This window comes from Alnus glutinosa, chromosome 10 (assembly GCF_958979055.1).
Source record: "Alnus glutinosa chromosome 10, dhAlnGlut1.1, whole genome shotgun sequence".
Taxonomy (NCBI): Eukaryota; Viridiplantae; Streptophyta; class Magnoliopsida; order Fagales; family Betulaceae; genus Alnus; species Alnus glutinosa.
Window position 1 is genome coordinate 15344713 of NC_084895.1, and position 72089 is coordinate 15416801.

The window sequence follows — 72089 nt, forward strand, 5'->3', positions numbered from 1 at the left end:
ATCGATCATCGTCGAACCAGCATGAGAGAAAATAAAAAGGTTTAAATTAATCTTCATTTTCCCTGTTGGAAAGAAGGCAATTAACGATGTTCAATTTATCCCTAAAGAAGGCAATCGATTTATTCATAGGATTATCATTTTATGATAAGCCGAAACCATTTTACACCTCTTCATGAAACTTATTTTCTTTAGTACACAACTATAAATATTTTCAAGTACTTGACGGGTATTTTACGTTGTCCAAACACTAAAAAGAAAAATAAATTTAGAAAAATTTTACGCCGTAACAAATAGAGTCTTTATTTATTTATTTTTTGACCGATAGATCAAAGCCGCCTCGTCTTTGTTCCGTGTAACTACTCTAGATCTGATTCATAACAAGCAAAATCAGGTAAGCCTGATTAGAAAAAGAGGAAATAAAAATAAAAATAAAATCAGGTGGGCCAGCATACTCTTTAAGTAAGCAAGTTGAGAAATATAATGGTCAAGCTAATTGAAACAATATGTATTTATATGAAGCAGATAACAAATTTTGTTTCCATCGAATCTAAAGATCGATGTGAATATTATTTAACATTTAATTAGTCTTTGTTATTGGATAGGACGACGTTGATCATCATGTAAAGAAATATCCATTATTTGGAGCATTTTTAGCCACTAATTAATTAGTTCAAGCTCCCTATAGTTTGCTATTAATGTTAAAGTATTGATCAAGTAATTAAATTTACTTCTTTGTATTAGCTTAAACTTTTGGGATAAGTGAAAATTTAAAATGGTATTAGTGCCAAATGTCTTGAGTTCGAACCTTGACTCCGTCATTTACCCAATTTCAATTAAATATTTCACGTGTTAAGCCTCACTTATTAAAATGTATATAGTTTGAACTCACACATGAGGGAGAGTGTTAAAGTATTTATTAAGTGATTAAATTTATTTTTTCTTATCAGCTTAAACTTTTAGAATAAGTGATGATTTAACACTTAACACCCTGGCTTATAGTTTTGAGATAGTTTTTTTTTTTTTTTTTTTTTTTCTTCCATATATTTTATAGTTTTCATTTTCTTCCTTTTTATGGGCCATGCAATATGAATAAATCGATTAGTAAATGCAAGATGATTGGGAGATGGCATTAATTAATGGTTGTTAGCGAAATGATTCAATTTTGGATATATAAGATCATCACGGATCGAACAAATTGTTTGACCTAGGTAGTATTTTGCGACAACATGGTATATGGGTGATGGTCAGTCTGATCGACCTCACCTAATTAAACGTGTATGACCTCACCTAAACGTGTATGAATTGAAGTCTAATAACATCGATCGATCTCTATCTCATCCAAGATGCATGACTAATCACCAGAAGAGGAAAAATTTAATTAGATAACGCATGCATATATATATATATATATATATACTTGGCTTTTGTGTTTTGTTCTAATTAACCTTGCTTGCTTGCATTAATATACAGGTAATGGAATTAAAAACAATAATTAATAAGCTTTAATTAAGAGACTCACTTACAGTACTTGAACAAGCAATATGAACGGTAACGTACGCTTCAGAACCACTTGAGTGTGTTTACAAAAAAAAAGAAAAAAAGAACCACTTGCAGTGATCTGCTAATAAATTGGTTTAATTTCTTACGCTATATATATGAGACGATTCCTAATACTATCAGTGACGGCATCAGTTTCGTCGCTAATAACCCTTCAAGACTGATTGAGATCCACGGCAATTCTTAAGAATTGCCGTGGATCTCAATCCCTTCAAGACAAAGTAACTGCATGCATGCGACGATCGACCTATTGTTAATGATCACCAGTTGTCGTTAAAAGTTATTACCGACGACTTTTCATCTCAAAATCAAAATTCTTGTGTTGTACATGTAATAATAATATATAATTCATGCATGTCCATTGGTATAGCTTGTCGTTTGTGAATCTTTAATCCAAGGGAATGGATTTTAATTCCGTGATCATAAAACATCAAGTTCAATATATACACGTACAAATTCATATATATATATATATATATAAAAGAAAATACTGCCTAATTAATAACCATATATTGCAGAGGTCATAAGTGGCTGGCTCCGAATCTAAGCCCACAAAAAGTCGTCCAGCTAGCTTGCATAATTATTGGATTATATATAGTTTTTAGACGTAGCTTCTTACCACGACCACCTTTTGATCGATTGATTCATCAATAATAGAACAATAATGATAAAAGTTTTTGTATTTTTCAAAACAATTATCAGCTATGATTTTTATTATTTAAATTGAATTCTTTTTGGTTCCAAAAGGATGGCTGCTGGATTATGTACGTAGTCGTAGTCGTAGCCCTCCTACTGATGATATATATAAAAGTCTCCTCCTATATATGTACAAGTGAAAATTCATTAACAGGGGTATTTTTATACAACGACTAGCTAATTTGTATAGAATGACATATGTATATGGCAACTTGCTCTGCACCAAATCTAAGAGTAGAGCCATCTTACTCTTATTAAATACGAAAATTTTGGAAAAAAATAATAATTATATATTCCGAAGAAAAATTAAGAAATTCCTTAATTTCTTACAGCTTGATCATTTTGTAGGCATGCACGTTCAACCCACGGAAACAGAAAGCCGTGATAAGAATGGGGTGAGATTCGATGAGAGAGTTTAATTAGTTCAACAATAAATAATAGAGAGAAAGAGAGAGAGAGGGAGAGACGTCTATTTCCGATGGTCCAGCCATGCATGTGTTGACAAAATACCCAAAACAAAGGCCCAGACCATGCAGTTTACCAACACCGGGAGATTGTTCCATTTGTGTATTTTGATTGGAAGTTGATCGACTAATATATATACATATTATCTCATTCGGATTAATTAAGATTGTTTACAAACAGTGGCGACCCAGGCTCGTAAAAATTGAGGGGCCAAATCAAAAAAAAAAAAATTTGAGGGGACAAAACTAAAAAAATTAGGGGGTAAAATTAATTTTTTGTGAAAAAAAAAAAAAAAAAATTTAGGGAAAAATTTAGGGGCTAGGGGGGCCTGTGTAGGACCACCCCTGTTTACAAATGATTGTAAGAGATCATTTGTAAAAATTATTTGACCGAATATATAGTTGGATAATTAATTTTTATTTGATTATATGAGTCTTATAAATAGTCTTTTATAATCATCTGTCCTAATCATTTATAATTTAGATAAATAATTATAGACGATTGCGAAGAATCTCATTAAATATTCACACAATATTAATTGCACGAATACAAATATTGTATCATCATCAACGCGTTTCATGCGCCTCCAGGCTCCAACCAAGTCATCATGCATCGGTCAACAACAAAAGTCAGTCAAAACTACTTATATTTTCGTCGTTAGATTTTGGTCCCCAGTAATTATTAACCATCGAAAATTTCAAACCACTAATGCACAAATATTGAAAAGCTAACGGGATTGTGATCTTATAATAAAAAATTAGTGGCAAATGTCATGTCAGCTCTGAAAATTGTTTCTTCAGTAACTCTCAACTCTCATTTCTCATGTGACGAATATATCCCAAGAGAGAGGTGTACATGAAAGAAACAACATTGGAATTAGCTGAATAAGTATCTCTAAAATTGTCACCACCACAATATTGGAATTAATGATTATTTTGAAAAATAGGAGGATGAGATCATGAGAAGGACAACGAGAGAAAATGAATAACTTTTTACGGTTTTTATTATAAATTTTTTTTAAATTGATGTGACAATTAAAATTTATCTGTCAAAATTTGTTGTTAAATTTTTCGTACTGCCACGTAAGTTTGTAATTAAGGAAATTGTAGGAAAAAAACCCAGATATATTTTAAAGAAATGATGTAATTAAGGAGGTGAAATAATACCTTAAAATTGCTTTTTATTTTTGGCACGTAATGTCCTAAACTTACTACGTGTGCTAATATATATGTGAATATTTTAAGATTATTAATTACTATAGAATATAAATTAAGAACAAAAAGCAGGGATAAAGTTGTGCATCCCACTAAAGTACCTTTAATTTTAACGACTTCTAGGTTGCTCCCTCTTCTATATAAAGCGGCCATTTGGAAGCATGAAGGCCATACAAATCCCAAAACCCCCTCTCAATCTATCTCTAGTTAAGCTCATCAATCAAATTATTGATCATTTTTCCTTCCAACATGTCACCTTTGACGATAATTCTCTTTGTGTCTCTTTTCCTCTCTCCAACCATTTTTGCTTACCCTGCCGAAGATGTGAAAAAATGGTGCAGCCAAACCCCGCACCCTCAGCCATGCGAGTACTTCTTGAGCCATAACCCTAGCAAAACTCCCATCAAGCAAAAGTCTGATTTTCTCAAGCTATCAAAGCAACTTGCCCTAGAACGGGGCTCAAAAGCCCTAGACCACGTGTTTTCCCTTGGCCTCAAGTGCCGGAATGCTCGTGAAAAGGCTGCATGGGCGGATTGCCTTGAGCTCTATCAGCAAACCGTCTCACGCCTCAATAAAACTGTAAACCCTAGCGTCACGTGCACGCAAACCGATGCTCAGACATGGCTCAGCACGGCTCTGACCAACCTCGAGACTTGCCGGGCCGGGTTTATCGAGCTTGGTGTCTCCGACTATGTCCTGCCGTTGATGTCAAATAATGTTTCTAACCTAATTAGCAACACTTTGGCAATCAACAATGTTCACGTTCCGTATGGTGAACCAAATTATAAAGAAGGGTTCCCAACTTGGGTGAAGGGCGGCGACAGGAAACTCCTGCAGTCTTCTTCGCCGGCGTCTCAGGCGAATATCGTGGTGGCCATAGATGGGTCGGGGAATTATAAGACGATAAAGGAGGCGGTAACCGCCGCTTCGAAGCGGTCAGGAAGTGGAAGGTATGTGATATACGTGAAGGCAGGGACGTACAAAGAAAACGTTGAGATAAAATTGAAGAATATTATGTTGGTGGGAGATGGAATAGGAAAGACCATTATCACTGGGAGCAAAAGTGTCGGAGGAGGTTCTACAACCTTCAATTCAGCCACTCTTGGTAAGCAAATTCAATTACCTTTTATTAAATATATTTTAGTACGTATATATCTATATATATATTGGCTTGCCTGCGCGATAATTATAATTAGCTGCCTTGGGTTAAGAAAAACTAGTTCAAAGCCAATTGTTGCAAACAAAAGAAAAAGGATTCTCAAAGTGGTTGGGCATATATCTATTTGGGTGAAAGTTCTACTTTTCAAATAAGAATATTTAATATTATTAGTATTAGTCGCCTTTAAGTCTTAGTACTCGTGTCTTGATAAGACGAAGTCAGGCTATGATTCAATAGGACTTCAGAGCGCGCTCCTGCAGTTCTTACCATCTAGGCCTCTCATGTGCATCTCCTAACAGTTGAAATAGTTACTGTTAATCTCTCTCCGACTTTTTTTATTAGAAAAAAAAAAAAGTGATCTTTTATGAATTTGAAAAAATACCTAATGATTTATTTTAAATTTTCATGGATGGCCCAGGTCATGACTAAAAGATGTCACAATATCATGACTATTATACAAGCATATGTGGATGAATATTTTTATTATTAGACTGTCTAAATTTCTAAATTTCTTTTAAATTTGTACAGCTTAAAAAAGGAGATTGTGGGTTAATTTTTACTTGCTCCAACAGTTTAAGGTGTAGGGCCTATTTGTTCAGAATAGGTGAATTTTGTACCCCTTTACAAAGGCATCCCAATTTTATTTTATTTTATTTTATTTTTTTTTTTTTTTATGAAATTCCAACGACAGTAACAAAGAATCCCAATCCATTGCACATCAAGTTATCCAAACAATTTGTGAAGAGTTACTTGGGTAAGAGGCTAGGCTTTTCTTGCATAATAAAAGCTAGCTAGCTAGGTAGCTACATCAACTATTATAATAGTTTGAATACGTATAAGAGAATGAACTATGCCAACCTGAAATTCAGTTGTCATTGATTAAAATGATAGTTTAATTTATTTGTAACCATGCATATATATATATATAAAAGGAATGACAACTGTCGTACGTGTAAGCATGATTTTTACATTAATTAATAAAGTTCAAATTGCTGATCAGTTTCGAGCCAGGAGATAATATTAATGTCGACTTTTTAAGTGGTAAAAAAAAAAAAAAAAAAAAACTGAAGATCTGCTTAGCTGTCCATGTCATCTAGAAACAACAAGATTGACCGGCCAGTTTGAACCTGTCGGTAACTTACGGGACCAAACTGACTCCATCTACAATTGTTGGCCGGATGGTCCTTCCGGTAGCCAATAGACTCCCTTAATTTTCTTTGAAGACAATTGGTACAAGTCTCTTATTAGGGTATGGCCCACTTGGAGGAAGTTTCGTATGGACGTATGGTTCAATTTATTCGATTAAAGTTTTAATTAAAAGGTTGCCAACAGAGATTGCTTTGCATAATTGAGAATCTAGTTAAAATTATTGAGAATCTAGCTAGTTAGAATAATAATTATAATTAAATTATTAAATTCATTGTTTCCAATCCGTTTAAGTTTATGAAATAAGTGATGATTTAAAATATTTTTAAAGCAAAGGTCTAAGTCTAAACTTTGTCTCCGTCGTTCACTTTCTATTTCAATTAAATATTTTATATGTTTGAATTTACTCTTTCCAAAATGAATTTAATTATTATTTTAACATTAACCAATTATTATTATTATTGCTATTATTATTATTATTTAAATAAAATCGTGGTCCTAAATTGTTTTAATCAGCAATATTGCCCAAAAAATATGGCTTATAGCTATAATTATAGTTGTTACTTTTTTTATTCTACAATATTCTACATGAATGGTATGATTTATTTTATTGTATTGTTCTCAAAGAAATTATTATTTGAACATTTATCCGTTTAACTTTTCATATTTTTCATAAATTTGAACTTTTCTTTTTTACTTTTTCCAGATTTGAACTCACATAAATTAAGTACTTCTTTGAATATGTCAACAGTATTAAGAAAAAAAAATGACAGATATATTTGTTTGCAATTTTCAGCTGTTGTAGGAGATGGATTCATTGCCCGTGACATAACAGTCGAAAACACCGCCGGAGCGGCAAATCACCAGGCCGTAGCCCTACGTTCTGGCTCCGATCTCTCAGTATTTTACAAGTGCAGCTTTGAAGGGTACCAAGACACCCTCTACGTCCATTCTGAAAGGCAATTCTACAGGGAATGTGACATATATGGCACGGTGGACTTTATTTTCGGCAACGCCGCCGTTGTTATTCAAAATTGCAACATTTATCCACGTTACCCTCCTAATAAGACCAACACTATCACTGCTCAAGGTACTATTAATGAGTTTTTCTTTTAAAAATTAAAAAAAAAAAAAAAAAAAAAAACTTTTTTGGATATATAAAAGCTTTATTTCCCAACTCAATCCCAAACAAACTTTAAATCACCAACTTAATTATCTCAAAATCTCAACTGAATAGAAATAAATGAATTTAATCATTTAATTTATATTCTAACAGGTAGGACGGACCCTAACCAAAACACGGGAATTTCAATTCATAATAGCAAAGTCACGGCTGCTTCCGATCTAAAGCCATCCCAAAGCTCGGTTAAGACGTACCTGGGAAGGCCATGGAAGGAATACTCGCGCACTGTTTTCATGAAAACGTACCTCGATAGCTTGATTGCTCCAGCTGGATGGATGGAGTGGAGTGGAGATTTCGCCCTTAAAACGTTGTATTATGGGGAGTATGCCAACACGGGGCCTGGCTCATCCACTGCCAACAGGGTCAAGTGGGGTGGCTACAATGTCATCACTAGCTCATCCGTGGCATCCCAATTCACTGTCGCAAACTTCATCGCTGGCAGTTCTTGGTTGCCGGCTACGAACGTGCCCTACACGGCCGGCCTTTAATTGGCCCAGCCGGCTCGAATGTTTGTCTTCAGTTTAATTATTTGTTTCAATTGTTTCCAATTGTAATTTTGTAGTTACCGGTGGGGTTGTAAGATTAGTAAGTTGATTAATTGTTGCCAGAAAATAAAAATAAGGCATGCATTTAAATTCTTGCATTATTGTGTCACAGTGCTTTCTCAATTTATAGAGTTGTCATTTTTATTGAATTGTAATTAGAATGAATAAAATTGGGTTCGTTTAATAAAATTCTTTAAAGTGTGTTTTTTGCTTTTTGGTTGAAAAAATGTTGTAATGTGATATAAATGTAAAAATAATATTAAATGTTTTATGTTTAGACTTGTTTGTTAATATATATATATATATATATATATATATATATAGTTAAAAAGTAAAAAAGCAAACCCAAAATGTATCATGGTCCATTTGGATTTGCGATTTCAAAAAGTATAATTTAAAAATAACGATTTTAAAATTTACAATTTGAAAAAGTGATTATTAAAAACACAGTTAAACATTTGGTAAAATCACAGTTTGGCCTTTAAAATTATAGTTTAACCTTTCAAATTCTGCGTTTTAAAAAATGCAATTTTCAAACAGTTCAGTTTCTACTATATATTTGGTTTAAAATCGCACTTTTTGTCTATAAAATCGCAATCTCAAACGCACCCTAACTTTACCGGCCATCTTTTGTTTTGTGTAGCATGGTTCTTCTAGATATATAAAATGACTAATTGCTTTTTTTGGTCATATTATCAAAAAACATATAAAATTAAATGTTTGTTAATACTTTTTTTTTTTTTTTTACTGATCTCAAAAAGAATATGATCACTAGGTTGCTTTGAGATCAATAAGTTGATTGTTGCTGGAAAACGAAAAATAAAGCATTTAAATTGTTTTATTATTGTGTTTCAGTGCTTCTGATCAGCATAGAGATGTGATTTATACTTGAATTATAATTATAATAAATAAATTCGATGATACGGTTCGTTTCATAAAATTTTTTAGAGGATGCTTTTATCTTTTTGCTTGAAAAATTCTTGTTATGTTATATATATATATACAATGGGGAAAGTAATTTTTCTTTTTCTTTTTTAAATATTTAAAATTGTTTATTAATACTTTTACATTTTTACGTTATCAAACCAATCTGAACATCTTTTGTTTTGTGTAACACGGTTCTTTTGGATAATACGACTAATTAGTTGCTTTGTCGACAAGGGATCATCTAGAAAGTAGGTATAAAGAGCTTTTACTTTACCTACAAATAGATGGACAAGTTGATTAAGGTATATATTCATCATTAATCAAATTTGACTAAGAATATTATTATTTCAAGGAATTGCTAATATTATATATATGAGAAAATTGATCATGGAGAAGAATTTCTGAACGACGACAGTTGCATAGATATATACTCGCTATATATATATATATATATATATATATATATATATATATATATATATATATATATATATAAATTCATTAGTGAAAGATGAATGTTAAACTTATTGTTATTCATGTTAACATGGTTTATTATTCAAGTTTTAATTTGTATAACTCTATTATTTATGTCACGTCATTTAATGTCATTTATGGACCAAAATGTTGTCAAACCTAGCTACCACTAGATCACACTTGACTTTATTACGTACGATAATTGGAGATTAAATTATTCCATTTATAAATATTAGAAATAGTTTTATTATTATCAAATACTCATCGCTTTCAGTTCATACTTTTTCAATTTGTCCAATTCCTGTGGCTGAGAACTTTTGCCCATGGTTATAGTTAAGGCATCAACATTATAATTGACCCATTGAAAAAGAATAATTGCTCTATTCAACACTCTTACATGTCTGGGTCAAAATATATCTTTGAAAACAAAGTGATAGGTAATTAGTACTAAAAGGGATAGCGTCATAAGAACTGGTTCAATTTTTTTTTTCTTTTTTTAAACTCTTCTTAAACCCAACTAAACATCATAGCACCTCCAACAGAATAGGCAAGTAACTCATAATAGTTAAATTTAAATATTATAAACAATTTTTCGTCTCCAACAGAAAAGGTAGAGTAGAGTTTTTCCTTCTAATGTGAATAGTAAATAGGTAGAATAAGCTATTCACTATTCACACTACAAACAATTTTTTATTGTTCTCTCTCTTCCTTTTCTTCTTTCACACTCTTCCTCTTTCTTTCACACTCTTATATTTAAAGAAAATAAACAGTATAATAGAGAATCTGTTAGAAACAATATAGAAAAAACAATAACTAAAGTAGAGACACTACAAAAAATTTGCTTATTATTGGCCAGCAAATTTGGCCGCTAATAATATTATTTTGGTCACTATTGATCAACAGCAGCTAAATTTGACCACTAATAGTCCGACGCTAAAGATTATTAGCAGCCACATTTTTTACTTGCCACTAATAATTGTTTTATAGCGGCGAACTTGGTGGCCGCTAAAAATTATTTTACCCGCCGCAATTTTTTGTTAACTAAGTCCAAGAGTCACCACTAATACTATTAAAAATATGATATATATATATATATATATATATATATATATATATATATATATATTTTTAATAAATTTAGATTCACCCATCCTCACTGCATTAATTAAATCTCTACATGCAGCTAATACTATTAAAAAAATGAAAAAATATGTATATTTTTAAATTTAGATCCACCCATCCTCACTGCATTAATTAAATCTCTACATGCATATTGCATTGCAGAAATTCAGAATGAGAGCCGATATTCTAAAAATACATCTCATAAGCAAAATTGTATTGCATAAGTTAATAAGTTCATGGCCCATTGGTGGGACATATTCAACTTCCCAAGGTAAAAATTACTTGTTGAGAACACTAGGTCAGTCAGTTAAGCTCTGAACATGGGAGATTAAATTGTTTCTCACCTAGAAGTTCTGATGAAATAATTGTTTAGAAATTAAACAAACAAACAAATGAAAGAAGTATAAAAAGAAAATCTTGGAGTTCCTTATGTTCGCCAAAAGATTAGGGTGGCCTTGGATTCAAACTTATGAAAGATGTGAACTTATCTCTGATATCAAAACTGGGATGGAAACAACTCTCTAGTTATAACAGCCTATGGGTTTCTCTTTTTCAGCAAAAGTACATCAGGTATGTTAACTTCTTATCATCTTCTCTTACGTCTGGCTCCTAAATTTGGAATGGTATCAAGGCAACTCTCCCTATTATATTTGCTAAAGCTTGTTTTATTCTTCATAATAACTGAAGCCTTCCTATATGGTCCTCACGATGGATTCTTACTGCCCCATCTTTTACACCAATACCGAGATTGCCTTCCATCCCTTCCAACCACCTCCTGGCCATTTCTGATTTAATTCACTCCCCCACCATGTCCTGGAAGCAAAATGTCTTGCATTTCTTGTTCGATCTCACCACCATCTCTGAAATTTTAAAAATCAATATTTGTCCACACTCTAATTCCCTTCTTTGGACCCCATCCACCGCCGGTGTTTTCTCGACTAAACTGCCCATTACCTTATTAGCACCTTCTCCCCTTCCACACCTTCACCTCTCCCCAAATCTTGTTGGAAAACACTCTGGAAACTCAAGTTGAACCATCATTTAAAACTTTTTCTTTGGAAAAGGGTATGGAATATTCTTCCTACCACATTTCAAATTTCTCAATCCATACCTTCTTCCCTATCAGACACCAGTTGCTCTCTTTGCTCTTATCCCACAGACTTTCTTTCTTATATCTTTTTCACTTATCCCATTGCACGTGTGGTTTGGCGCCAATATTTTTTTTGGCCTTTGGATACTATTGCATTAAATATTACTAACATGACAGATTGGCTCCTTATCATTCTCCATCCACACTGTATGCTTGACATCTCTCCAACAGAGACTTATAGGTTCCAAATTTTTGCTACTGTTGCATGTGACTACCTTTGGTTTACTAAGAATAAAGCTTATCATGATGGCATTATCCTGAATGCTCTTATCATATCAACTACAATCAACAAGATTGCTCTGGAGCATTACTCTGCGTGGACAACTAAATATGATAAAACTCCTGAAGTATGGAAGAGTCCATCTCCTCCATATTTTAAGATAAACTATGATACTGCAATCAGAGCCACTTTCTGCTCAAGCTGCAGTTTGCAGAGACTCTACTTATTCTATAATCAAATGTATTTCCCTTATTATCTCACCCTGCTTTGCTCTTTATGGTGAGGCTACTACTGCTCTTCTGGCTGCTTGATTGGCAACTACGTTAGGGTTATCTTCTTTTATCTTAGAAGGTGATTCTCTTAATGTCACTTTGGCGCTTCAACATCCAGCAATTATTACAGATTGGAGAATTGCTTCCACCATTTCCACATTCTCTCCATCATCTCACCAACAACTAGCTGGAAAGCTAGTCATGTTAACCAAAGTGCAAACTTCTTTGCTCACCATGTGGCAAACTGACCACAATTAGAATTCTTTTTAGTTGCATTCCTATCATTTCTCCTTTATCCACATCTTTTCCTCCATGTATTGGAAAAGACACCCCCTCCACTTGATTTGTTCCATAAGTTAGTTTTTCCTTTCCTTTTCTTTTCTTTTCTTTTTTATTTTATTTTATTTTATTTTATTTTTTCTACAATGTACTTGCAAAAAAAAAAAAAAAACCAATTTCTTATTTATTTATTTATCAATTAAACTCATTTATTTTTAAAGTACTCTTTTAACTTGTATATATATCAAAAGTCAAATTACACTTTTCTCCTATAAACTATCATCTTTGTGTCATTTATTCCCCTAAATTTTAATTCACTGCAACTTGGGTCCTATTTAAAAGTTTCAGTGATAATTTGCCTCGCTACTTTGTCCAAATAAGTCGTTAAGTTGAATATATAGAGAAACATGTGCAGTAACTAAATTATCATTCTATGTGAACAAAGAGTCTTAAATAAAAAAATGTATCATTAACCCCAGTGGCAGTGTCAAATACTCCATATGTCAATTTTCAAAATCGTAAGATAGTATACTAAAACTACTAAAATATAAACTAAACATGCTTGTTAAGGGTAATATAATCATTTCACTTATTTTTCTGTCCAATTTTATAGCTGAAATTGTCACTGAGTGATAATTTATGGGAGGAAAATAAAAGTTATCCCATATATATCAGACTAGGTTATTTTATTGCACAAGCATATTAATTATAAAGACTACTCTCGAAAATTACAGCACTTTTTTTTATTGTAAGTTTTGTTGCCTTAAATGGAGTCAATGGACCACATCTATTTCTCTCCTCTAATTAACCTAGCAACGAAAATAGAGTATTCACTGCCGCCCGGCGGTGGTTGTGGGCAGTGGTACGTGGCCACCGCTAGAAATTTTTTATTTATTTTTTAAAAAAGATCTTTTCTTTTCTTTTTTAACCTGTTGGGTGTCTATTAAACCTAACCTTCTCCCTTCCATAAAATCATTCCTCTTGTGTAATGGGTATGATGGGATCCCTTTCCCTTTGGTAGGCCATATAATATTTATAATGTAATGAATCGAATAGGAGCCATATAATACTTGGTAGCATCCATATAATAGTTGAGTTCTTTTAGTTGGTTAGTTAGTCAAGAGCGGAGGTAGCATCTAGAATTTGAGGGGGGAGGGGGGGGATCGAGAGGGCAAAACTAAAAAAATAAAATGTTTAGGAGTAAAATTATAATTATAATTATTATAATTATTATTTTAGGGAAAACCTTTGGAGGAGGGGGGGCAAAAGGGCAAAACTAAAAAATAAAAAGTTTAGGAGTAAAATTATAATAATAATAATAATAATAATTATTATTATTATTATTTTTTTTTTTTTGGAAAAACCTTTGGGCCTGTGGGACCCAAGCCCCCCCAAGCTTCAAGGTAGCTCCGCCCCTGAGTGAGTGATAGATGGATTGTAGTTAGGAGTAATTCTACAAATTCCTCTTGAGTCTTGTATCCCTCTAATAATGAGGTTGTTTCCAGAATTACCATTTGATCGAAAATTAATAATGATCAATTATAAACTCAATGGTAATTTTAAAAATCGCATTACTGTTGGATAAATACAAGAAAGTCTTTTAGCATTACTTTTGTAGTTAGTAGGTTAACTGACTAACCGTTCGTGTAGAGATCATTGAAAAATATGGATCTAGTTTTCTCATTTATTTTCATAATCCAATACATTTCCATTTTCATTTACAAATTAATACAAAAATACAATCAGATGAAGGAAGAGTTCTTGACAAATGAAATAGCCGTATATCCGACAATTAATGGCAGCAAATCAAAAATTGCAAGAAGAAGATCAAAGCTAGCAAAAGCTTCCTATTCTTCCTGTTGCTAATAGATATAGTAGAGTCGGGCTTATAGCCGGTGGCCCAAATCTTTCTTCGACGAAAAACTCACTTCGTTGTGTGGTATTGGGCCCTGCTCTAAACCGAAACGACTAGACATTCTGACGTTTTGGACTGGAAACTTGCTGCGGTGTAGTCTTAAATGGTGCAAGTACTTCCAATTTTGGATTTTACAGTCGGCTGCTTTAGCACTTCAGCTTTGAGATGCCTTGATATTTTTGGAAATGTTTGATATATACTACTACAATTTTTGGTGTAACTTTCATACATAATTTTTTATTTTTATTTTATTTATTTTTTATACATTTTATCTCTGCAAGCATTTTTGAAAGTTTAAGTTGTTAAAAGTTACGTGCGACGCATGAGACTGACATTTAGATGGAAAAACTTAACGTATAAACTAACTTGTCATAATTTAGTAATTTGTAGGGCTCGAAGGTGGTCGCACATGACTGACATTCAGTTCCAAAAGACGGGAAAAGTAAATGGAGGGGCTAGCTGGTTACAATTAGGTAGTTTGCATGGGTTGTAAGTCATTTTTTTAAAACTTTTGAGGCTAAAACGCAGAAGTGGCCATACTTTGAGGAGTTAAGTATGTATTTTCCACTAAGTTTTACGTGAACTACCACACTAATTTGTAAACGTGATAAGTGTTATATAGACTATCATATTACAGTCTACATTTTAGTCGTTGATGCCCACATTAGTTTGTAAGGCATTTATAATAAAAGTTGTAATATTGTTCTAAAAGTTCAAACACTATAGGGGAAACACCGGATATGTTTGGCAACAAACTCCTCCTTTTTTTAATTAATTTTTTATTTATTTTTCCTAAAAAAAGTCAACCTATTACCAAACAAATTTTTTCACTATTCTCTTACAAAAAATTCAAATATTTTTTCACCTTAGAGTAATGCTATATGTCTTCATTGTGTTCCCCTTATCCTCAAAACTGATGTATCTTTTAAAATCATCATTAAATAAAAAACCAATAGTTATCTAGAATAATTCAAATGGTAATTTTAAAAGGTACATCAATTTTGAAGTTATACAATAAAAACATTTAATGTTATTTTTCATATTTATATCATATTAATCACTTTCTTATTATTATTCAACTCATAAAAATTTACAATAAAATTCTTTACCAAATGGCCTCTTCATAATTTTGGCAATAATAATAATATTTTTTTAAGCAAATATTTTGGCAATAATTAACCAAAATGTCAGGCGTCGGAAGTTTTTGGCGCCATGAATAAAGTGTTTTGTTCCTTTTTCTGAAAGATTTGCACAAAAGATCTAATTTGACAACCGACAAGCCACCCAAGAAAAAGAAGATAAATGATTCGCCAACATTAAAAGAAAAGCTTTGAAAAGAAAAAAAAGGCAAGCAAAGGTTGGGGGTGGCCGGGCCACCCGTAACCAATGGAGGTGGCCGCGGTCTCTCCAGTGGCCGAGGGTGGTGGCCACTGGGGGTGGCCACACGCCACCCCCTGTGATCACCGGGGGGGAGCGACTAGCCTCATTGGTGGCCACCCCTTGGCCTGCCTTTTTTTTTTTTTTTTTTTTTAAATAAGTTAATTTATTTATTTTTTAATAAATTTATATTTTTTTATTAAGATGTCACCATCTTATTGGCGACACATGGCGCTGACGTGTAGGGTTAACAGATTTTGTCAAAATGGTGGTCGGGAAATCGACCTAAGGAGTAAAACGAAGGGCTTGTTTGGTAAGTGATTGAGTTGTGAAATATTTGTGTGTTGTGTAGTAAAAAGTGATTGATGTGATATAAAATTTATGAATGTTTTATAGAAAAGTAAAAAAGTTTTGTTTTGTAGTGAATTTTTTTATTTGAATAATAATAAAAAATGATTGATGTAATATAAAAAGTGTAAAAAAGTTAGAATGTTTTTTATTTGATATTTTTAAAAAAAGTGCAAAAAAATAAGGAGGGAATGACAATGGGTTTGCCAAACTAGCCCGTAATTATTGCATACTATAAGGACCTCCCATGAACTTTTTAAACCATAGAGAGTGAAAAATAATTATGACATACTACAGGAACCAACGATGCAATTATCTCAATGTTAAATTATTTAATGGTAGATATTATATTTTTATTTTATAATTGTTTAATAATATTGATGTGGGACTTCAAATTAATTATTGGAATTTTTTTTTTTTTAAAAAAAATTAATCCAAAAGTAGATGGGGGTGCCACCACTTTTTAGTATTCTGCTATAGATTTTGTGCTAAATTGGAAGAAAAGATTACAAAAAAAAAAAAAAAAAAAAAAAAAAAGAAAAAGAAGAAGAAGAAAAAGATTGGGACTTTGTACGTGAAGTACTTTTCCAATGAAAATGATCAGTAATTAAAAATTGTCCTATTTAAGTGATTGTATGCATTTACTTTAATATTGATTTTTTTTTTCCCCTTTATGCCCTTGTTAATTATGTGCATCGAATACATTGTTTAGATTTATTTGAGAATAACATATCCCGTTGAAGATGGAAAGATTCTCCCCCTAATTAGATTATGATTTGATTGCAATATTTTATTATTTATTTCCATAGTAGGCCGGTTATAGGTTCTTCCTATTTAATCAATGCATCCTTATGTCACAACATCTAATCGAATAATCATAATATTTTTTTCTTCTCTAGCTAGTTTTTTTTACATGATATCAAAATAAGAGTTTTGAGTTTGAATTCTATCTCTTTTATTTACCTTCTATATATTCAATTACATATTACATGTTGAGTTTCACCTATTAAAATAGTGTAATATTCCTTTTTTGTTGTGGCATTTATATCACATTTACGGTGTTTGCTATGTTTATTATTTTTTAATAAACATATACGGTATTATGATTATTTCTATTAATTTAGATTACCGTAAATATGAAATCGGTATTATGGTTATTTCTATTAATTTAGATTACCGTAAATATGGAATCGGTTAATTGATTTTAAAAATCAATTAACAATATTGTTTCCTTGATGGAAGGAAACAATACGGTGTTTACCATTTGAGGGTCCCTAACCTAGCCTATAAATAGAGTGCCTGTGTACACCATCAGTACAACCATCAAGCAATAGGCATAGGTTAGAAGACACTCATAATTTTGTTCCTAGAAGTTCTGAAGAAGTGCTTGAGCAACAATGGTCGGAGGCATGCCTAAAACTGTTCTATTTAATTCTCCGATGCGCATGTTAGGTTAAAGAAAATAATTGTTATTTAATTATTTTCTAACCTAGCCTATAAATAGAGTGCCTGTGTACACCATCAGTACAACCATCAAGCAATAGGCATAGGTTAGAAGACACTCATAATTTTGTTCCTAGAAGTTCTGAAGAAGTGCTTGAGCAACAATGGTCGGAGGCATGCCTAAAACTGTTCTATTTAATTCTCCGATGCGCATGTTAGGTTAAAGAAAATAATTGTTATTTAATTATTTTTTAACATGTGGTATCAGAGCCAGCCTCTATGCCGTGTTGCTTAACATATAATTTTTCTATGCGTTATCAATTTTTAATCCAGTATATTTTATTTATTATTGTTTTATCAATACCTTTGGAGGAGTGTTGCTTTTTGTCTATATACTGTGATGAAACGCATGGTTTTAAGCTGTGTATTTACTGTTCAATAGAAAATTACCCTTTGCCCTTGTTGGGAAACCCCTAAAAGTCCCCCCCTGTCGTCGAGCATTGCCAGTAGTCGGTGACCCAAGGGTCGCCGACAACGCTGCGAGCAGCGGTCGAAAGGCCGCTGCACCTCCAGTAATTGGCGACCTTTGGGTCGCCGAGAGCACTTTTCGGCTGCTGCTTCTCCAGCAATCGGCGACCCATCAGGGTCGCCGACAACGCTAAAGGCTGCTTCTTCTCCAGCAATCGGCAACCCTTGGGTCGCCGACGCCGCTGCTTCTCCAGAAGTCGGGTCGCCGACAGTGCTGGCCGCTGCTTCTCCAGCAAACGGCGACCCATCACAGCGGCGGCCTATCTTGGCCGCCGCATCAGGAGTGAAGGGTGGCGGCGGCAGGCTTGGCGGCGGCAAGGGTGGTGGCTCGGGTTTCAACCCAAAAGGACATGACGGGTCGGGTTATCAAATCGGGTTGGGTTTAAAACCCAACCCGACATCAAGTGGACTGACCCATATGAGTCAGCCCAATCCAGAACTCAACCTGACATCAAGTGGGCTGACCCGTATCCAGAACTGGGCCTATTCAACAAAAAAAAAAAAAAAAAAAAAAAAGGGAGGCCTTATGGGGTTTAGAGCTTGGGTTCACTAAGTGTAAAGAGCGTATGACCACATACTAAACCATTAGGCTATAAGCTTATTGTGTTCTCTTAATGCCTTTTTATTTAAGTTGAGGTTTAAATTAATGTGTATTGAAATAATTATTTTATTTAATACATGATTGTATATTTATATAAATTGATTGATGCCTAGACCTAAGAATAATTAACAATACCATATATACTGGTGTGTTTACAGTAATATCTAAGAATGCAATGTCGGGGAAAGTTCTGGCAAGGAAAGTCTTGGGATTTAAGTGTGTCCGGTGTGACCCCCCTCACTTTCCTTAGAGCTCATCTGCTTGCACCTTGGAAAATGCTGTTTACCCAATTTAAGTATTGGTTTGTTATATTCCTGGGGCTATTAAGGGGGCATCTATAAAGTTGTTAGATGTTAATGAAGTAGCAATTATCATGATAATTTTGGGAGAGCCACAGCATCCCAATTTTGAATGACAATTGCATCAAGATTACACACACGTAATTATCATTATGATTTTGGGGAGCCACAGCATCCCAAATTTTAATGATAATTATATCAGGATTACACGCATGAACCTCATAAAGATTTATTAGATGTTCATGAATTACAGCATGATTATTATGATTTTGGGAGAGCCACAGCATCTCGATTTTATAATAATTGCATAAAGATCGTACACGTGAATTTCATATAGAAAAATTAACATCGTCTTGTAATTAATTCATAAATTTAATTACTTATCCCCACAGGGAAGTTTTTATTTTTATGACTTAATTAGAATAAGATGACAAATTTAATAGTAAATGTAAAATTTCTCTCGGTTGCCCACAGGTAAGGAGAATTTTATTTATTAATATTTAAATTTGCTTTAGTCTTATTAATAAAGAGTAAATTTCATGCGCGATGCAACCTTTGCCCACAGGTAGGTTGAAATTTACTATTTAAATTGGCATTGGCTAATTTAAAATAAAGTTAATTCATAACATTAAAGTATTTATTTTATTTTTGGGTTATTGCAGCTATTCATATTACTCTACCTTGGTAGTTTCATATTCCAATACATTATGGTAATATTTTTCTGACTGAAAAATATTAATATGCCTTTTCATTTTTGGGTGTTAAAAATTTTGGTGCTCCGTGTGGACAAACCACCTACTCCCGCAGAATTAAGTACGCCACGTGAGATTATTAAGCATGAACGGTGGGAGTGATTTAATCATTTAAGTTAGATGTTCATGAAATCTCATGTCACTAAAGTCATTAGGGATTTATTCCTGAATGTTTTAGAGTCAAAGTTTTATAAAGGTTGTTTATGAACATTTAGTAAGTTCAAACAAAACTTGGCCAGAACCCTAATAGAAAAAGCTTTAAAGACAAACATTTTACAGTTTCTAAAGTGTTTATAATCTCATTATGGGAATGAAGGATATTATAGCTTAGCCTAAGTCCCTAAAGATTGAGATTTTTGAGTCATTGTTGGTCTATTTCATTTTTTGAATTCTCTCTTCTAAGTGTAGAATTTTATCTTTTAATACACATAATGATAAATGGTTAGTAAGTGAACTTCTAACCATGTGTGTTCAAGAGAATCCATCAAGTGTTCACATGATTACTCATGTTAAGGGAAAGACCGATAAATACAATCATGCCCACACTTAAAGCATGAGAATAAGGTGCCAATAAGGCAATCAAGATACCTATTTCTCATGCAATAAGGAAAATTAAGGGCATATAAAGAAAGATTGCGTGAAGTATGAGAAATGACTTAAAATAAAGATAATCTCATATATCTAGTATGTCGTGAATCTCTTTTAGTGACTCATTCAAATATGTTGTGGATTGATTATGGTTTAACAATCCACGTTGTCAACACAAATGCAGAGTTTTTTTTTTTTAAATGAATAACACGTGTTTATAATTTGAGGTTGTTGGGATCTATGGGTTAATTTTGAGATTCAGTTATATTTTTTTACCTCAAAAATGATTTATATTCCATATATTTTAGAAATTTATTTTCTAGTTTGGTTTGTTAAAAATTTCAATTTTATTTTAAAACTTGAAATTTTTCTTATTTTTGGGTGGAATACTGGTTTGGGGTTTATTTAAAGTCTATTTAAAATTGACCTACATCCCAACTTTTGAAACAAAATTATTTGTTTGTTTCTGCATACTGATGTTGACATAAAGTAGAGTCTTTGAGAATTTAAAAATGCACTTGTTATGGCTTTGGAGATTGAAATATATCTCTATACAGAAAATAAAAGTCGGTAATTTACTGACTTTGGTACTTGTGTGGACTGCATAAGGGAAAACATACCAACAAGACCATTAGAGGTGCCAAAGAGAGCCATTTAAAATTCTTGAGATCATGTACATTGAAAGAACACCTTTCCATACTCATTGCCTAAATGGTCAGAGATATATATATATATATTTTTTTAGTGATGACCATATAAAGCTTATGTATCTCTATCTTCTAAATATTAAAGCTGGGGTATTGAATGTTTTTAATACCTATAAGGAAGAAGAGGAGAAATAATTTGAAGATCATAAGATCTAATATAGGCATAGAGTATTAAGGTAGGTACACACAAAGGGAAATGATTAGTAATACTAATCTGCTATTACCCTTATAGAGTAAAGCTTTGAAGACTGTTGTGTATATGTTAAACAGTATTCCATCTAAGGTTGTCCATAAGACACCTTTTAAAGTATGAAATAGATGGAAGCTTAGTTTAAATTATTTACACATATGGGGTTGCCTTGCCAAAGAGAGGATTTATAATCCTCGCCTTAGGAAATTAGATTCAAGAACAACCAGCGGATCTTTTATAAGCTATCTAGTAAACTTTAAAGGGTTTTAATGTTTTATTATCCTTCATATAAGCCTAGAATTGTTGATTGTAAAATTTCTAGAGGATACGGAATCTAGTGGGAGTGCTCATTTACATAAATTGGAATTTGAGGAAGCACTAGAGTTGGCCAAATCTCCTCCTCATAGAGGATGATTGATTGTATTTAGAGAAAATCAGATTGATTATCCTGAGCCACAATCACTTCTAGAACAACCAACTCACAGGTTCAAAATCTATTCTCCCATTGCAAAATGCAGAGGAAGTAGAATTAAGAAAATCCTATAGAATAAGTAGATCAACAATGCTTAGTGATCATGTTGTATATCTCCCAGAGTCTGATGTTGACATTGGACATAAAGATGATCCAAATTTGTTTTCACATGCTATGAATGGAGAAAACTCCGCATTGAGATTCAGTGCCATGAAGTAAGAGATAAATCCATTGCTCAAAAGTCAAGCTAGACTCGTAGCCAATGTTTTTACTCATAAGGAAGGCATTGATTATCGTGAAACATTCTCTCCAGTGTCTAAGAATGGTTCATCAAGATAATCGTAGCATTAGTAGCTCATTTTGATCTAGAGCTACATCAAATTGATGCAAAAACAACATTTATGAATGAGGATCTTAAAGATGAGGTTTACATGACACAACCTAAACGTTTATAAAATAACAGTCAGAATACTTGCAAATTAAAGAATTCTATTTATGGGCTGTGATAGATCTCTCACCGGTGATATACTTTTTACAAGGTAATTGTTTTATTGTTTACTGAAAACCTTGTTAATTAGTATATATACCTTAAGGTCAGTCGGAGTACAGTAATCTTTCTAGTCCTATATGTAGATATTGTTTTTGCAAGTGGTGATTTAGGTTTGCTACATAAGGTTCATTTCACAAAACTTTGAAATGAAGGATTTGGGTGAAACCTCTTATATCTTTTGACATAGAGATTCACAGAGACATAAAGAATATTAACATTGTCTCGGAAGGCCTACATTGAAAAAAGTTTTGGGAAGATTTAGAATGAAGGATTATGTACCTTCAGTAGCAATTAAGAGGGACTAATTAAATACAGATTAATGTCCCAAAAGGTATTGGAATAAGGGCAGATGAAAAGTTTTTTAAAGCGTCTGCATTATGCATAACCATATGACTGACAATAAGAATATTGGGTCAATAAAGTGCTGCAAATAAAGTCTTGCGGTATATGCAAGGAACCAAGAAGTACAACTTAACCTAAGGATACACTTTCCATTTGAAGGTGGTTAGTTATTCAGATTTGAGTTTTGCTGATTGTGTAGATAGTAGAAAGCCTATTTAGGGTATATATATTTTTATTGAGAGATATATCTTAAAGATGCAGTATGCAGACTATGGTTGCTACGTCTATCAAGAAAGCTAAAATTCTAGCGTGATATGAATTTAGTACACAGGCATGATGGTTGAGACATTTTGTTGAAAGTCTCAATATTGTCGATTTTATAGTTAGACCATAAAGATACTCTGCGGTAATTCTACTATAATCTTCTTTTATAAGAATAAAGAGTAGAAGCAGAAGTAAATCGACATCAAGTATCTCAGTACGAGAGATAACATTAAGAGACATAAAGGGTCTATTGAGCATATAAGTACTGAATTAATGATTGCGGATCCCATGACTTAAAGTTTACCGGTAAAGAAAGAATAAAGTCATGCGGAATATATGAGACTCATTAATTTATTTTCGCTTGGTTTGTCTCTTTTTGGTCTATAGACATAAAGTTATGATAATAAAGATTTTGTGCACATTTGTTATTTTATCCATGAGGATAAATAAAGTTGGACCCGAATGACTTATAGGAAGTTCATTCATAAAGTTTGATTATCCATAAGGTACTCATGTAAGGAGTGTTTTACATTGTGATATATGGAAGGGACGACCTACTTTTATAATGGTTTTACCGCCATGATTCGTGTGAAACATTTCTTAACTGAGTTGGAGGATTCCATAAAAGGATTGGCCAAAACTAAAGAACCTAATACCATATGGTCATGTGTTATAAAGTCCAAGTGGAAGAATGTAATATTCTTTTTTTGTTGTGGCCTTTATATCACATTTACGGTGTTTGCTATGTTTATTATTTTTTAATAAACATATACGGTATTATGATTATTTCTATTAATTTAGATTACCGTAAATATGGAATTGGTATTATGGTTATTTCTATTAATTTAGATTACCATAAATATGGAATCGGTTAATTGATTTTAAAAATCAATTAACAATATTGTTTCCTTGATGGAAGGAAACAATACGGTGTTTACCATTTGAGGGTCCCTAACCTAGCCTATAAATAGAGTGCCTGTGTACACCATCAGTACAGCCATCAAGCAATAGACATAGGTTAGAAGACACTCATAATTTTGTTCCTAGAAGTTCTGAAGAAGTGTTTGAGCAACAATGGCCGGAGGTATGCCTAAAACTGTTCTATTTAATTTTTCGCTGCGCATGTTAGGTTAAAGAAAATAATTGTTATTTAATTATTTTCTAACAAATAGAGTTTGAGCCCAAACGTGACAGGATGTGTTAAAGTATTGATTAAATAATTAAAATTTATTTTTTCCTATTAGCTTAAATTTTTAGGACGTACAAGTGATAGATTAACAAATCTAACTCCTCAAGTAAAATTCCAAACTTGTCACATGAACATAAGCATCTTTCTCTCCGTGGTTGCTGTATACGTGCTTGATCATACTAAGAATGACACATGAAAAGATTAAAAAAGAAGAAGAAAAAAAAAACTAGCAAATTAACAAAAATAAAAGTGGAGTATTTTGAAAAAACAAAAAATAGAAGAACAATTTCTATTCAAACAAGTGAGTGGATCGATTTTGTTGGACAGCATGAAGGGAATAGAATCATCCATGCACCTTCTTTTGTATTAAAATGCAGAATATATATCATAGCAAACCCTCGCAGTCCTTGCACATCTTCAGTCTAGCTTCTTAATTACCCTGCGTAAGTGTGAGATAAATATAATTATTTCGTCAAAATATAATTAGGTTATATAATATATATAATTAAAGAAAATTTACCCATTGCTAGCTTTCCGGCAAACCGATCGAGAGAAGAACGATCAGAACGGCTACACCAGCAAGCACGCCGACGATAATTGTTACTGTTTTTCCCACTTGGTCTTCGCTAGAGGAATCTACACAAATAATCAAAGCAAAAAAGTGAGATCGAATTAGTACTATGCATAAAGAGACCACGTAAGAGGGTTAGGCAAGGAGGCCACTATGACATGACTAATTGACTATTTCTATACTTCAGTATATATAAAAAGAGCGAATCGCCCATGCACAGTGCATTTTCTTAGACACTTGCGGTTTTACCATTATGCCCGTTATCTTTCATCATTGAAGTTAAATAAGCAGGGTAATTTTTGTCTTTCGTCATAAAGATTTACGGGTCTGCCCTTCTTGTTTGTTCATTAGAGGAAAATCAGGCAGGGTTATTTTTGTCTTTTGGTATTTTTCTTAGATTGTACAATTACTACGTTGTCCTTGTTTACCTCTCTGTTGGCTAAAAATTTGCTGGGTATTTTGGTCTTTCATCTAAAATTACCGATTTGCCATTTAAGTTTGGAAAGAACCGAGTGTTTTTTTAGGAATATTTTGGTCTTTTCCTTCTTGCATTAGTTTTACTTTTTTACTCCTTTAAATCCCTTTAGTTAAAAAAAAAAATACGGGCTTTTTGGTCTTTTAGTTTGAAATTATTGTAGTACCCTTTTCATTGTTAAACATTTTTTTTACGAGGGCCTTTTATGTCTTTTCCTTTTTTTGCAATTTTTTAATGCCTTGCGCTTTGATCATTTTGCCCTAATTCGTTTTCACAAAAATCAGAGATTCTCCTGGTTTTTTAAACATCTCGCCCCTCCTTTCTTTTCCTCCAGATTCTTCTTCTTCCTTCTTCGACAAGTTTTTTATTTCTTTTTTTCGTCCGCCACCGCCATACCGAAGGACGATTTTTTCTACCAAATCCTGAAATCGCGCCGGTCACTTATCCTCTGAGGATTTTTCTTGCTATTTTTTTTTTTTGAACAAGCTCCAGAACAAATACAGGAGCAAAGAAGCTTGAGAAACAATGCCCGAAGGCTACAGTGCTCGTAGGCCAATGTAGTGAATAAAGCTGAAGAAACTCCATCCACTAAGTCAGGAAAAACTCTAGCTTAAAGCAGCTACCAAAAGGTAGACTGTGAACAAAGATAAAGAATGTACAAATATAAACAGAAAAAACCAAAACCAGCACCATGAGAACCGCCACCAGAGCTCAAGGTGTGTTGAGCACGCACCTACTCCGAGAACCCTTCCAGCCATCGCACGACCTCCAAAAGCCCAGATTGACACTAAACGAAGTCGAATATGCAAACTATGACCCTCATGCGCTAACCAGGGAAAACCTGCACAGCTCCGTCGAGTGACTACCTAAACCAGAGGAGGCTGGCGACCACTAAAGAAAAGCTCCTGTCGATGAATACCCAACCGAGGCTTATAGATCTAGCAAAAAACACAACTCCACCAGATACCCACCGGCATCCGCCATTCCCATAGTCCAGAGCCTGGGAATCCTTTTGTTTGTACCAAAAACAACAAAACCAAAAGCAAAACAACAAAAGAAAAGCATCAACCTCACCGAATCTAACTCCAGGAGGGACCACAGCTCCACAACCCTAAGGTTGGGAGAACAAAACACCACTGGAAACCAGTGGGACAACAAAAAACCACCCTAGCCCTCACGGGCCAGGGGAAAGACCAGCACCAGGAGGGGGAGACGAGAAGTCCCCCCCCCCCCCCCCCCGTGAATGAAACTCAAAGATTTTTCTCCCTGTCTCTAGAACCTTTGAGAGAGAGAGAGAGGGGTCTTTTCTACTTGATTTTTCCTGCTATTGAGTTACCAACTCGTCCACAAAAATCCTGTTTTCCTCTTTTTTTGTTGCGCCCTGCTTTGTATCTCTCCAATCGGCCAAGAAATCGCGCGTTTTGCATTCCTCAGCCCTGCAATTTCGCCTTCCTCAATACCCTAAATCTTCAATCCATCATGTAAGTACGTCTTTTATGTATAACATACGCTCGTATGGTTTTCTATATATATGACGCACAGAGAAATCAAAAGGGGCTGTTAGAATTTGGTCTGTGTGTTCATGATCCGTTTGGTTATGCCGAGAAATGAACAGGTAGATTTTTTTTTTATTATTATTTTTTAATTTGAGCTGAGAGAGCTGGGTAAAAAGTGTGAATGGCTCTTGCACAGTGATTATTCTTAGACACATGCTGTATGACATCTATTGTGTTAATATTTGACCTTTTTTTTATTTTTTTATTATTACTCTTACACGCTTGAATGCGATGTGTCTAACAGAGAGGATGAGCTTCGTGTACAAGCACCGTCTATAAGTAATGGCTCTAGCAAGAGATCTAAGATTTCCAAAAAGGTAGACAGTTTTGATTAGTGGAAGTTCTTAATTATTGTTCATGCTCCTTGATTGTCGCTTTTCAACCTTTTTATTTAAAGAAAAAAAAAAAAATCTTTGTACAGTTTTTTGATGACTGCAATGGCCTCTGTTCCGAGAAAATTACGGTCAGGTGTGTGGTTAGCCAACTTTCTAATTAGTTTTTCTTCACTTTCGCGGTTTATGATTGTTAGTGTAAGTTATGTTCCAATGCATAAATCTTAGTGGTTTGATTCACCGAGAGAATCTGTTGCAGCTCTTTTTCCGTATTTACATACATGACCAAAATGATAATTTCTTGCGTGAATCTTTATTGACATGGTGTTTCCATTGCATAAATGATGAATATCGAAATTTTAGGTTCATGGAGGCTCCAGCGGTATTGGTACATTTTCAATTCAGATAGCTAAAACCAAGGAGCAAGAGCGTTTGTCACAGCAGGTCCAGTATCCCTTTTCTTCTTATGTATAGGTTTAGTTCCCATGTAATCATATATTTGAAATCTTGATTGTCAGGGAGTGAGGAAAAATTAGCTTTTTGCAAGAAACTTGGAGCTGATGTGTGCATCAATTACAAGACACAGGATTTTGTTAAACGGGTGAAGGAAGAAACGGGTAGAACAAGGTATTTTTTCCACTATTAAAACCTTACTTTTCCAATTTTTTTTTTTTGTCAAGGGGTGGCTCACGTTTTTAATGAGATTAGCTTGTTACTTATCATTTTTTTTAAAAAAAAAATAAAGATTGATATGCTTGTATTATTCTTTGTGAAATGATTATTTGGAGAGAAGAAACAACTCACTAATGTTCAATGGCAGGCGTTGAAGTTATTCTGGATCCAATGGGAGCATCCTACTTGATGCGAAACATCGAGAGCTTAAATGTTGATGGGAGGCTTTTTATTATTGGCACTATGGGTGGTTCAGATGCAAAAATCGATCTCAGTGTTCTTGCAAGGCGCCTCACAGTGCAATGTATGATAGTTTATACTGGGTTTTTGTGAGGGTTTTACTGGAAATGCAGAGGAAAGAAGGGAAGAAATGGAAATACTGAATAATATTGAAATAACAGAGCACTTCGAGAGGCTCAAGCTCTCCAATTCACGATTACAATTCTTCAAGTCTGCCTTTCTTTTCTCTAGCTCACGTTATATAGACAACAGTAGAATCTTTCCTAACCGTTTAGCAACCTTCTTTCTCTCTCTTCTTACTCGACTAACAATAAAGATGCTGAAATTGGATAAAAGCGTAAATTAACATAGTTTCTAGAGTTTCTAGAATATAGGTGACTCACTACCCGAATCTAGATGACTCACTGCCCATACACGTCACCCTTCATCAACCTCAATCCTCATCTCTCATCCCTGCTACCATACCCCATCATGGTAGACCCATAACAAGGGATCCCCCTTCAAAGCACCTTGCCCACAAGGTGCGGGTATTGCTTTTGCAAGTGCCACAATAACTCCCAAGAATCATCATCTGAAGAAGCCCCTTTCCAACGGATGAGGACTTTGGTGGCAGCTCGGCCATGTCGTTTGATGAGGCGGCGATCAACAATCAGCTCAGGTTCCGGCTGTATTTCGCCATTGGAGTCTACCGGAGGTAGTGTCGGCAAGGGTGTGACATCATGCCCTATTTTCCGTTTCAAACAAGAAACATGAAAAACTGGGTGAAGACGAGCTTCAGCAGGAAGATCCAGTTTGTAAGCAACCTGGCCAATGCGACTGAGGATTTGGAAAGGACCGAAGAATCTCGGAGAGAGCTTCAAATTTTTCCGGAGGGCGAGGGATTTTTGGCGATATGGTTGCAATCTCAGGTACACCCAATCTCCAATATCAAAATGATGTTCTGAACGATTCTTGTTTGCTTGATATTTCATGCGATGTTGAGCTGCCTGAAGATGTTCCTTTAGAAGGGTAAGCACAGTAGTGCGGTCCCGAAGCAGGGAGTCGACAGCCAAATTGGCTGAAGTGCCTGGAACATACGAGAGAAGGGTCGGCGGTTTATAACCGTAAACAGCTTCAAACGGGGTGATATTAGTGGCAGAATGGTGAGACGTGTTGTACCACCATTCGGCCAATGGAAGCCACACACTCCAGGATTTTGGTTTAGCACCCACATAACATCTGAGGTAAGTTTCTAGGCATTTGTTAAGGGCCTCTGTTTGTCCATCCGACTGAGGATGATAAGCTGAGCTGAAAGCCAGTGAAATACCCTGAAGCTTAAAAAGTTCACGCCAAAAAGAACTAGTAAACGTGGGGTCACGATCAGAAACAATCGTGGTAGGCATCCCATGCAATTTGAAGATGTTAGCAAGAAACAGTTGGGCTACTGTAGATGCAGTGAATGGGTGAGCCAGAGGAATAAAATGTCCATATTTTGTAAAGCGGTCAATGACCACTAGAATTACCGAGAACCCATGTGACAGGGGCAGACCCTCTATAAAGTCCATTGCAATATCCGACCATACTCTGGAAGGAATGGGTAAAGGCTGAAGAAGGCCGGCGGGCAGGATGGTTTCATGTTTATTTTCCTGGCATACACTGCATTCCCTTACAAATCGTTTGATATCCTGGCGCATACCCTTCCAATAGAAATTTGCTTTAGCACGTTGGATCGTTTTATGATATCCAGAGTGGCCCGCTTCTGGATTAGAATGAATGAAAGTCAGCAACTGGTGCTGGAATGGGGAGTTCTTAATGATCCAAATGCGGCCTTTGCGTAGAAGCAAACCTTGTTGCAGCGAAAATTCTTTGGGCCCCTTACCTCCCTCTTGAAGAGTATGCAGTAACTCGGTAGTAAAAGAATCCTGTAAATACGAGGATTTTAAATCTGAAACCCAAGAAGGAGTAGGAAAGGAAATGAGGGAGATAGAACAATCCTCATGATCGGATAGGTGATCCGATTGTCTAGACAAAGCGTCGGCCACTGTATTTTCCTTGCCCTTCTTAAATTCGATGACAAAATCATAGCCAAGCAGCTTGGAAATCCAACGCTGTTGAGCTACTGTGCCCACCCGTTGTTCAAGGAGGAATTTAAGAGACTTATGGTCAGTTCGAACAATAAAAGGGTGACCCAACAAATATGGCCGCCATTTCTGGACCGCAGTGACAAGAGAAAGCAATTCCTTATCATAGGTTGAGAGTAGAAGAGCACGTCCTTTAAGAGCCTTGCTGAGAAAGGCGATTGGGTGAGCATCTTGCATGAGGACGGCCCCAAGCCCCGAACCGCTTGCATCACATTCAATAACAAATGGTTTGGTGAAGTCTGGCAACCGAAGAACCGGAGGAGAGGTAATTGCATTTTTGAGATTCAGGAAGGCCGTAGTGGCTGCCGAAGACCACAAAAAAGCATTCTTCTTTAACAGGGCTGTGAGTGGTGCAGCCAGAAGACCATAATGCCTAATGAACTTACGGTAGTAGCCTGTAAGGCCCAAAAATCCCCGTAAGGATTTGATGTTCTGGGGTACAGGCCAGTCGACCATGGCCTCTAACTTGGAAGGGTCGGCTCGCACACCTTGAGCTGAAATTAAATGACCGAGATATTCAATCTCGGCCATAGCAAAACGGCATTTTGACAGCTTGGCAAATAACTGATGCTGGCCGAGTACAGTCAAGACCGATCGAAGGTGGTTAACGTGATCATCCATGGACTTGCTGTAGATCAAGATGTCGTCGAAGAAAACCAGTACAAACCGACGAAGGAATGGCCGGAATACATCGTTCATAAGACCTTGAAAGGTAGAAGGGGCGTTGGTGAGGCCAAATGGCATAACGAGGAATTCATAGTGGCCCTCGTGCGTGCGAAACGCGGTCTTAGGAATGTCCCCGGGGTTCATTCGGATTTGGTGATAACCCGAACTTAAGTCCAATTTGGAAAAGATAACAGCACCGTGGAGCTCATCCAACAGCTTATCAATGACAGGAATCGGGAATTTGTCCTTGATCGTCTCATGGTTAAGGGCCCGATAGTCGACACAAAGGCGCCAAGAACCATCCGCTTTCCGGACTAACAAAACCGGTGCTGAAAAAGGGCTATGGCTCGGTCTTATGACCCCTGAGTGCAGTAATTCGGTGATGATCTTTTCAATCTCAGCCTTCTGAAAATAAGGATAACGAAAAGAACGAACATTAACAGGCTGGGAGCTGAGTATGGAGATTTGATGATCATGCCCCCGGACAGGGGGTAAACCCGAAGGTTCATCAAAGACAGCTTGAAAATCCCTCAAGAGAGTCTGAATGGCACCTGGTGGGATGTTGGACTCAAGCTCAGAAGTATCATCAAGGAGCTTCAAGAGGAATCCTTTGTTAGCAGAGGGAGAAGACTTGAGAAAATGACTTCCCTCCTCCAGGGACCATCCCGTAGAATTTAATCCAGTAAGTACCGTAGTGATACCATGGGAAGAGAACTGCATTGTCATGAGGGAAAAATCCCATAGTACAGGACCCAAGGTGCGAAGCCACTCAACACCCAAAACCAAATCACAACCTCCCAAAGGAATGAGATAGAACGTGGTAGTGATTGTGTGGCCCTGGACTCGGATAGTTAGAGCATCAATCTTTCCAAAACTCTGGATGGAATCCCCATTGGCAATCTTAACAGTAAGGCAAGGAATAGCAGCAACCGAAAGATGGACCTTAGAGAGCAATGACGGATCCAGGAAGTTATGTGTACTACCTGAATCGATGAGAATGCTGACCCGTTGGGAATGGAGGACCCCTACAAGCCTCATAGATTTAGAACCGGAGGAGCCCGAAATAGCATTAATGGAAATCTCAGGTTCCTTACACTCCACTACGTCAAATTCCGGAACAGGATCCACCAGGTCAGTGGAATCATAGAAGACCTCTTCAGGGGAATCCTCAGGAGGAAGTTCCAACCCGGAAAGGAGGTAAAGTCGAGGAGCTTTACACTTGTGGCCTGGCTGCCACTTGTCATCGCAGTAGTAGCAGAGACCTTTGTCCCGTCTTTCTTTCATCTGTCCTGGAGAAATACGTTGAATCGGAAACCCTGAAGACGTTTTTGGTGGAGCGGTGGAGCTGGAGGATGGCAGCAAGGACTGAGTAGGGACAGCGGTAGAATGACTCCAAGACTGTACAAGAGCCTGACGAACGTAGAGGACGCCGGGAGCTCAGAATGTATTCTTCTTGAAGCTTAGCGAGGCCAAAAGCAGCAACTAAATTAGCTGGGTTGAGCATCCGCACTGGCAGTCGGATATCGTCCCACAACCCACTAAGGAAGCAACTGAGCCGGTTCTTCTCTGAAACGCCCCTCAATCGATTTGACAGAGCCTCGAATTGAGAGGTGTATTCTGCCACTGAAGACGATTGGCGTAATCTCATCAGAGCCTCCATCGGATCATCGTACGTCGGCCCAAAACGAGTTAATAGTGACTGAATAAAGGCATCCCACGTAGGGAACTGGCCGGATTCGTCAGCATCTTGAAACCAGATGAGAGCCTCCCCCTCCATGTGGAAGGAAGCCATGCGGATGCGCTGATACAATGGCGTTTGATAATAATCAAAAAACTGATTGACTTTATAAGTCCAACCAGCTGGGTTATCCCCATCAAAACGCGGAAAATCCAACCGCAGAGGCCGGGGTTGAAACAAACGGCCTTCCTGATGAGCATCAGGATAGTCCTGCTGTTCCCGAAACATCTGGTCATCACGAAACTCCCAGCCATCGCGATGTGCATCCCTGTCGCGTCGGCGGTCATCACGACCCTCTCGGCCTTCACGAGCCTGAACACGGCCATCAGGAATGACCGGAAGATGAATAGGAGGTGGCTCCGCAAGGGGTGGCTGCTCACCCTGAGGACGGTGTTGTCCAGCAAGCAAGGCCCGAAGCATGTCAGACACGTCTTGCAATTGATGTTGGAAGGTAGCATTATGGTTTTGTTGCTGGATTTGGAAGGCGGTGGTGTTGGCTTGGTGGTGAGAAATAGCATCCTGGCATTCTTTTAGAGAATCAGCAAGGGTGGCCAATCGTGTACCGTCAGCCATGGAGGCAAGGAGAAAAATTTTTGAGCAAAAATGGAAGGAAGGAACAGAGAAGGAGCGTAGGCTCTGATACGAAATGTAAGGGTTTTATTGGAAATGCAGAGGAAAGAAGGGAAGAAATGGAAATACTGAATAATATTGAAATAACAGAGCACTTCGAGAGGCTCAAGCTCTCCAATTCACGATTACAATTCTTCAAGTCTGCCTTTCTTTTCTCTAGCTCACGTTATATAGACAACAGTAGAATCTTTCCTAACCGTTTAGCAACCTTCTTTCTCTCTCTTCTTACTCGACTAACAATAAAGATGCTGAAATTGGATAAAAGCGTAAATTAACATAGTTTCTAGAGTTTCTAGAATATAGGTGACTCACTACCCGAATCTAGATGACTCACTGCCCATACACGTCACCCTTCATCAACCTCAATCCTCATCTCTCATCCATGCTACCATACCCCATCATGGTAGACCCATAACAGTTTTAAGTACCATAGCTTTGGAGTTGGATGAATTCAATTTTCTCTCATCCAATTTTTTTTTTTTTTTAGGTCTTATAATATGCGCCTGCTAGATCATTGATTCCTTGATCATAATAGAAGTATATAAATATATGAATATATGTGAATTGACGTATAGCATTTTGCGTTGGGATGCAGAAGCTATATAAACCTAGTTGTATAATAAAAGATGCTAGGTAAACTTTCTGACCAACAATGCTGTATTAAATCTCTCAAAGGATGTGTTACGTGAATGATTTTTCGATCACGCAAGGGGATAATTTGTTAGGTTTTGAAGGAACCTAGACCTTAGATTATGAGGGAACCTAGACCTTTACAAACACAAGGTTTAGGATTCAATTTGCATGCTTTATTCATCCACCGACAACTCTTTAAATAGAGATTACATCATGAGTCCTAATCGGAAGATAACACTAAGAGATAACTATCCCCTTCTATCAACCAAGATAATACTAGCAATTTTGAAATAAAAGATAACATTGTCTATCGCAACAACTATTAACCTACTGGGGATGGATATTTGAAATTAAGATAGACTGTACTGCTACATAACTACTAACAACAATAAGATAGCATAGAATAAACTAACACCAATAAGATAGATAACGATTGACTCGGCATGCATTCTAATCTTATGGGTGTTGTATCAGGATGCCCCTCTTGGTAAGAAAGATAACTGAATGTTTCTGGGTACTAAGAAAATTATGCCATCAATGGGGAAACTATGTTTTATCAGAAATTATTTTCTAAGAAGGTGTATGGAAAAAAATTTGTAAATCTTTTTGAACTCACAAATATGCAAAGTTGTTCCCTCAACATCCTTCTTTATCCTTTGATTATATGTCCTGCATCTGTTTTGTATTTCATCTTGCATATCTGCTATTGGTACATGGACAGTTCCCATTTTTAATGGTAAAAGTGGTTTTGTATAGATAAATTTCCCATAGAGAACTCACTTGTTTCGAGAATCATTATTTTCTTGGTAAATATTTCTCTTTTTCTTCCTGCGGATAATTATTGTCCTTTGCTTTTAGTAGATATAATTTATAGCTTTATGCTTATGGTGGTTGTGTATGTAGCGGTTGGGTTGCGACACAGAAGTGCGGAAAACAAAGCTGTGATTGTTAATCAAGTTGAGAAGATTGTTTGGCTTGCAATTGTGGCGGGCAAGGTGAAGCCAGTGGTGCACAAGTCTTTAATTTCCAATTTCTGGCGCAGCGAAGGCTCACTGGCTCATGGAAAGTAACAATCATATTGGAAAGATACCGCTTCTTCCATGATGCTGTGTGTTGGTACAGTTTTCGATACGATGACGTGTTGCCTTGTGATTCGTCGCCTTCCTTGATATTCGTTCTCCTCGTAATCTGCAAAATAATAAACAGCTCGTCGGGGGTGCCGACCTCACCCCCACTCTGATGCCTAAGTTAGTTCTAATTCGTGACTTTCTATGGAGAATCAATAATCTTAGAGCTTAGAGAATTTGCCCGTTTCAAATACCTGATGTAGTAGTCTTATTTATAGACTCACAATTCACAGTTATGAAACTACTGGAGTGCTTGGAGCATAATCTAATTAGGAGTCTGAGTCCTAGATCACATAGTCTTTAATCTTATCTTCATAGAATTCAAATTGGGTAGTAGAGTCCAAACTGGATATGGCACTCTCTTTAGCTATTCTATTAGGTACCGTATCCCATATTTGATGGGATAGAAGTCTATCTTGATATATTTGGGATATGCGGCTTTTTGGAGATAATGGATGGTCTTGTACTTAAGTCTAATCTAGCCGGGTCAACCCAATGGGCTCAGCCCCCGATACTACCTTAGGCCCACGTGTCTTTGGAGCTGATTATTTCTCCAACAGTTACCCCCCTAATTCTCTTATTTGAATTTAGAATGTAAGAGAATTAAATACCTCAATTTCTGAATCTGGATCTTCCATAATCTGTATTTGACAATTGCCGCCTCTTTTAAAGTAATTATGACGATAATGCCTCGAATCTCTAGATTGGAGTGGCGTTTGACCTGATGGATGACAATTCAATTCTTGGACACTTGTGATCTGTCAGACTACTAATAGCAACTTTCCATAGATATCTTCTACATAAGTGCCTCTACATAATATTGTCGGCCGGGCTAAAGTTGTGAAGATGATCCTCTACTCTCGGTAGGAGATGGATCGGACTGATGTAGTTGATTTCACCAAGATTGTGGTGAAATGACACTCTAAGAGAACACTTTGCGTACAACTTTCCTGAAATCAAGGTTCTGTCTGACAAAAAAGGGTAAACAGTTGAAGAAAAAGGCTTAACATACCCGAAGCTTCTTCATCGGTAGTGCTTTGTAGACCGCTTCCACAAAAATCTCTTTTGGCGGCTTTAGAGGCTCAGACTAGCGCTGAGGCTTTGGTTGTCCGAGACTTACAACGACTAGGGGCTTCCGGTGGCCCGAGGTTTTGTGCTTGGCGTACCGAATCTTCTAATCTGAACACCATCTAGCTTGGTCTCACTTGGTTATTATTTTTTTTTTTTTGTAGAGGTGGTATCCCCTTATGGTTTGTTATAGGGGTTGTCTCCCGAAAGGTTTGTTGTAGGGGTTGTCTCCCCGTATCTTTGTCCGAGTTGCTCTTAAGAGAACTTAATTTAAGAGCTTGGTGCAGCTTCGGTGATTTTCCCTTTGCAGAAGCTTTAACTTTGTTGAGCTACCCCCCATAACTTTAGTCCGCGACCGCGGACTAAGTCGTTCGAGGCGGATAGTCAAGTCCTCTTGGTATCCTGGACAATGTTGTAAAAGAGATCTTGGAGTTCGGAGTAAGTCTCGGGGCTTCAGCCTGTAAATACTTGAACTTTCGTTTTCAAATGTATCTTTTTTGATGATTTTTTAAAGAGGTTTTATCCTCATACCTTCCTGCAACTTTACATCCTCTTTATCTTTTTGAATCTTTCCTGAAGTTTTATCATCCTGAAGCCTTATCTCCCTAAACCTTTATCTTCATAGAGATCTGTCTTCCTGAATCTTTATCTTTCTGGATCTTTCTTGAATCTTTATCTTCCTGAAGCTTTGTCATCCTGAAGCTCTGTCATCCTGAAGCTCTACCTTCCTGTTTACTTTCCTGAAGCTTTATCATTCTGAAGTTTTACCTTTCTGAAGCTTTGTCTCCCTAAACCTTTATCTTCGTAGAGATCTGTCTTCCTGAATCTTTATCTTCCTGGATCTTTCCTGAAGCTTTATCTTCTTGAAGCTTTGTCATCCTAAAGCTTTGTTGTAACGATTCACCCCCAATGACACAATACTGTCCGCTTTTGGCTCCCCATATCAGACTTCCCAGGAGGTCACCCATCCTGGGATTGCTCTCGCAGCGGCTCGCTTAACTGCGGAGTTCTGATAGGTTCATTGCCATCACTGCTTTAAAACGCGTTGTGTCATAAAGGGTGCATTTATACATATAAGCACATCCTCATTCCCAGGCGATGTGGGACGTCACAATCACCCCCTCTTTGGACCCAGCGTCCTCGCTGGCGACCCTCTTGGGCTTGTGCACGCTCCCACCATCTCAGGCTGGGCAATGGCTCTGATACCATTTGTAACGATTCACCCCCAATGACACAATACTGTCCGCTTTTGGCTCCCCATATCAGACTTCCCAGGAGGTCACCCATCCTGGGATTGCTCTCGCAGCGGCTCGCTTAACTGCGGAGTTCTGATAGGTTCATTGCCATCACGGCTTTAAAACGCGTTGTGTCATAAAGGGTGCATTTATACATATAAGAACATCCTCATTCCCAGGCGATGTGGGACGTCACATTTGTCATCCTGAAGCTTTATCATCCTGAAGCTTTATCATTCTGAAGTTTTACCTTTCTGAAGCTTTATCTTTCTGAAGCTTTATCTTCCTGAAGCTTTACCTTTCTGAAGCTTTATTTTTCTGAAGCTTTATCTTCCTAAATCTTTGCCTTCCTGAATCTTGATATCCCTGAACCTTTACCTTCCTGTTTGTTTACCTTATTGAGCTACCCCCCATAACTTCAGTCTGCGACCGCAGGCTAAGTCGTTCGAGGTGGGTAGTCAAGTCGCTGAGCTTTACCTTCCTTTTCTGAAGCTTTTTCATACTGAAGCTTTACCTTCTGAACTACCCCCCTTAACTTTAGTCTGCAACCGTAGGCTAAGTTGTTCGAGGTGGGTAATCAGGTCACTGAGCTTTACCTTCCTTTACAGTAGCTTTGTCATCCTGAAGCTTTGTCTTCCTAAATCTTTGCCTTCCTGAATCTTTATCTCCCTGGACCTTTACCTTCCTGTTTGTTTACCTTATTGAGCTACCCCCCATAACTTCAGTCTGAGACCGCAGGCTAAGTCGTTCGAGGTGGGTAGTCAAGTCGCTGAGCTTTACCTTCCTTTCTGAAGCTTTGTCATCCTGAAGCTTTACCTTCTGAGCTACCCCCCATAACTTTAGTCTGCAACCGCAGGCTAAGTTGTTCGAGGTGGGTAGTCAGGTCGCTGAGCTTTACCTTCCTTTGCAGCAGCTTTATCTTTCTAAAGCTTTGTCATCCTAAAGCTATGTCATCCTGAAGCTTTATCATCTTGGAAGCTTTGTCTTCCTAAATCTTTATCTCCCTGAACCTTTACCTTCCTGTTTGTTTACCTTATTGAGCTACCCCTCATAACTTTAGTCTACGACCGCAGGATAAGTCGTTCGAGGTGGGTAGTCAAGTCGCTGAGCTTTACCTTTCTTTCTGAAGCTTTGTCATCTTGAAGCTTTATCCTTCTGAATCTCCAATCTCGCCTTGGTATCCTTTCCATAACCCTTTAGGGTTGTCCGAGGAAAGGACTCGGGCCAATTCTTAACCTTATCCTTCGGAAACCCCCAACCGGGAGGTTTCAACCCTTTGTATCCTTTCCATGGCCCTTTCGGGTTGTTCGAGGAAAGGAATCGGGCGGATTCTAATCGGGATATCCATAACCTTATCCTTCGGAAACCCCCAACCGGGAGGTTTCAACCCTTTGTATCATTTCCATGACCCTTTCGGGTTGTCCGAGGAAAGGCTTCGAGCGGATTCTTTTCTGGATATCCTTAGTCTTATCCTTCGGAAACCCCCAACTGGGAGGTTTCAACCCTTTGTATCCTTTCCATGACCTTTTCGGGTGGTTCGAGGAAATGAATCGGGTGGATTCTAGTCCTCATCCTTCAGAAACTCCCAACCGGGAGGTTTCAACCCTTTGTATCATTTCCATGACCCTTTGGGGTTGTTCGAGGAAAAGATTCTGGCGGATTCTTTCCTGAGCATCCCCACCATAACTCTTTCGAGTCGTTTGAGGGGAGGAGTCAGATGGACGTTGATGTAGCTTGATCATCTTTGGAGAAGTTTGATGAAGAAGTGCTTCCATTCTGTCTCGGACTGCTGCTTTATTCTTAGCAGAGATCAATCAATACCTGGGGACTCTCTGTTCTTCCTTGCTCTCGGTGTTGGACTAACTGAGAGGCTTTCCTTGTTTTCTCCCTGGCTCTCGGTGTTGGACTAATCGAGAGGTTTTCCTTGTTTTCTCTGCAGGGTTGTCTCTCTGGCTCTCGGTGTTGGACTAACCGAGAGACTTTCCTTGTTTTCTTTACAGGGTTGTCTCCCTGGCTCTCGGTGTTAGACTAACTAAGAGACTTTCCCTGTATAATTTGTTGTAGGGGTTGTCTCCCCATATCTTTTCTGTGAAAAGGGTTAACAAAGCACTGCATATACTAAAACAAAATAGCAGAATGTACAGTAGCACCATATATTCTTTTCATCCGTCAAGATGATTTTGTGATCCTTTCACTCATGGCAAGAGTGAGGCCTCACCACATGAGTCTATTTTATCAAAATATATATATATTTTCCGGCAAAGCGTACAAGTGCATGCATATATATATATATATATATTTCTAGTTGATAAAATAAAAACCAACATTTATCCTTACTTTAACATGAATCATGTTTGTAAAAGAAGAGTATGAACTTATCTGGTGAATTCGATGAAGATGAACCGTCTTACTTGGAGTTCCTTATGTTGCATGTCACTCGATATGGGGCTCTATGGGAGAGTTCCTCAAACTGGACCCTCGGTTCGGATTGGTCCCTCGGCATGTGACTGTGCACTTCGGAGGACGGCAAATCTGGAGGGGTCTTCGGACTATGCTATTTGGAACTAGAAGCTCGGGCATAGGGTCTTCGAGATAGTACCCTCGGAATAATACTCTCGGTATGTGTCGTCTCGGTAGAACACCCTCGCGTCTAGCTTTTCTCCTTGGTAGAATACCCTCGGATCAAACTTCTCGGAATATACTTTCTTCTCGGTATGAAACCCTCGGGTTTAACTTTCCTCCTTAGTAAAACATCTCGGATCTAACTTTCCTCCTCGGTAAAACACCTCGGACCTAACTTTCCTCTTTGGTAAAACATCTCGGATCTAACTTTCCTCCTCGGTAAAACACCTCGGATCTAACTTTTGTACTCCGTAGAACACCCTCGGATCTAACTTTCCTCCTTGGTAAAACACCTCGGATCTAGCTTTTGTACTCGGTAGAACACCCTCGGATCTAACTTTTGTACTCGGTAGAACACCCTCGGATCTAACTTTTTGGAGGGTTGCCACCTCGAGATAAAACTCCTCAGAGTATACTAACCTCCATACATAATCCTTTCTTTTTTCTTTTTTCTTTTTTTTTTGACATTTCTAGAATTAACATATTGAACACAGAGAACATCACAAACAGGATCGGCTTAACCTGCTTTTGAACAGAAGAATGATCGAACTGGCAAGTCATGCCTCGATCATTTGGCAGTGACCTGAGCTCTTGGCACGTGATTGTTTATTTGATTTGGGTCCTCCTTGACAGCGCTGTGTTTCCACAATCCACACTTTGAAATTCTGTTTGTGTCCACAGCACCGTGTCTCCATCTTCTTCCTCTGAGCTGAACAAGTCATCAGAAGCCCATGCAAAGACCCAGATACCAAAAACGACACCACGCTCCTCGACGTCACACCTACCAGACCCGAACTCGACGTGGTGCTCTGCATACTAGAGGGCTTCGAGGAGGAGGCTTCTGGAACTTTTTGGAGTGTCCGGATGCATCTCTAGGTCTTCTCTTTTTTCTCTTTTTATGGTCTCTCGGACCCACTTCTGAATTTTGGCTCGGGCATAAGATTCAAGACTGAGCCCAGAGATTCTGGGAGTTTCGGAAACGACCCACCTGGTGCTGACCGAGGAGACGTTGTCTTAGGATTGGCAGCACTGGGCAGCCACGCTGTTGCACTCTAAATTTGATCATGGTGAGGTTCTGGTTAATGAATCGGTATCTCCTGGGTTTAGATCGGGTGATGAACGCGTGGGCCTTTCCTCACGATTGCCTTGAAGCACAGCCAGGTTCGTGCGCTAGATTCTTCTGTAGAAATTCAATTCCAATATCTCCAATCATCAAATCCGATTATAGTCGAGCCTCTTGCCGATACCACCATGCAAACCTTTTACAAGAAAGGCCTGGGCTACGATCTGTTCGTCCTCGACAACCATGGCTCGGTAGCTAGGAAAGTCTTGGCTGTGATTTGGTTCCGCTATGAGCTCTGGAAAATCATGCGGTGATACTCTAATCCCCTCACTGGCACTGTGGTTTCGGATCTAGCTTTAGATTCCAGCGGGTCGCAGTCAAGGCCCGGTTGTCTTCTTGGACATATTCTAGCACCAGTCCATTGGCAATAGATTTGGCTTCAAACTCCTGTTGGATCTTCCCATTGACGAGGGTTTTGATCTCGTGCCCATTAGCTTCTTCAGAGAAGAAAGCAGGAACCAAATCGAGTCAAGACTTACGCAAACCCGTAGGTTCCCCCTTTTTTTTTTTAACCATCTTCTCCTTTTTCAGTTGAATTTTCTGGAGGTTGGAGGTCTGACTTGGACAAAATACCTGGAGCCTTATACATCACTTGGTCTTTTCTTTTCTTTTTGATTTGTTTTTAGAAACAAATTGACCCATCATAGAGCAAGTCATACGAATTTGCAACTGTACACTCATGTAAATCCATTACCTCTGAGCATAGATCTAGTATATTGTAAGCACCAATTTGGTGCTATTAGATTCCGATATGAGATTTCAGACTTGATTTGATCACGCAGTCACTGTTGCGGATTTATTTTTTTTTGCAAGAAACGATTTGTCATTCCCACAGACGGCGCCAAACTGTTGGTACAGTTTTCGGTACGGTGACGTGTTGCCTTGTGATTCGTCGCCTTCCTTGATATTCGTTCTCCTCGTAATCTACAAAATAATAAACAGCTCGTCGGGGGTGCCGACCTGTAATACCCCGTATTTTAAGATATTGAATAAAATATCTTAAAATATGATTTAAGACCTAATAATAATTTAAAAGAATAAATATGAATATTTATGAAAATAAATATTCATTTAGAAGTATTTATAGTTTTAATTTGATAAAAACTCAAACGGACCTTAAACTTTGGAAAAATGGAAACAGGGTCAAATAAACTCCGTTTTGGTCGATTCAAAAGCCAGAACGTTCGTCTCAAAGTCCTCTAGCTACCCTCTGAATTTCATAATTTTTGGACTCCGTTTAGAGTGCGAAAATACTTGTGAAATATACCACTCCTGATTTGGGCAAAAATTGAATATTAGTAATATGTGGGCCCATTGTTTTGAATTCAGCCCAGCCCACATCCATTTTAATTCTCCATAAGCCCAGCCAACGCGTACAGCCCAGCCTAACCCACATCTGGCTTCACGTTTAAGCCCAGTCCATTTTTAAGTCATTGGAAAACTAAAAACAAACAACCGTAGCTTAGTTAATAGATTAAGTTAGATTAGTTGAATTTGAACTTCTTGTTCGTTAGAGATAAGTGATTCGGTCGATTTTGATTTTTGAATCTGCCATTGAACACCTGCAAGGCTCCTGTCCATAGATTAAAATTGTGCTGGGATGATCCTCACCTTTCAGGTCTTCTATATAAAGAGAGCATGGGCAATGGGTCTTGCACACACAAAGCCGAAGCTCTCTTCCCTTCTTCCCCATTCCCTGTTTCTCTCTGCAGGAAGTCTGGTTCTCTCTTTCTCTTAGTTTTTCTTTTAGATCCAGCAGCAATTCTCCCTCTCTTGCTCACGGTTTGTAGCCCAGAAAAGTAGAAAAGAAAACAAAGCGGAAAACTAGAAAATTCTCTCCAAAGCTCTCTCCTTTCTTCCTTCATTATTTTTCTGCAACTCTTTTCTTTTTCTCTCCCTCTATTTGAACTCTCTGGCTCACTCTCGGTTTTGGGTCCAGCAGCAAGTAGAAGATCAGAAGACAGAAGGTAGTCTCTCTCTCTCTGACTCTCTTTCTCTCCCTTTCTCTGCACTGTCTTTCTCGGGTTTCACCTGCAGTAAAAGAATTAATAAGATAAAGAAGAAGAGGAAAGTCTTGAGTCAACTTTGATAAAAGATAATGGAAAAGAAAAGAAAGAAAAAGAAAAAGAAGACTCTAGGACCCACCTCACTTTCTCTCTCGTAAGTCATCTTTCTCTTGTTTTATATTACTCACTTTTTCTAAAAACAAAGAACAAGTTCTTCTCTCCTTGGGCAATTCGGTGGATACACAAAAAGAATAGACAAAAAGCAAAGAAATAAAATAAAGAAAATGAACTCTCTTTTGCCTTTGACTTGGCCAATTCTAGTGTGGATGGTTTGAGATACTTGGTAAGTATGTAATTGAAGGTTTTTATTTGCTTTATATAATTTCTAAGTTATTAACTTTGTTTTAATATTTTGTAATTTTACAGTTTTTATTATTTTAAGTATCTAACATTTTAAGTTGTGTTTTAACAGAGTATTTCAAGTGGCGCATTTAAGTAATAAATCGCGTCATTGTGATGCCCGAATAAAAAGTAATATTTTACAAAAGTGCTGTTATGCCGCCAAAAATTCTAAAAGTATTTTTAGGCATTAGTAACACTAATGCCGTTATTCCACCTAAATTTTATAAGATTAAAATAAGGATTATTAATATTGTACCGCTTGTGTTTTTTTTTAAAAAAATATAAAACTCATTAATTATATTAATGGAGTCACTATGTCGATTTGGTACAAATATATATATAAGCTTTTAATGCTAATACCGTGGTAATACTCCTTTTAATTAAAGGTATTTTAGTCATTAATTAATGGATGTGGTAATAATGCCCATACGAAGTATGTGGTAATATATAATTAACCTATTTTATGCCGTTATAATATTTAAGCGACATTAGAAATCGGGATAAGTGATTTATAAGTCGAAAGTGATAAAATGTTAAAATAGGTTCTTAGTATTTTATACTAATATATTATCAAATGTATATAACTGTGCAGTCATTATTCCTGTAGATCTTTCTTTGTAGCAGAAAACTGTGAGTATTTCTTACTCACTGAGGGTGATGCTGATTTTCCATAACATTATGATTTCTGTTTTATTTAATTGGTTGCGCATTTGAAATTTGCATATTTTGTTATTTTAATTAATGAATTTAATTATAGCAAAGTTGGGAGTGACGTCTGCCAACGGATCAGGGAGTGACGTCTGCCTGAGCCAAAAATATTAATAAACAACAGAGTAGGGAGTTATGTCTGCCTACAGAACAGGGAGTAACGTCTGCCTGTGCCAAAAAGATAATAAATTGTTAGAAGAGTGACGTCTCCTTAGAACTCGTTAAACGGAAGTTACGTCTCCTATCACTCGCTAAACGGGAGTTACGTCTCTTATAACACGCTTGACAAGAATTACGTTTCCTAAATTTTATATGCTGGAGTTATGTCTCCATGTGATGAAGGCAATAAGAAAATTGTTACTTAAATAAATAAGACTCTGCATATAAAACTGTCATTTTATTATGTCATTGCATTGTGTTCTTTATTTCTAATAAATCAGCAATCATATTATTATTGAAAACAGTGGACTCATTAGATATTTTTGTATTATTATTTCTCTTTATATTATATATTAATACAGGTTATGAAGATGAGGAGTATCAGGATTGTCCAGACCTTTAGGTGATCTTGATGGCAGTATCTGAGACTAGGATGCCTCCCATTTTTGTGGACTTATATGTTTAGTCCATTATTATAATATTCGGAGAATAATATTTATATTTTTGTTAGTTTATATTTTTGTTGGTATGTATAAAATGTTTGTAAATTATCTGTGCCATACATGGCACAAATACTATTTTAATGTGTAATTATTCAATTACACTCTTTCTATATATTTTGAAGTATTTTGTTAGAAGCTCTTATGTGTTATTAAAAAAATATATATATTTTCTCCGCTGCCAATTTATAACTCTGATGATGTCGTAATGTCACGTGAAATTCAAAAAATTTTCACCTACGTCTTTTTGTAAAAGGCGGGGCGTTACACGACCTCACCCCCACTTCGATGCCTAAGTCAGTTCTAATTCGTGACTTTCTATGGAGAATCAATAATCTTAAAGCTTAGAGAATTTGCCCGTTTCAAATACCTGACGTAGTAGTCTTATTTATAGACTCACAGTTCACAGTTATGAAACTACTGGAGTGCTTGGAGCATAATCTAATTAGGAGTCCGAGTCCTAGATCACATAGTCTTTAATCTTATCTTCATAGAATTCAAATTGGGTAGTAGAGTCCAAACTGGATATGACTCTCTTTAGCTAATGTCATTCTATTAGGTACCTTATCCCATATTTGATGGGATAGAAGTCTATCTTGATATATTTGGGATATGCGGCTTTTTGGAGATAATGGAAGGTCTTGTACTTAAGTCTAATCTGGCCGGGACAACCCGATGGGCTCAGCCCCCAATACTACCTTAGGCCCACGTGTCTTTGGAGCTGATTATTTCTCCAACACTGTGGATGATCTGTGACTTAAGTGGATGATTTTATTTTAGCCCTAGTGTGCTTAACTCTGCAAAGCTTGGAGCATTTATCAAGGTCATTAAATGCGGTACAACAAAACTTGGAGTAAAAAGCACCTTTGATGAGGAAATCTATACAACAAAACTTGAGAGAGGTCCTAATATGGATGAGTTAGAAAAGAAAGCTTTAAGAATAGCTAGAGAAATTGAGGGTGATGAAACCCAAGATCTTCATTTAGCAGAGGTGAGGTTATTCTAGAATCATTTTCTGCCTCTATAAACTTTTTCCTTCATTAATTGGTCTCTCCAAACTCCTTTCATGTTTCATGTTGATTTTTTTTTAACAGGAGAGAGGTATTTGTATCCATGAAGATTTTAATGTTGATGAGGAGACTAGATTCTCTTCTGTCAACAGGGGTAAGGGGCTTGAAGATAGTGGGTATGAAGAACGTGAAGATATATTGTTGGATTCATGTAATATGGAAACCTTTGGTTGTTCTGATTCTGTCACTAAGAGGTCCACTGATTTGACTATTGGGAAAAGCAACGATGGAGCTCAAACTTCGTCAAGCTCTTCCTATAGTTCCTAATTACTCTTGGTAGTAGTTCCTATAAGGTAGTGCCTACCGACTCTAAGCTTTGTGACTATACCTAAGCTTTGTGACTATACTATTGGGAACGGACATTTTTGTCAAATAATCTAGATATTAAACCTATTCTATAATATAATAGATGTATAATATTAAAATTATAATGTTAACAATTATAAGGATATATAACACCGGGAACCAAGTACGTGCATTGCAAGTGCCATTCAACTAGTCATATATATATATATATATATATATATATATATATATATATATAAAGTGAAATTCTCTACTGGTGCTATTTAAAAATAATTAGGAAATTTGGAGACGATTAATTTATTTGATCCATTTGGTCACTGAGAAGTTGAGGAAGAATCTGAATCTTTCAGTATTTAGATTGGAATGATTATGTTTTCTTTATTTAAATGGCTAATAATATATAGTGTTAAAGGGTGGGATCGACTCATTGATAGTTTAAAATAGAAGATCAACTTTTGGATCCAAAAACAATAACTAGCTTTGATCGAAACAAAAAGATCATAAAAGAAATTGTTTAAATTTTAAAAGCATAAAGATGAAAGAGATCGAGGGGATGGCACTTAGAATGGAGGTTCCCAAAAAAGCAGCTGAAGTACCAGTGCCCCATAATGCTTTACTTTATAGAAGGACTACTTGTTGACAATTGGCTTTTGAAAAAAAAAAATAATCTCTCTCTCTCTCTCCCTCTGTAGAAAGAACTAAAATGGTGATCACTGTTTTCCCCCGAAGTAAATTAAAGTATGTAGTTTTTTTTTTTTTTTTTTTTACCATTTGGCACAAGGCTCGCAATACCGAATTTGTGGCTCTTTTTAAAGAGGACAAAATACAAAGAAGAAATATTTGTCCTAAGATTTTTTTCATTTTGAAATCTTTACTTACCCCCAAAGTACACAGATTTTGCAATCATAATATTGAATTATCAAAATTATCAATGTCAGTATACAATGTTTCGGCCCATTTTAATTCACTTATCAGTTAAGATTTTTTTTAAAAAAATCTTAATGGAAAGTGCCATAATGTCCAAATACTCTTGCCTTTAGAGTAATGCTACATATCATCCTCTTGTCCTCTTTTTATCCTCCTAAAATTGATGTGGCTATTAAAATCACCATTGGATCAAAATATAATAATGATCTATTATAAATTCAATGGTGATTTTAAGAGCCACATCAATTTTAGGAGGACAAAAAGAGGATAAAAGGATGATATATAACATTACTCCATCTCCAATGAATAAGTTCTATGTCATCTTAGTATCAATTTTTAGTAAAAGATTTAGGACCTCTAGCATATATTACTTTTTTTTTTAAAAAAAAAAAAAATATATTTAAATTTTTTTTTAAAAGAGTATAAGAAATATTTCATCTGTTCAACGTTTGATTAAATCCTAAATCCTTACCAAATGAGTAAAATTAAAAATTTTGATAATTCGATGTACGTTATGATTGTGAAACCCGTAATGCTTAGCTGGTAAGTAAAGTTTTTTTTTTTTTTTTTTTTTTAAACTAGCTAGGGAAACTAGAATAATTCCAGTTCAATAAATATGAAGAAAGAGACACAAATGTGTTGTACCTGAAGAGGAATCATAGTAGCCAGGAGAAATGATACTCGTACACAAAACTTACAACAACGATACAACAGCCTACGTGGAAAGTGATTTTTTATTATTTTTGTTTTTTCTTTTCTTTTCTTTTGGGTTTGAAAACTGGTTGGAGGGGATTGAAATTTTCATTTCCCCTCCAACGCAGCTCTCTCTCTCTCTCTCTCTCTCTCTCTCTCTCTCTCTCTCTCTCTCTCCAACTACCGTTGCCGCCGCTGGTCTTCCCCTTCCTGGCGCCGCTTCACTGGCGGTCTGTCTCCTCCGTCCGAAACCGCCGCTGGTCTCCCGCTCGCTCGCTCACTCACCGGTCATGACCGACCCTCTCGGCGGTCGGCTTCTGTCTTGGTGGTCGGCCACCCTCCACCTGGCCATCCTTCACCGGCGTTCTGTTTCCGGCGGATTTGGCGGCCGGATCTGTATCTGTCGACGCTAAAAAAGGTACTCTCCGGCGACGCTCTCTCTGTCTCTCTCTGTGCATCGCATTTCCCCTCCTAACGCATCTCTCTCTGTCTCTTCTCCGGCCGGCAGTCCGTCCTTCTCTGCCGGCCCGCATCTCTCTCTCCACTCGTTCGTTATTCACCGGCGGTAAGATCTGGTTATAACTCTCTCTCTGTGTGTCTCCAGCCGTCCTTCAGCGGCACCATCTCCACCGGCAAGTGAGACGGAGCCAAGGTTAGGTTTTTCTAAAGTTTTTTTTTTTTTTGTGAAACAGACGTTTGATGAATTTCCTTTTGACATCGTTTAAGGGGTGGGGAACGTCCTCTTCCTTTAAAAAATTAGCAAAACCCATTAAATTGCATATATGAAATTTATCAGTGAGCAAATCTTTTCCAAGAAGAGTGGGATTTACAACCCGTTTGAAGACAGCCAAAATTGGAGCAGGCTTGGGCTGGAAAACCTTCCATCTAGAATTGTGGGGTCGGCATCTTCACTCTGTTTGTGTATGTGTGTGTGTGTGTGTTTTTTTTTACTTTATAAAAGATTCTGTGTACCAATCTAGTTTATTATGCATTAGTTGGAGGTGATGCTGTGTTTAATTGCATATCTAATTATCTATGTCATTAAATTTTTCATTGTCTGCAATTTTGGGTTTGGAATGCAAATGCGTTAACCGGTTATTTTGTAGTAGTTTTCTATTCCCTGATTGTTGAACAATATTCTGTTATCTTCTGTCCAAAGTAATTTCAATTGTCAGATTGTTCATGAAGATGAAGACTTTTGATAATTGCTTTGTTTATATTACTTCTTTGTATGTATGTTTTATATAAGAAGAATGGCTATTTATTTTTCTATTGTTTGATTTTCTCTGTTGTTTGGCTAGGTTGTTATGGCATGAATTCTTTGTTTTTGGAAAAATTGAATTGGCAAAATTCTTTGGTCCATGCTTTACCTATTAGAGAATATTCTGGAAAAAAAAAAAGAAAAAGAAAAAAAAGTCAGTATTCCTGTTTAGGAGTTTCACTAAAGAAATTGTTAAAGAAATTGTTAATGACCCAACTTTAGGAGTTTCACTAAAGAAATTGTTAATACTTCAAACTCTGATTTAGTACAACCTAATTCGGTTTTTATTTTTTTTTTTCTCTCCCGGGAAATTTCGACCATATGACTATATAGGTTGTACCCCCATTGTAGTTGAGTAATGTTGGGTGCTTCTAGATGTGTTTGTGCATGAGGTCGTGGTTCAAAGTTTTCTAGTATGCATTTGACACTTATACTCTAATTTTCTTGCCTATAATTTTCTTCCTCTTGCATGACAATCTAGCTATGATTTGTCTGCAGATGCTCTGGGATGACAATCTTGATGTTTTCCCCAAAGAGCTCGATACATTTGGAGGGTTAGTGTCTTTATTTCTACCGCCTTGTTTTAATTCTTGCTCAAATTAGCTTTGAAAGAGGTAGTAGTACTAAACCAATTTCATTTTTCAGGTTTCCAGTCTCTGAGCTGCACGTAGTGAAAAAACCTGGCCCCAAGAACAAAGAAACCAGTTACTGATGCTATACTGTCAATTATCCGTCTTCCTATGAAGTCATTACTTTTACGTTGAGACTAATGTAATAGTTAATGATATTTGATGTACATTTTTGTTGTCATTGAAGATGGGTGTATATTGATGTATATTTGACGTACATTTTGATGGGCATTTTGATAAATATTTGATGTGAATGTATATTTGATGCTGAATGTATATATATTTGTATAGTTAAGTCGCATAATTTATATTTTATGTACAATTTGATGGGCATTTTGAGCTCTAGCGTATGAATTGAAGGCAGAATTTTTTCCCAAGTTGCTTGGAAGGCATTGCTTGGTATCTTTTAAGAGAATTTGGTTTTGTCCACTGATGCAAAGCCCAGGTTAAAGTGGACTCCAGAACTTCATCAAAGATTTGTTGAAGTTCTGGAGTAAATCAACTTGGAGGGCCAGACAATGAGTCTAGAAGCTGGTTCCCAAGGGATCAAGATTCTGCAAGAAAGGAAAGATGCTGGTGCATTTGGTATCCAGAAAAACCCATAAGAAACTCTTAACTCCATTATGTATCAGCTGATGTGAATGTATATTTGATGCTGAATGTATATATATTTGTATAGTTAAGTCGCAGCTGAATCACAGCAATATGTAGCCAAGATTGGCAAGCATACTGCCATTTTTGGATTGTACTAACAATTACTGATTTCTATGGGAAAGAAAAAAAAATTGATATTAGTGGTTCATTTGATTGTTGTGTAATATAAAGGCTGAGTAGTTTTCTGCCATATATTCTGCGTGCAAACACATTGTGGTTGAGAATATTGTACCTGTAGCTTCTGATCATATACTATTTTTATGCATTTTGTTTGAAAAAAGTATTTGTTCGTTATGAAGAGGGTGCTTTTAGAGGTGTATAAATGTCAATAGGTGGAAGGCCAACATCACTCCAGGAAGCAAAATCAAATAAACGAGGCTTAAGAGCCTTATTAGTTGAAGACATGATTGTGCTCTCTTATTAGTTGTGCGGGCAGGGGTTCAAGAAAACAAGCAAAGGATTACTAGAATTCTAATATTTGTCAAGACAAAGTTATTGTCTGAGGCGCAAAGTTACTGTCTGCAGATCATATTCAAGGGAAAAAGAAAAATACAAGCAAATTAACATATTTGAGCAAATATGAGCAAATTAACATCTCGCCAATTCACTGTTGAAAAACATGAATATTTGTTACATTTTTTTCACCCAACAATGCAAGCCACACAGACATGCCTAACCATCAACCAACAACAGAAAGGCTAAAAACCAAACAGCCTAAAACAACAACAAACATACCAAGGTTCTGAACACTCAAACTGCTACAAGAAGCACACCGACAGACTAAACTACAACTTGAGATTCCATCCATACATAATCTCCAAGTTCTTTTCTTTTTTCTTTTGGTAAAGCATTTCTCTGCAAATCGAGGTCAACAACCAAGCATTATCAAAAAGCAAGAAACAATACAAGTACAAACAAGAACCCTCTTTCCTCTATAGAGTTACAAAATATTTCAAGCGTGGGATATTGGTAAAGTATGCGTTATACAACATTTCCATTTGGTATGCTGCAACTCTAGAGCCAGTTTGGTGCCATCTTGCTTGACATTGGCTTCAAGGATGGGTCATCTGAAACCTTGGCGAGTGAGCGATACTGCAATTTTACACTTTCGGCATAGTCCAATGTCTTGACTACCTACCTGTATAACAAAAGCAAATTCAATTTTTATTATATTAGATTCGAATGAACAATTCACTTGTTCTCTTTCTTTTTGTTTAAGAGATGAAAAAACTTTGTGGTAAGAGAAACTGTTTCTGTTTTAGTGTTACTTAATCTACCTTGGAATTTCCCTTAACTTGTTGTCCTAAGTTAAGGATATTCATTCTTTCACTATATGCATGACCCTATTTTGGATCATAGATTCCAACTCAATAACTTAATAGATTCAGATAAGTCTTAGATTATTCATTAATTCAAAGACACTATCAGCTCAAATCATGGGTTAAAAATCAACAATCAAAGCAATCCTAGCCTGAGCCAAATACATACTGCTTAATTGAAAGGAGATAAATTTACTCGAGATAATTACCAAAAAAAAAAAAAAAACTGATGAAAATGATACAAATTAGAAAATTTTAACAAAAAACAAGCTAGAACAAATTTGCATAGAAAAATCTGGGTTCTGAAAGGCTTCCACATCTACAAAATCAGATTTTAATCTTTTTTGTTTTTTTTTCTGGAACAGACAACAGATTAATACTTTTGTTTTGACAAGGCTACAGAATTGGTTCTAAAAACTAAGGTATAAAAAGTCTCTAACCAAGGGCAGTAAAGACTAAAATGCATATCATAACATACAAGGAACAAGAACTCCATAATATTAATTGACGTTTAAATCCTAACACAATGAACATTGAAAAGTAGTAAAATAGAAGGCAAATCTATGCATCCAATGCAAAAATTATCAAGAAAATATTTCGCATCCACAACAGCCATTGAGAAGAAGTGATATCATTTTTGCATTCAAAATGAGAATAACTTGTACAGACCCAGATTCACCTGAAATACCCAGATTTTCAACGACCCACAAAGTAAAACTCCCTCCCTTGCAACATGTAGCAAAAGACCTACTGTACCAAAACAAATCTCAGTTTTTTTTTTTTTTTTTTTTTTCCCCATAAAACCGAATCAGAACCAAGCAAAATACCAACACCATCCAACAATCAGAACCAGCAAAATCACTAACACCAGTTACAGCATCCAACAACAAACAACAGACCGAATTTTTTTCCCCCGCAAACCGAATCAGTATTTTCAAACAATAATTTCAGAGAGAGAAAGAGAGAGAGAGGTGTGTAGGAGGCAGATCCGGCCAGAGAGAGAGAGAGAGGGGCTGCGGGCGGTGGTTTCCGATGGACAGAGCAGGCAGATCCGGCCAGAGAGAGAGAGAGGGGTTGCGGGCGGCGGTCTCCGACGGACGGAGGAGGATAACTTCAGTGAAGGACCGGAGAGGGACGCCGGACGCCGGATTTAGGACGAGGACTGTGCGGAGAGAATTCAAAGAGAGAGAGGGCGGGTGCGTGGGGGGAAATGAAATTTCATTTCCCCTCCAACTGGTTTTGACGGAAAAAAAAAAAAATGAAAAAAACGTTTAAACCCACTTTCCACGTAAGCCTGTTGTATCGTTGTTGTAAGTTTTGTGTACGAGAATCATTTCTCTAGTAGCCAGATGCCCAGTACCTCGCATAACATTGCGCCAAAAAACACGTCCGGCTGACGTGGAAACTTCTTTGCGTTGTTTCTATTTTGCAGAGATTTTTTATTTTTTTTTCAATATCACCAGGCCACCAGGGTCAGCCAAAAGACTAAAATAACCCTCTTTTTCTTTCACAAGACAAAAAATACCCCCAATAAATTTGAAAACAAAAAGAAAAAACAAAACAAAAATTTTAATTTTAATTTCTTCTTTTAAAAAAAAGGAAAAAAATTTTAAATTTCCACCCTTGGTTTCTCATTTTTTTTTAATTTTTAATTTTAGTTTTTATTTTTATTATATATATATATATATATATATATATATATATATATATATATATATATATATATATATATATATATATATATAATTTTTAGAATCTTTAATTTTTATTTTATTAAGGGTATTTTAGTCATTGGGGGACATTGACAATTTTTAGTAGTTTATGGGACATTTTCCCAACTAAAAGTTTAAGGGGACATGTTTTTTTTGACATGTCCACACAAGAGGGGGAAGAGAATTCAAACTAATAACCTCTACTTTATGACCTCTGCTTCATGAGACGTGATTCTCAACCGATTGATCTATCCCTTATGATCTTATAGAGGCATTGTTAATTGGGTGGACATTTCCCTTTTTATATATATGTATAAATATATATGATGTGATATAAAAAATGAAAGTCATTTTGAGTGCCGGGTTAATTGTTAATTTTTTAATTAAAAAAAAAAAAAAAGAGAAGGAAGAAAAAATGTAATGAAGTTGGTCACACGTTTATTGTCCAAAAAGCAATGTATGGTATCGGTGATCTACCATGCATCCACGGTTTTGGCGGTACCGTGTTTTGAATGATCATGAAAACCAAACTCATCGCTAGATTTAATTAGTACAAGTCATTAAGTCAAAAGGGCAGGTGATGGTCATACTAATGATGTACGTGACGATGAGGATGTTGATGAACGTAAGCTCCTTTTCCTTTTCTTTTTCTTTTCCTTTTCCCTGCTTTTTAACTGCAGTGGTTCTTTTGATTATGCCAAAGCTGCTGTCTGTCTTAATTTGGTCAAAGCCAATATCAGCAAGTAATTCCTTTATTTATTTGTTTAATCTTTTCTTCACATTCTTAATTTGTTTGTTTATAATAATTAGTGTTTGTGTTTATCTTTCGGATTTGAAGGGGTACTGTAAAAATCCAGATCATATATTATTGAAAATTTCACTTAACTCTTTTAAATTGTGGCCCTTTTTGTAATTAATTTCTGAAACTTCAAAAACTTTTATTTTTTATTTTTTTATTTTTTAATTTCACTCATTTGTGTGAATATTTCGTTAAATCCTATCAAAATTCTCAAAATACTATTATGTTTTTTATAAAAAAATATAAAATTTAAGCGTGAGTATTTTTACAATTTCATTAAATTCAAACCAACGCACATACATCCTTGCAATTTCTATTTTCTTTTTTACTTTTATTTTTTTTTTTTTTATAAAAAACAGGGATATTTTGAAAATTTGGACATCTCTCCATTAGAATATACCGGAAAATCTTAACGGAATGGTAAAATTAAAAAATTGATACAGTATATTGAGAATTTTTGAAGTTTAGAAAGGAAATTACAAATGAGATGAAAATTTAGCGAAATTAAATGATTTTTCTCCTATATTATATATAGCTGAGGTCAAGAGATCAAAACCCTTGAAAAACACTGTAATATAGTCAAAATATTGTTATCTTACGTGATTCGGTTATATATGTCATGATTGATTGGAGGTATTTCTATTTTGATTTACACTAAAAGAAAAGAAAAGAAAAAGAAAACATTAATATAAGATGTGCCAAGGTTGAACTGGTTGAACAAGAATGATGCTTCATCTAATTTGAAATCGACTTAATTAATTAGTATATATTTACTTATGCCTTCCAAATTACTTCTTGTAGTCTTGTAGATTAAAGTCATGAAATTAATTAGTCCTAAAACATCAAATTAATTAACGATTAATCAAATCTACTCATACCCATGACATAGACCCTAAATCATCTGGATTCCAATTTTCAAACATTGTGAAGTATTAAGTAAAATCAAATTTAGCATAAGCCTGATAACATGGTTTACTGACTCAGCAGTGTTGAATTTTGAATTTATTTTTAGTTTTTCAATCTATTTTATTTTTCATGTCTTTTAATCCTATTTTCGTCTATCTTTTTTTTATTCCGGGTATTAAAAAGTTTGAAATTGACAAAGCTTTATAGATTGAACGTGATCTCCTCAACATATTAATTCGAGCATTTTAATTCTCCAGTGATCTTCTTATTTATACTTTGATACCATGTCAAATCATTAATTACAACAAAAACTTAAATTAATAAGAAGAGATGAATTAATTAATCATTTATATTCTAACACGAATGTTTTGCACTTATTTTGGGTATAAAATCTCAAGTATAATTTATGGAAAAACTAAAAAAGGGGCATAAAAAAAATGAATTTATGAAGTTCAACAGCATCCTATATATTTTTTGTTTTGTTTGAAGAGAGATGATATTTGTACAACTATTACATAATAATGTTAATCTGTTCAGCAATTTTTTTTTTAAAAAATAAAAAATAAAAAAATAAAAATGCTGGACACGTCAGCATTATTGTGTAATTGTTGTACAAAATTGTTGTGCAACTAACATATCTCTTGTTTTAATTATGTTCAATTATCATGCTATTTATTTACTCAAAAAATCAGATCAAAAGATAATGACAACGTAATTTATTTTGGGATTTCATTCTTACACTACACCATCACAACAACTGCACAACAACCCCTCATATGATGGTAGGTCCTAGTGTGTGGGACTCACCTTCATGTGAGGGGTTATTGTGCAGTTGTTATATTGGTGTTTTAATCTAACATTTTCCATTTATTTTATCATGACTTAAGTTTCTTGTTCTCTGGGTAAATTAAGCTTATTTTAGTTGTAGAAAAGGACTACACGTACGAATATATGTTTACATGTAATCACATTAAGATTAAGACGAATAATTGCTGACTATAGTTTGTCAACGAAATCATGCCCTAATTATATATGTCAAATCTCTCTATGAAATTACTTAGCACTTTCCACTATCACCAAACAGTTCCTTGCTCAACCAACCCGGCCTATTTCCCACTAGCAATATTTATTTTCAATTAGAAAAAAAAAATTTAGATCAATCATCTTTTTCTTCTTCTTTGATTGTTATATATAACTCTGTAGCCCGAATAAATTAGCACTTGATCTTTTAAGTTATGAGAAATGGTAGAGCATTTATTGTGGTATTTATTGTGTTTTTCTGAGTTGATTTTGCATTCTTTTTTTTTAATAATAATAATAAAAAAACTACAGCTTGAAACCAGTTCTCTCTCTATTCATCTTTTCTTCTGTGCTAAGTTCGTACAGAAAGACACGAGAATGACTACAACTAGTCTACAATAGATGTTCTAGCATTTCTCTTAAGTTATATTGGAATTGATTTTTTTAATTTGAACTTGCATACATGTTGCATTGGTCTTATTATATTTGAGTAATGCTACTTTTCACATTTATTTCACACTTACTGACGTTGACGTGACATACATTTTAGGTGATAAATAGGTGATAAATGTTACTCTTCACACCGGCTAAGATGACGTATTTTAAGTGGTTTTTCTTGACAATTACTTACAAGAAAAAAAAAATTAAAAATATCACATCAATCGATATAAAATAAGTGTGAAAAGTAGGATTATTCTCTACATTTTAATTGTGAATGAATTGTTTGACATTTTCATTCATGCTTGTATTATTTATAAAATAGAATAAATGGAGTTGGGGTTGACTAAGAATGTGGTGCGTTTTGTTCGAATGAATATTCAATATTCGAATCGGATTTTTATTCAAAAACCCAAACCCGGAACCAAGTTGAATAAAACCCACGAGCTACTTGAATAAAGTTTGAACGTAATTTAGATTTCAAGGTGATGATGATGCGTGAATTCGACCTGACGTTTCTAGACAAGATGCAGCTTTTGGCAAAGCTTTCTTTTTTCCTTTGTTGCAATTTTTCTTATTTTAATATTTTTTAAAACCCATCATATATTTTTTTTTTTCAAGAAAAATAAAATTGGGGTGGCCCGGTAGCCACCACCAGAGATTGGCTATTTTTTAAAACCCATCATATATCTCACACAGCATGCGATGAACCTGTACTGCTGATTCTCTGGGACGCGTACTTTCTTTGACTATTTTTGTTAAGGGTAGGTACGGAGAATCTATCAATAGACTAAGGCCGTGTTTGAAATTTTTTTACTTGGAATCTATTTATAGACTAAGGCCATGATTGAAAATTACTCCACCCACTTTTTTCTCTCTTTGCGCACTTTACAGGTCGGAATGTACAAAATTCTTCCTCTTTTTTTTTTTTCTTTTTTTTTTTTTTAATTTTTTTTCTTCATCTTCTTTCTTTCTATTTTTTACCCATTGCAAGACGCATATTTCTTCACTTCAATGCTTTTCATTTTTTTCTTGTTAGGAGTAAAGCAGGAAAGTGAAAAATCTATTGTCAAGAATGTGTGTATACATGATGCGCCTTCAAATGATTTTTTTTTTTTTTTTTTTTTTTTTCCTGTCAAGATGCGTATTTCCTCAATTCAATGTCTTTCATTTTTTTCTTGTCAGGAGTAAAATGGAAAAGTGATTTTTTTTTTTTTTTTAGAGCTATACCCTTTTTTTTCTTCCATTTTTTACCCTTGAAAAGACGCATATTTCTTCACTTCAACGCTTTTCATTTTTTTCTTGCCGGGGGTAAAGCGGAAAAAGTAAAAAATTTATTGTCAGAAATGTGCGTATACATGATGTGCTACAGAATGAACCATTTTTTTTTTTTTTTTTTTTTTTTTTTCATTTTTTACCCTTGTCAAGATGCGTATTTCCTCACTTCATAGCTTTTTATTTTTTATTTTTGTTATGGGTAAAATGAGAAAGTAAAAAATCTATTTTCTTTTAGAGGTGTACTTTTCTGGCTTGCGCACTGTGCACAAGGACAGTGTACAGTGCACAGAGAGGGAGAGAAGTGGTGGGAGAATTTATAAACAGGGCTATATATATATATATATATATATATATATATATATATATATATATATATATATATATATATATATATATATATATATATATATATATATATATCGGCTTTAATTTTGTTTAGTTTTTTGGTTTTTTTTTTTTTTTTGATATAGTATCGGCTTTAATTTGGTTATTTATATAGCAACTAATTTCAGCCAAAATTTCGACGATAAGGAAAGGACACGATGAACAGGTATCAAATTAAAAGCTTTTTTCTTATTTTTGACTGTTTCACCGGAAAAAAAATAAAAATAAAAATTGATCAATTTAAAAATGTTTGGGGTAATTACCTTTTTCCCCCATCAACTATCAGCCATTACATGCCCCTATGAACTGACACCTCGACCAAAAGAGAGCATCTAACTACCAACTTTACATACTTTGCCCTCCTTCATCAGGGAATCCCGTTAATTTGGACGGAATATTCCATTTTTGGGCGTTAATTTTGGTTTAAAGACCAAAATGCCGTCCAACAGTAATTAATAAAAAAATATTAAAATTAATATGTTTAAAAAAGTTAAGGGCATTTATGTCATTTTTGAATTTGAGTTAGGGTATTTAAGTATTTTTACGAATTAAATTGACGGAATGGGACAAAGTATGTAAAGTTGGTAGTTGGATGCTCTCTTTTGGTCGAAGTGTCAGTTCATGGGGCCATGTTGACAATGGCTGGTAGTTGATGGGGGAAAAATGTAATTACCCCAAAATGTTTTCAATTGGCTAGCAGAGAAAAGAGTTTACGTTTTTATTTGCGTAAACAATTTTTGAACACTCTCACACTCCCGTGGAAGCAATTGTACTAGGATACCTTATGAGGTCTATTTGTCCGAGCAAATCTAGAACTGCTTGAATACCTTCCCGGCCAGATAGGCATCACAAGGGCTTTTTCACAAATGCATTCCCAAAGCAGCATGGGCTTGAAATTATACTGGATCTCAATTCTACTACATGGAAGGCCTTTTATGATTTCACACACTTTCTTCATTTAATTTGCAGCTGCTTTTCATGGTCTCTCTCTTTCCCTCGCAACTCCTTCGATCAATTATATGAAAATATAAGGGCGTTGTTTGGCAGTGCCTTTGCTTGTACAGGATAGTGCTATGACTTTTTTTTTTTTTTTGGTTAATAACAATCAACATCAAAATATTTCAACTTTTTCAACTTTTTATATTACATAAATAATTTTTTATTACTATTCAAATAAAAAAATTTCACTACAGTACAAAACTTTTTCACTTTTCTATACAAATTCTTTTTACTTTATATCGCATCATCACTTTTTACTAATTTTAAAATTAATAACCCACTACTCTGTTCTACACAAATATTTGCCAAACATATATACCCAAGAATTATTGGACAATTTTTTATACGAACCAAATACTGAGAAATATTTTTTGAACCATTTTCATAGTTGCAAAAAAAATAGCTACATTTTTTTCAAAAATTAATAATGTCCACTGAAAACATTTTTCAAAAAAAAAAAAAAAAAAAAAAAGAAGAAGAAGAAGAAAATTTATGTGGAAACAATAATTTTAGAATCAGATTAATACACGTTTGCAACATTCTTGCTCTTTCTGCCAAACATTTTAGAGTTCTCTTAATTTCTAAAGCAGGTAGACACCAGCATGCAGTCAATATAAGCCTAACGGTCAAATATTGCAAGAGAGGCCTGCTTTTCAATTACCTGCTAACCACATGCGGCGTGCAACAAATTCTCCTAGCTAGCAAGAATATATATATATACACCAAAAAAAGTCATATATTGTTAGAGATCGATCATCATCGAACCAGCACGAGAGAAATTCTTAAAAAAATAAAACATTGCTCCAAACACTAAAATAAGTAAATAAATAAATTTTTAAAAAATATTTTACGTCGAAACAAATAGAATGCTTTTTTATTTTTTATTTTTAAATGACCGACCAGAGCCTCCTCATCTTTGTTCTGTGTAACTCTAGATCTGATTAATAAATAAGCAAGATCAGGTAGGCCTGATTAGAAAAAGAAAAAAAAAAAATCAGGTAGGCCGGCCAGCATATATATACGTACTCTTAATTTAAGTAAGCAAGTTTAGAAATGGTCAAGCTAATTGAAACCATATATATATATATATATATATATATATATATATATATGAAGCATGCAGATAGCAAATTTTGTTTCCATCGAATCTAAAGATGTGAATATTATTTAATATTTAAGCCTTAATTTGTTATCGGATAGGATGACGTTGATCATCATGTAAAGAAATATACATTAATCTTTGGAGCATTTTTAGCCACTAATTAATTAGTTCAAGCTGTCTAATTGTTGAACTTGCTACTTCCTATATTTAGAATTTTTCTGACAAAATTGTATCGACACTAAATTTTGTTTTGTTTTGTTTTGTTTTTTTTTTTTTTTTTTGTTTTAAAAAAAAAAAAACTGGTTACAGATACAACACCCTAAAAGAATTAAGGAGACTATATATAATAATAATAATAATAATAATATTTATAAATTAAACATAATCTGCCTCTCTAGTACGTGCGTGTTATAAATCCAAATGAAAAAAAAAAAGGAAATTAATTGTTTCTGAGCTAGATCAAAAGTACCTTATAGTTTGCTCTTAATGTTAATTAAAGTATTGATTAAGTGATTAAATTTACCTCTTCCTATTAGCTTAAGCTTTTGGGATAAAAATTTAAAACGGTATCAGAGCCAAAGGTCTTGAGTTCGAACGTTGACTCCGTCATTTAATTTACCCAATTTCAATTAAATATTTCATGTGTTGGACCTCACTTATTAAAAGGAATATAGTTTGAATTCACACGTGAGGGAGAGTGCTAAATTATTGATTAAGTAAATAAATTTACTTCTTCATATCAGTTTAAGCTTTTAGGATAAGTAGTGATTTAAGAATTAAAATCCTATAGTTTTTGAGCTAGTTTTTTTCTTTCTATATTTTTCATTTTCTTCCTTTTCATGGGCCATGCAATATGAATAAATCACCTAGTATTATCAGTGACGATTCCTAATATTATCAGTGACGGCATTAGTTTCGTCATTGATGACCTTTCTCGATAAAGCAACATGCGATCGATGGCCTATTAATAATGATCGGTCGTCGTTAAAAGTTATTACCGACGACTTTTCATCTAAAGATCAAAATTCTCGTACATGTACATATAATAATAATTCATGCACGCGCGTCCATTGGTATAGCTTGTCGTTTATGAATCTTTAATCCAAGGGAATGGATTTTAATTCCGTGATCATAAACCATCAAGTTCAATGTATACACGTACATATATATATATATATATATATATATATATATATAAAAGAAAATACTGCCTAATCACTACAAAAATGTATGCACTTTGACACGTGCATTTTGACACGTGTACAGTGCTGTACACGTGTCAAACATTTAGACACGTGCACTTTGACACGCGTAAGACGCGTGTCAAATGTGCACGACATTAAGTGTACAAGTTGACACGTGTATTGAGATACACGTGTCAAATTTGACACGTGTATCTCAATACACGTGTCAAAGTGTTTTGACACGTGTATTAAGATACACGTGTCAAACCGTTTGACACGAGTATTTTAAATACTCGTGTCAAAACACTTTGACACGTGTATTGAGATACACGTGTCAAATTTGACACGTGTATCTCAATACACGTGTCAACTTGTTTTGACACGTGTATTTAGATACACGTGTCAAATTGGTTATATTTTTTTAAAAAAAATCCAAATCGAATTTTTCATTTAAATAAAATTTTAATTTAATTATTTAATTGTATTTTTAAATTAAATTAAAAATACGATTAATTAATTAAATTAAAAATTTAATTAAATAAAAAACCCAATTTGGATTTTTTTTCTTCAATTTAGTTTTGGTATTGGTTATTTAAAATTATTTGGTATAATAATTTTAATAGTTATTTCAAATTTTATTATTTCCGACCACAAATAACAAAATATTGATTTTACAGAAAAACTACACAAAATAATATTACACAAATCATAAGTTAATAACGTATTCGTTAACTAAGCAAATATTTACACATAAAAATTAATTACACAAAATATCTACAAATCTGAAGGGCGTCCCTGCGAATGAGGAGGTACCGTCCCAGGCGTGTTATCGCCAACCGGCGATTGCTGAGCAAGGAATGGTGTAGCGGGCGAAGGTGTAGCGACAATGGAATGCTGGGTCAGCCGTCGTCCAACAGGCGACAACGTACCAACCGTTGTCGAATTACCTGCAAATCATATAGACAATTAAAGTATATAATATTACTTGCAAAATTAAAGGGGTAATTAAAATAAATTGAAATTAATTTTTTCCTACACACAGTATAAATCATACCTGCAGATGCACTACTAACAGACGACGTACTACCTACGTGTGCAGGTGAAGGCGTACCAAGACATGGTGCTGATGCTCCCATGGAGGACATGAAGACCTCAACCTGTCGCAGGCGCTGCTCCAACAGGTCATTCCTCGCTCGCTCAGCCTGTAGCTCCGCTTGCATCTCTTCCATCTTCCGAGTGTTTTCGGCCCAATCCCGAGACGTGCCCTGAGATGGTCCCCCTTGTGACCGAGGCCTATATGAGAAACATGTCCCCCGAACAGGTGTGACGTTCGGCCCAACCTGCCGAACCCTCCCTGCATACTCAGGCCTCCCAACCGCCTGTTCGTAAGCGTCGTTCGGTGCCCAACGCACCGTGTCTGCGGAGACGCTTTGCGTGGCGGCTGGATCACTGGATAAACTCTGCGTCATCCTCTCCTGTACGTCGTCAACATGAACAAGTCATATATTGAATAATGACAAATCACACATAATTTTAAAAATAATAGTAAATTAAATCAGTAGCATACGCATAGGACCCGTGTACGTTCGTTCACGTGAGTGCCGTCCTTCCTTGTGTGGGTCTTCACGAACGACGCGGCGCGAGTGGGGGGCGTGCCAGATGTACATGTCTGTCGTCATGCAGTTGACATATATAAGAAACAGATAGCGATAAAAATAGTATAAATAAAAATAAAAACAATTATCAACAAATATATATAACATAAACATATATATTTTCATACCTCCTCGTGATTAAATCTGGCATAACTTTTAGATCCCGTACAATGAGGAAGGTCATTCTGCTCACGCAGCCTCTTCATCCGTTCAGAGGTTGCCTACGCATTTAACATGAAAATAAAAATGTAAGCATTGACACACTTAAATTAAAACTAAAATTAAATAAACTGTTATTAAAAAACCACAACATTTTCTTGGCTTACATACGATTTTTTGCTCACGGCACCAATCTCTCAGCAGGAACTCTACATCTTCTGCGTCATAGTTGCCAAAAAAATTGTCTGGCATTCTCGCACGGATAATCTCGGGCGTGTCACCGTCTCTAATACGTAGTTTGGTTTTGAACCTCGACTTCCACGAGCGGTGCTTACGGCCAATATCACATAAAGCCTCCTGTTGTGCCCTGCGCGCGTCTACTGATACAGGTACATAGAACTCCTCCTGCACATTCAACACATTTTTATAGGTTTAAAAACTTCAAGAAATACATTAATCTCAAGTTTAATTCAAATAAATAATTAAATTATATTCATAGACATACCATCAGCGCGTCCCACATTGCCTGCTTAATCTGCCTATTTACCTTCGCCCATTCGTCCCGCATGTGTATGTAGGACCCACTCCTGATCATCTTGCCCTCAGCCCGCCGAAATCGATTGCAGGCCCGTCCTACAGGTTGTATAGCAGCATTGTACTGCAATACAACCTTCTTACCCCTCGGGAGGACCCAGTTTCTCGCTGGGTCGTCAATCACCTCATAATAAATGGTCCCGTCTGGGTTGTACCCTAATGAAAGAAATATTCAACATTAATGTTAAAAATTTAATCATAAGATTAAAGAACATATATATATATATATAAACAATTTCTAATCAAATATTTATTTATTTAAAAACCAAAACAAAAAAAACAAAAATTTGGTAAGAGAATATGAGTTTTAAGGATGTCTAAATATGTACTTACCCATCAACCGAATCTGCTCAATCCGTATGTGCTGGGTCGCTGGGTCGCCCGCAACCTCCTCCCCAACCCCTCCGGCTTGTGGATTCTGCTGATCATCATCTGAATCCATATCCTGGGGACTACCGGGGGCCAACTGATCGGTACCCAACATCGCAACGTCCTCCTCATGGGTACTCTGGCTCCCCCCCACATCTGGCATCTGACTCTCACCGGAAAGTGGCATCTGACTCTCACCGGAAAGTGGCATCTGACTCTCACCGGAAAGTGGCATCTGGCTCTCACCAGATAAAGGCATCTGGCTCTCTACATGCCTCGGGCCCTGACTCGCCCCCGATGCTGGCATCCGTCTCGGCCCCGGGCCCTGACTCGCCCCCGATGCTGGCATCTGTCTCGGGCCCGGGCCCTGACTCGCCCCCGATGCTGGCATCTGTCTCGGCCCCAAAATCTGGCCAGGCATCGCCGCCTGTGCCGGTATCTGTCCCAACCCCATAGCCGGCATCTGCATCTCCCCGGTCTGTGACAGTGGAAATCCTACATCCTGCGTCTCACTATCAGGGTTACACGTCATAGGTCCACTATACGTATACGGAAAGTACGGCGCATAACCCTGTGACCCCATCCCTTCTCGCAGCCACCATCGATATGCGTTACCCGGTTGGGTGAACCCTATCTGAGATAATGTCGGCAGCTCCGACAATGGAGAGCTGCAAGGTCCAGCTGTGCTGCTCTGTCCGTGATCTGACGTGGGCACGGCCACCGTACCCGGCAACAATGGTCTATAAGGCCCGTCTGGGTGGTGTGGCCACGCTGCAGAATACAATGACGTCGAAACAGTGGGCGTGGTCATGGGGGGCACGGGTGGGCTAGGTGCCCGATACGCATAATGAGGGGGTCTCTGGTCCATCAATACCTGCGAACAAATGCAGACAAATTAATTAGAATATGTTTTTTTAATATATTTTTAATGAACATACTAAAGAACAGCGAAATTTATACAATTAATAAAAATTTGTATTCAGTACAAGCGAATTGTACAAGCAATATATATATCAGTCAAGTGTATTGAGTTCAAGCTAATTATACTCACAACAAATACATCAATCATTGTATCACGGGAGCTTCAATAGGATCTACGTCGGGCCTGTCGTACTCGAATTCGTCATTCGTATCTGGTAGGTCAGCAGTGGCTAGTACGAGCGGTACGCACTCATGGTAGGTTGTACCATCCTCATTACTCCCATCCCCCTGTCCAACGTCGTACACGTTGCGCGGTTTGGTCCTAACCGCACAAACCCAATTTGGGTTCCTTCCATCTTCTACGTAGAATACTTGATCCACCTGAGATGTAAGCACGTACGGCTCGTCCTGAATCTGTTCTCCCCTGTGGACGAGGTGATTGAAGTTGACAAACACTAGGCCATACTCGTCTATTGTGAATCCTCTGTCCATTGTGGGGTCTGCCCAATTGCACTTAAATAAGACGTACGTAGTCCTGTCATAGTACTCGACCTCAAATATATCGGTTAACTGTCCGTAGTACGTTTCGCCTTCAACGGTAGGAACACAGACGCCGCTATTCTGAGTCCTCCTTCCCACATCATGAGCAAGCGTGCGAAATAATTTTCCATTTACCACGTACCTGTTGTACTTCACCGCTGTCTCCTTTAGCCCTCTACAACGCATAACCAACTTGTGGCCCAATTCCTCCCTACGTTGATCGTCCAGGCCATCGACCTATGTTTTAATTACAAATAGTAAACATCACATTGGGTTATAATCCTGAACCCGCATAAATTTATCCAATTTAAAATTTACAACTATTTCCTTACATATGCACGGTACCATTCGCAGAACTGCTCATGATGTTGTGCTTCAATAAGAGCCTCCGTAATGCGACCCCTAGTGCATGATCGCCTAAGCGCGTCTTTGTGCATCCTACATTCAGCGTATACAATTATGTAATAATTGTTATTAATACTTTTACTCGAATTCTGCTAAATATAAGGTTAGGACTACTTACGTCCGCAAATTGTGAAACTCTTCAGAGTTGAACACAATATAACGATGAATCTGGTGCATTATCAACCGGTTCATGGTAACACGCGTGCCCGCTCCCTTGGATCCATCAGGATTCCTCTGAGGTCTGTTGTGGAATGTTGGTGCGTTATTCAGATACCTTGAACAGAACGTTACCAGCTCGGTCGCTATGTACCCCTCCGCAATGCACCCCTCAGGAGCTGCTTTATTGCGCACATTATTTTTGAAATTCCCCAGACTCCTGGTTTAAACACATACACGACAATTTAATTGTCGTCAATTAGGATTACAATTAAATAAAAATATTTATTTACATATTACGCCGAATTTTACCTCTCTGCCGGGTACATCCATCTATACTGCACGGGTCCGCCTAGTCTACACTCGCGCACAAGATGCACAACCAAGTGGACCATGCTGGTAAAAAACCCTGGAGGGAATATCTGTTCTAGCTTGCACAAAGTGATACAGACGTCACCCTGCAGTCGGTCCATATCTTCTTGTGATAGCTTTGTTGAGCATATGCCTCTAAAAAATGCAGAAATCTCCACAAGAGGTCTAACCACTTTATCAGGCAATGACTTACGCAGTGCAATTGGAAGAAGCTGTTGCATCAGTATGTGGCTATCATGGCTCTTCAAGCCAGAAATTGTACGGTCCTTGAGCCGAACACATCGTGAAATGTTCGAAGCGTATCCGTCCGGGACCCTAACATTTCGAAGAACCTTCAGAAAATTTTCTTTGTCCTCTCTAGACATTGTGTGACAGGCAGCGGGAATATACGTTTTACCGTTGGCGGCCGTGAACGGATGCAACTTAGGTCTCAACCCCATTTCTTGCAAGTCCAGCCGAGCTGCCAAGTTGTCCTTCGTTTTCCCTTTTATATCCAAAATAGTGCCAAGTATATTGTCCATGACATTTTTCTCTATGTGCATAACATCAAGATTGTGCCGAAGCAAATTGTCTTTCCAATACGGCAATCTGAAAAATATACTTTTCTTCTTCCATATAACATCGGAACTCCCTGCACCCTTCTTCCGCTTCTTCCGTTTCTTCTTCTTACCCGCGGTCTCATCTCCAAACGCAACTCCGTCCAACTGTTGGAGAACCTCGTATCCGCATGGCACAATCGGTGCGCTGGCAAATTCTTCGGTACCGTCAAATGTCCTCCTGTTAAGCCGCCACAGATGTTCAGGCGGCAGATATCTCCTGTGCCCCATATAGCAAAATTTGCACCCGTTCTTTAAGCGTATAGAACGCGTCGATTGCATACAGCAAGGACATGCCTTCGCACCCCTGTTAGGCCAACCTGATAAATCTGCATACGCTGGCAAGTCGTTTATCGTCCACATCAACTGAGATCGCATAATAAAATTTTCCTTCTTTGAAGCATCGAATGTTCGTACCCCTACATTCCACAGTTCCACCAACTCATCAATCAATGGCTGAAGGTAAACATCAATATCCATACCTGGTGAGCTCGGTCCAGGGATAACCAAGGAAAGGATGAAGGATGACTGTTTCATGCACATCCAAGGTGGCAAATTGTACGGCACAAGCATTACGGGCCATGTGCTGTGAGATGTGCTCATGTTCCCAAATGGATTAAATCCATCTGCTGTCAAACCAAGCCGGACGTTTCTACTCTCTGCCATAAAATTTGGATGTAAAATGTCGAACGATCTCCATGCCTCACCGTCGGCCGGGTGCCTCAATACGCCATCCCTAGTGCGGCCTTCTGCATGCCATCTCATATGGGGCGCAGTATGCTCAGACATGAATAACCTCTGCAACCGTGGGATGAGTGGAAACCACCTCAAGATCTTCACCGGGCGTTTTTTTCTCGCTGATATGATCTCACCATCATCATCTACATGTGTATCAGCCCTCCACTTAGACTCTCCACATACGGTACATGAATCTAATTCTTTATTGTCTTTCCAGAATAACATACAGTCGTTACGGCACGCCGGAATCTTCTCATACCCCAGACCCATGCCACTTAGGAACTTCTTCGCCTCGTACGTGTTATCTGGCAATGCCTCATCGCAAGGAGGCAACAACTGATTGATGAATTCCAGAATGTCTGAAAAAATCTTGTTACTAATACCTCCAACGCACTTCAAGTTGTACATGTGTACAGTAGCACTCAATTTACTGTGCTTTGTACCAGGGTGAAGGGGCTTCTCGGCAGTCTTTAACAGCTCTTGGTACTTCAATGCGTCCTCGCACGACGTATCTTCATCAACTTGTTGCGGAAGAGTACTTGCGGCTTCAGGAACATCGTGCACGCCGAAGGCGTCACGCAACATGGCGTGCATGTTATCATCCTGTTCCACAGCGACACCCTCCTGTTCTGTGACTTCACCATGTTCAGTGCTATGGTCAGCGGCCTCTGTGCCACTGTGATAACTCGAACACTGACCAGGAATAGCGGATCCAGTCGTAGTCTCACCGTGCATATACCACAAATGGTATCCCGGATTCATCCCCCGACCTCCAGTCAGGTGGGCAAGAACGTAATCAGGAGTGTGACGCTGGTTATTTCGACAATACTTGCATGGGCAGTAAATTTTTCCATCGACGGCCGTACAGTTACGAACGGCAAATGTCACAAACGCCCTACACCCGTCGTTATACGTTGTCGTACCCCTAGGTGCTGACATCCAAGACTTGTCCATATTCCTCTGTATAGGGTTAAGAGGACAAGACAAATCATACGTCAAACAAATAAACGTGTAAAAAAGTTGAGCATGTCACGCAACATGGGGTGTACGAATTTATTTCCCTTTTAAAGGGTTTATGGTTAGAGTTTAGGGTTTTAGTTTTTTTGTTAGAGTTTAGGGTTTAGGGTTTATGGTTTTTTAGGGTTTAGGGTTAGGGTTTGTAAGGGTTTAGGGTTTAGGGTTTAGGGTTAGGGTTTGTTAGGGTTTAGGAGGGTTTAGGTTTTTTTTTTTTTTTTAGGGTTTAGGGTTAGGGTTTAGGGTTTAGGGTTTAGGGTTAGGGTTAGGGTATAAATTTAGAAAGTGTAAGATTTTTTTTTTTTTAAAGGGTTTAGGGTTAGGGTTTGTTAGGGTTTATGGTTAGGCTTTTTTTTTTTTTTTTAAAAAAAAGTGTAGGATTTTGTTTTTTTTTTTTTTCTTTTCTTAAGGGTTTAGGGTTAGGGTTTGTAAGGGATTAGGGTTTAGGGTTAGGGTTTGTTAGGGTTTAGGAGGGTTTAGGTTTTTTTTTTTTTTTTTAGGGTTTAGGGTTAGGGTTAGGGTATAAATTTAGAAAGTGTAGGATTTTTTTTTTTTTTAAAGGGTTTAGGGTTAGGGTTTGTTAGGGTTTAGGGTTAGGGTTTGTTAGGGTTAGGGTTTAGGGTTAGGGTTAGGTTATAAATTTAGAAAGTGTAGGAATTTTTTTTTTTTTTAAAGGGTTTAGGGTTAGGGTTTGTTAGGGTTTAGGGTTAGGGTTTGTTAGGGTTTAGGGTTAGGGTTTGTTAGGGTTAGGGTTAGGGTATAAATTTAGAAAGTGTAGGATTTTTTTTTTTTTTTTTAAAGGGTTTAGGGTTAGGGTTTGTTAGGGTTAGGGTTTAGGGTTAGGGTTAGGGTATAAATTTAGAAAGTGTAGGATTTTTTTTTTTTAAAGGGTTTAGGGTTAGGGTTTGTTAGGGTTTAGGGTTAGGGTTTGTTAGGGTTAGGGTTAGGGTATAAATTTAGAAAGTGTAGGATTTTTTTTTTTTAAAGGGTTTAGGGTTAGGGTTTGTTAGGGTTTAGGGTTAGGGTTTGTTAGGGTTAGGGTTAGGGTATAAATTTAGAAAGTGTAGGATTTTTTTTTTTTAAAGGGTTTAGGGTTAGGGTTTGTTAGGGTTTAGGGTTAGGGTTTGTTAGGGTTTAGGGTTAGGGTTTGTTAGGGTTAGGGTTTAGGGTTAGGGTTAGGGTATAAATTTAGAAAGTGTAGGATTTTTTTTTTTATTTTTTAAAGGGTTTAGGGTTAGGGTATAAATTTAGAAAGTGTAGGATTTTTTTTTTTTTTTTTAAAGGGTTTAGGGTTAGGGTTTGTTAGGGTTTAGGGTTAGGGTTTGTTAGGGTTAGGGTTTAGGGTTAGGGTTAGGGTATAAATTTAGAAAGTGTAGGATTTTTTTTTTTTAAAGGGTTTAGGGTTAGGGTTTGTTAGGGTTTAGGGTTAGGGTTTGTTAGGGTTAGGGTTAGGGTATAAATTTAGAAAGTGTAGGATTTTTTTTTTTTTTTTTAAAGGGTTTAGGGTTAGGGTTTGTTAGGGTTAGGGTATAAATTTAGAAAGTGTAGGATTTTTTTTTTATTTTTTAAAGGGTTTAGGGTTAGGGTATAAATTTAGAAAGTGTAGGATTTTTTTTTTTTTAAAGGGTTTAGGGTTAGGGTTTGTTAGGGTTTAGGGTATAAATTTAGAAAGTGTAGGATTTTTTTTTTGTTAGGGTTTAGGATATAGGGTTCGTTATGGTTTAAGGTTAGGGTTTGGTTATAGAAAATGTAGGAATTTTTTTTTTTTTTAAAGGATCTAGGATTAGGGTTTAGGGTTTAGGGTTTTTGTTTCTTAGGGTTTAGGGTTTAAGGTTAGGATTTTTGTTTTTAGTGTTAGGAATTTTTTTTTTAGAAAGTGTAGGAAATTTTCTTTTTAAGGGTTTAAGGTTAGGATTTTTGTTTTTAGTGTTAGGGTTTCTTTTTTTAGAAAGTGTAGGATAATTTTTTTTTTTAAGGTTTAGGGTTTAGGGTTTAAGGATAGGACTTTTGTTTTTAGTGTTAGGGTTTCTTTTTTTAGAAAGTGTATGATATTTTTTTTTACGCTTTAGGGTTTAGGGTTTGTTAGGGTTTAGGGTTTAGGGTTTAAGGTTTAGGGTTAGGGTTTTTAAGTGTAGGAATTTTTTTTTTAGGGTTTACGATTTAGGGTTTAGAGTTTAGGGTAAGGGTTTTTTTTAAGAACGTGTAGGATTCAAAGTTTATTTAAGGGTTTATTATTGTGTTGGTTTTATGGTTATGATTTGAAGATATAAAGTTTAGGGTTGGAGTTTAAGTATTTCTTAAAAAGTAGACGGTCAATTTTAATATTTTTTCTTTTTTTATTCAAACCCATTTTATTGGTTGTTCCCATTTATTATTTTCAAAAGTGTCATCGTTGGTTTATAACGTTAAACTAATATCGGACATTGTTTGATTTTGTTTGACTAACAAAAAAACATTGTAATCCATAATAACACATTCAAAATATATATATATATATAACCTCTCAAATAAAAAATTAGGATAGGAAAAATTAAAAACATAAAAAACACAACATGGCAAAAAAGAACATGGCTTTCAAAAAAATAAAAATACATATAACACTAAATGACACAAAAATACAAACGCCTACACAATTTCTAAATATCAAATCTATACTAACACAAAAATACATGCAGCATTGTTAAAAAAAAAAACACAAACTATAGCAAAAATGAAATACCTACTCCAAGAAAACCCCCCTAAAAAAAAAAAAAAAAAACAGTAATTTAAGCTTACACTGATTCAGCAAAATTGAAAAAATAAAATATAACACAGTCCAAAAATTATTACAATTATCAATCAAGAACAAATGTCCAAATTATTACAATAAAAATTATTACAATATATATTCAATCAGTATTTCATTTACATGTTGAAAAAAAAAATGAAATACAAATTTAAGGGGAAATTACTCACTGTCGACGGTAGGTTGTGGATTTAGGGCTCCTTCTTTATATATATACCTGCATATTCGGATATACATTATGGAGAAAGGAAAAAAAAGTTAGCAAATGTATATATATATAACACTAAATTTATCTGCAATATATATTAAGAGCAGTACCGGCGACTGAACAGAGAGAGAGAGAGAGAGAGCCACTGACCCGACCGGAGGAAAGGGAACCGACGGCCTAGCCAACCCCTGCCGGAGGGACGTCCCAGTAGAGAGAGAAAGAGAGAGACAGAGAGAGAGAGACAGAGAGAGAGAGAGAGAGAGAGAGAGAGAGCGAGAGAGCTAGAGGGAATCGGTGAGAGAGAGACAGTCGGTGAGAGGGAGACGTGACGACGCCGGA

At 36.3% G+C, this 72089-nt stretch overlaps 3 protein-coding genes and 1 pseudogene across 3 annotated transcripts; 2 read left to right on the forward strand and 2 right to left on the reverse strand.

The window, feature by feature from the left end:
* Positions 1-4091: 4091 nt before the first annotated feature.
* On the forward strand, positions 4092-8055 carry LOC133879665 (pectinesterase 2-like). Its single transcript, XM_062318325.1, has 3 exons — positions 4092-5037; positions 7034-7327; positions 7514-8055. Exons 1-3 carry the CDS (start codon positions 4182-4184, stop codon positions 7906-7908), a joined length of 1545 nt encoding a protein of 514 aa, XP_062174309.1. The 5' UTR covers positions 4092-4181; the 3' UTR covers positions 7909-8055.
* Positions 8056-27721: 19666 nt separating this feature from the next.
* On the forward strand, positions 27722-34711 carry LOC133879772 (uncharacterized; annotated as a pseudogene).
* A 27176-nt stretch (positions 34712-61887) lies between these two features.
* LOC133879508 (uncharacterized) lies at positions 61888-64791 on the reverse strand. The gene is made up of 7 exons (XM_062318080.1): positions 63980-64791; positions 63558-63802; positions 63224-63457; positions 63022-63114; positions 62806-62907; positions 62293-62713; positions 61888-62185 (listed from the first exon to the last, which is right to left on the reverse strand). The coding sequence occupies exons 1-7, from the start codon at positions 64596-64598 to the stop codon at positions 62013-62015; spliced, it is 1887 nt and encodes a 628-aa protein (XP_062174064.1). The 5' UTR covers positions 64599-64791; the 3' UTR covers positions 61888-62012.
* Positions 64792-64802: 11 nt separating this feature from the next.
* LOC133879509 (uncharacterized) lies at positions 64803-66829 on the reverse strand. Its single transcript, XM_062318081.1, has 5 exons — positions 66350-66829; positions 66000-66257; positions 65809-65914; positions 65067-65713; positions 64803-64889 (listed from the first exon to the last, which is right to left on the reverse strand). The coding sequence occupies exons 1-4, from the start codon at positions 66772-66774 to the stop codon at positions 65081-65083; spliced, it is 1422 nt and encodes a 473-aa protein (XP_062174065.1). The 5' UTR covers positions 66775-66829; the 3' UTR covers positions 64803-64889; positions 65067-65080.
* Between the last annotated feature and the right edge of the window lie 5260 nt (positions 66830-72089).

Bases quoted from the DNA above. Each gene is read 5' to 3' on its own strand.
- LOC133879509 (XM_062318081.1), bottom strand. From the start codon at position 66,774: ATGTCTAGAGAGGACAAAGAAAATTTTCTGAAGGTTCTTCGAAATGTT. The intron at 66,258-66,349 runs GTAAAATTCGGC...TGTTTAAACCAG, and splicing joins TGGATGTACCCGGCAGAGAG to GAGTCTGGGGAATTTCAAAA. The intron at 65,714-65,808 runs GTAAGGAAATAG...ATTAAAACATAG, and splicing joins GCGAATGGTACCGTGCATAT to GTCGATGGCCTGGACGATCA.
- LOC133879508 (XM_062318080.1), bottom strand. From the start codon at position 64,598: ATGGGGTCACAGGGTTATGCGCCGTACTTTCCGTATACGTATAGTGGA. The intron at 63,458-63,557 runs GTATGTCTATGA...TTGAATGTGCAG, and splicing joins CAATGTGGGACGCGCTGATG to GAGGAGTTCTATGTACCTGT. The intron at 62,908-63,021 runs GTATGAAAATAT...GCATGACGACAG, and splicing joins CCAGATTTAATCACGAGGAG to ACATGTACATCTGGCACGCC.
- LOC133879665 (XM_062318325.1), top strand. From the start codon at position 4,182: ATGTCACCTTTGACGATAATTCTCTTTGTGTCTCTTTTCCTCTCTCCA. The intron at 5,038-7,033 runs GTAAGCAAATTC...TGCAATTTTCAG, and splicing joins CTTCAATTCAGCCACTCTTG to CTGTTGTAGGAGATGGATTC. The intron at 7,328-7,513 runs GTACTATTAATG...ATATTCTAACAG, and splicing joins CAACACTATCACTGCTCAAG to GTAGGACGGACCCTAACCAA.